We start from the raw sequence: 72,089 nt of genomic DNA, 5'->3' as shown, positions 1-72,089 counted from the left end.
ATGATTCAAAATAATATCATTCATTGAATTTACTTCTTCATAGATAGTTTGGCCTTTAAGTTGGGATTATCTGATGACATGTAGTTTTAAAAGTGAAGATGGAAGTTAAGTTGGACAATTCAGTCTTTTCTTGAAGAGTAAATGGTAGGAGCCATTGTTAGTGCTATCGATGAGATGGTGGAAATTCACTTGCAGAGTGATGCTCACGAAGTGTTTAATGGGAGTAGTGTCATTGTGAGTGAAATGTCTCCCCAGTAGTCCCTGGACCTCCACTTTTCTCTTTGACCCTCTACTTTTTAATTGCCATCAGTTAGCCAGTATGGTTTTTGAAACAGATATCAGATATGACACTTCCCTGCTCAAAATTTCCATCTGGCTTCTCATCACATTTGAATAAAGTCCAAATGATTTTAGGACTAAAGGACTCCACTTCCTCATACCCCTGGCAACCTCTTCTTTCACTTGGTCTCATGCACACTTTGTTGTAGGCACACTGGCCTTCTAGCTGTTCCTTGAAGTTGTCTGACAGGTTTTTGTTTGTTTGTTTTTAATTGCAAGTGCATTGCTTAAGCCTCCATTGCTGAGGTATCCATTCCAAAGAGGCATTTACTTTCAAGAGGACTATCTTTGTCAGCCACTTGACTAGATAAAGAGCTGGCTGCCTCCCTCCAGTGAGGTTCCTTTTTTTTAGAGATTTAGTTCACTTCAATAACTGGCTATTTGGACTACATTTTTTTCTTCTCATTCCTTCACTTTAAGTTCTGCTCTTATATTTTAAATTCATGAATAAAGAGCAAGTTTGCCAAACTCTTGGCCTTCAGTCCAATAAAAGCAGTGTGTGTGTGCTTTGCTCTCTCTCTCTCTCTCTCTCTCTCTCTCTCTCTCTACCTGTGACTGTTTTCTGGCCCCAGGTGTTCTATGTAATTTCAGGGTTTTTAAAATAATAAACTTTTATTTTTAAAACGTTTTTTTATGGTTATTGCTGAAGAACATCTTGCAATCATAATAGAAACCACAAGGGCTGATCCAGACACCACATTGGTTGATGAGAGGCTGAGACCAGCACAAAACAATATCAAACAGGTTATATGTAAAATTTTGTTCTTTAAAACTTTTAAGTACTTATCCATTATTTTGGAGATCAAACTCACAAGCAAGATATGCATATATTTTTTCTTTCTCCACTTTGCTTTGATTATTTTGAGTTTTTATTAGTAGGTGTTACCAATTGATAATTGGTATTGTTTTCAAAAATTGATGTATTAATGATTATGAGATATTTGTTTTTAGCAGGCTTTTGGACTACTGTGTCTGATATTAGCATAAGTAAAACATTTCTCTAGGTTACTGTTTTTTTGTTGTTGTTTTTTTAAACAAACGCTTCAATTTTCATAGAAACATCAGTTTATTTCTTTTTTATTTTTTATTATATGTTTTATTGATTTTTTTGTTACAGAGAGGAAGGGAGAGGGATAGAGAGTTAGAAACATCAATGAGAGAGAAACATCCATCAGCTGCCTCCTGCACACTCCCTACTGGGGATGTGCCCACAACCAAGGCACATGCCCTTGACCAGAACCAAACCTGGGACCCTTCAGTCCGCAAGCCGATGCTCTATCCACTGAGCCAAACGGGTTAGGGCTGTTAGTTTTTAAAAGGCAGTCTAACAATATTTGTCTTTAAACATTGAGTTTGATTAGATTTGATGTAAGTGCTGGCATATTTACATTTGTGTCTAACATTTTATTCTATACTAGAGGCCCAGTGCATGAAATGTATGCATGGGTAGGGTCCCTAGCTGCTGCCGGCTGCTGTCCAGGGCCTTCCTTCATTCCATGCGGCCCCATGGTGATCGCTGCACGTCATAGTGAGTGATCAAACTTTTGGTCAGTCAAACTCTCGAGGGGACACTTTGCATATTAAGCTTTTATATATATAGATTTTTTTTTCTATTTGTCCAACCTGTTTATATTTTTTTCCTATTATGTCATATTTTAAGTATTTTCTTCTCACTCAATTGTTCTACCATTGTATTCTTAATAATACATTTTTGAAGTATTCCTTTATGTGATACTCTATTAATATAATAGTAATGAGAATCGTAGTAATAAATACTGAATTGATGGTTGCCATGCTAGGCACTATAAATTGCACTATACTATTTTCCTCTTTATTTTTAATTTTTTAAAATATATTTTATTGATTTTTTTTCAGAGAGGAATGGAGAGGGATAGAGAGTTAGAAACATTGATGAGAGAGAAACATCGATCAGCTGCCTCCTGCACACCACCTACTGGGGATGTGCCTGCAAACAAGGTACATGCCCTTGACTGGAATCGAACCTGGGACATTTCAGTCTGCAGGCCGATGCTCTATCCACTGAGCCAAACAAGTCAGGGCTATTTTCCTCTTTAATATGGTAAATTTTAATATCTTTTTTTTTTATCATATTTGAAAAATTTTATGCTTCAAAGGACATAGTCAAGATAGTGAAAAATCAACCCATCCAGAATGGGAGAAAATATAACATATTATATATATGATAATGTACTTGTATCCATAATACATTAAAAATTCTTTATATCTATAAATATAAAAAGCCAGCGACCAGAAATCAGTAACAACTGGAACAACTGGTCGCTAGGATGCCCACTGCGGCTAGCAAACTGGCCCAATCACAGGGTCCGGCTGGCCAGCCACCCTCCTGCAGCCCCTTCCCCCTGCCCGGCCCCTTCCCAGGTAGGCCCCTGCACCCCAATCAGGGGCAGGGGCGCCCAGCCATCTGCCTGTGACCCCTCCCCTGAGCCAGCCCCACCTCTGATCACCCACCCACCCAAATAGGGGGCAGGGCCGGCCAACTTCCAGCAGCCACTCCCCTGGGCCAACCCCACTCCCAATGGGCCCCCCCCCACCACCATTGGCCCGCAGCCCCTCCCCCTGGCCTGCCCCAACCCTGGTTGCCCCCCCACCCCAATAGGGTCAGGGCTGGCCAGCCAACCTCCTGCAGCCCCTCCCTCCATCTGGCCCCACACCAGATTGGCCCCCACACACCGATCATGGGCAGGGCCAGCTAGACATCTTCCTACAGCCACTACCCCGGACTAGCCATGCCCCCGATGGGCCCCCACCAACCTGATTGGTCTGCGGCTCCTCCCCCTAGCCAGCTCTGGCCCTGATCGGCCCCCCCATCTCTGATCAGGGGCAGTGCTGGCCCCTGATGGGTCTCCCCATCCTTTTCGGGGTTGGGGTTTGCTGACCCACCACCACAGCTCTCCCCACAACTGGCCCCACCCCTGATCAGCCCGCAGCACCCTGATCAGCCCCAGCCCCTCCCCCCAGCCAGCTCTGCCCCTGAAGGGTCCCCCCACACCAATCAGTGGTGGGGCTGGCTGGCCAAACTCGCATGGTCCTTCCACTGGCCACTGACCCCCAATCGGCTCCCCACCCCAATTGGGAGTGGGGCCCACCAGCCAATCGCCTGTGGCCCCTCCTCCCACCCAGCCCGACCCTGATTGGGTCCCTATCAGGGCGGGCTGGCCAGCCAACCTCCAGCATTCTCCTCCGCCCAAAAGTCCCAGCCCCGATCCGCCCCAATTGGGATTGGGCTTGCCAGACCCCATCCATGCACGAATTTGTGCATTGGGCCTCTAGTTCAATAATAAGACAAATAACCAAATTTCAAAGTTGTCAAAGTTTTGCTATACACATTTCTCTAATCAGGCTATATGCATACTTAATGGCATATGAAAATAGGCTAATATAAAAAATATGCTATGGCTCTAAGGGAAGTGCAGATTAAGTTGACAAGGAGAGACCCCTTCATCCCTACTAGGATGGCTATAAAAAAGACAGATGAGCCTGGCAGGTGTGACTCACTGGATGAGCATTGACCTGTGAACCAGCAGGTTATGGTTCGATTCCTGGTCAGGACACATGCCCAGATTGCGGGCTTGATCCCCCGTAGGGAGCATGCAGGAGGCAGCTGATCAATGATTCCCTCTCTGCATTGATTCTTTTATTTCTCCCTCTCCCATCCACTCTGAAATCAATAAAAAAATATTATAAATAGAGCGACAGATGATAACAGGTGTTAGCAATGTTGTGGAGAACTTGGATCTCTCATAATCGGCTGAGGGGGATGTAAAATGGTGCAACTTCTTTGCAGTTCCTCATAGAGTTACCATATAACTCAGCAATTCTATTTCTAGACTTATGCTTGAAAAGAAATTAAAACATGTTCACACAAAACATGTGTGGAAATGTTCATGATAGCAAACTGTGGAAACAACCAAAATGTTCATGAACTGATCAATGGGCAAATAAATGAAGTATATCCATACATAGACTGTTGGGGACAACAAAGGGGCTCTGTAATAAATCAAACCAAAAATAACCTCACAGGATGATCTGATCCTAAAATTCTTAACTGGTAAGTTCATGGTGGGTAGTCATGCCTCATGCTTGTAAAAAGGTTTACCTGTGACTTGAGCAATCTTTATCTGTTGTTTTTGTGCATCTATGTTAATATAACTTTAAAATGTCAGATTAGCCGAAACCGGTTTGGCTCAGTGGATGGAGCGTCGGCCTGCGGACCGAAGGGTCCCGGGTTCGATTCCGGTCAAGGGCATGTATCTTGGTTGTGGGCACATCCCCAGTGGGAGATGTGCAGGAGGCAGCTGATCGGTGTTTCTCTCTCATCGATGTTTCTGACTCTCTATCTCTCTCCCTTCCTCTCTATAAAAAAATCAATAAAATATATTTAAAAAAATAAATAAATAAATAAAATGTCAGATTAGTCCTCTTTTTCAGACTCCTCAGAGGCATAACTACCCTCAAGGGAGCACATAATCTTATCAACTATTGTGTAATCTTCCTTATGCTTCCTCCTTAATTCCAAATGTATAAAAGAAACTGCATAACAGCCATTCTCAGGAGCATTTGCTTCCTGGCATGTTGACTGTTTTGTTCAAATAACCTCATACAAAAATTGAGGTTAGTTGCTGTGGTTCAGTTGGTTGGACATCATCCTCTGGACTGGGAGGGGGAAGGGGGCGGCGGGGGGGTTGCTGGTTTAATTCCCCATCAGGTCACATGCCCAGGTTGTGGGCTTGATCCCCATAGGGAGCAGCAGGAGGCAGCTGATCAATGTTCCTCTCATATCGATGTCTCTCCCTCTTTCCCTCTCTCTCTTAAAAATAAATCTTTAAAATTCTCTATGGGTTTGAACATTTCTTATGTTGACACTATTACTCAGCAATAGAAAGCTATCGCATGCATGAAACTCAAAAATATGCTAAGTGAAAGAAGCCACTTGCAAATATCATATTCTATTTGTCTGAAAATATCCAGAATATGGTAATTTATAGAATAGAGAGTAGATTAATGGTTGTTGAGATTTCTTTTTGGTCTGGTGAAAATTTCCTAATTTTAGATTATATTTACAGTTTCATAACTCTATAACATACTACCTATATTTGATGTTTCTATATTAAACATTGAATTTTATGATATGTAAAATATATATTACTAGAGGCTCAGTGCATGAATTCATGCATGGGTGAGTTGATCCAACGGTGGCCCTCTCGCCAGTCCTGATCAGGGCAGGGCTGGCCTAGGGGACGGACTGCAGGAGGTTGGCTGGCCACAGGAGGTTGGCTGTGGGATTGCACTGACCACCCGGAGGCAGCTCCTGCATTGAGTGTCTGCCCCCTGGGGGTCAGTGTGCATAATAACGACCAGTCGACTGGTTGACTGGTCATAATGGTCACTTAGGCATTTATATATATAGATTGTAAAATATGTTAAAATAATGATAATAAAAATAATTTTTTAAAATAGATAGTTATTGTCAATGTAAGAACATCCCAACCTATAGAGAATTTTTATGAGTTTATTTGAACCAAACTAATGACTAATGCTGGGAGCAAGACATCAAATGCCCCTAAGAATAACAGTTTTGTAGCTGCTTTTATGCATTTGAGATTAAGTGGAAAACAAAGTAACATTACATGAAGTTGGATAAAGCAAAGCAGGGATTGGATTACAGGATACAGTTAAGATTTTGTGCTCTTTTGAGAGTTAATTCCCCCCCTCCTTTAAAAAATTTTTTTTATTGATTTCAGAGAGGAAGGCCGAGTGAGAGAGATAGAAGCATCAATGACAAGAGAGAATCATTGATCAGCTGCCTCCCACACCCTCCCACCCATCCCCCACTGGGCACCAAGCTCACAACCGCAACCCAGGCATGTGCCCCGACTGGGAATCAAACCGTGACTTCTTGGTTTACAGTTCAATGCTCAACCACAGAGCCATGCCAGCCAGGCAGTGCCACTTTTGAGGGGTATTATTTCAGGTGTTTTAAAGTAGTATTAACCTAGATGCACAAGAACAATGGGCATGGCTGGTGTAAAAACTTTCAGTAAATAAGTTACAGGCCTGGAGCATGTCTACTCATCATGACCTGCCTAGTTAAGAATTTATGATCAGATCACCCTGTGAGGTACTTTCCATGGAAACCCCCTTTTTGTTCACAAGATTTATAGTTTCAGAAATGTTTGGCACCAAATTAAAATATTTTATGCAACTTCTTGAATTCTTCATTGCGTCATTCTATGGGTTCTACCATATTTTCAAAACGTGTCCTTGTACTGACCAGTATAACTTTGTGTATTCTTGTGTAGAAAATTGTTGCAGTAATTGGTTCCCTGTTCAATCAGGTTAAATGAAACTTTAAAATTAATGGTAAAATTGGTAAATTTAAGATTGGTAAAATCATGTTAATAATTTCAAAATTAATCTCTCAATATGGGGTGAAACTTGTACTCATCATTGACAAAAGAATCTATAAATACAGTTAAAATTGTCGTACTCACGATGGGACATTAATGACTATTTTCAATGCACTGAGCAAATCTGCACTAGACATGGTGTTGAAGTTCATTCTGATAGCTGCTCCCTTGGTCTTCATGCGAGCAATGTTATCAGGTTGATCTGCAAACATAGGGATGCCCACCATAGGGATCCCATGATAGATCGCCTCATAGATGCCATTGGTTCCACCATGAGTTATAAAGGCTTTGGTTTTTGGATGACCTAGGATTGGGTGAATTTCAGTAAATTATTAATTATAAGTCTTAGAAATAAAATGAGAGTTGGGCAAGAAAAGCAATCAGGCACTGTATTCTAGATGACAGATTATTATACACATGAAACTACATTGAAATGTATTTTAGATCTCAGAGAAAGAAGAACTTTAGTTGCTGAAGAGGTAAATAGATACTGGTACGGCATTGTGACTTGGAAAATGAATACAAGATTGCTGGGTAGACAAGTTGAAAGAGAACGTTCCGAGAGGGGCAGGTGCTGGGTGGAGGGGGTCAATGGGGGAAAAAAGGGACATCTGTAATACTTTCAACAGTAAAGATAAATTTGAAAAAAAGAAAGAGAACATTATGGATTAAAAAATAGCATGTGCAGAAAAAAAGGAAAAAAGAAAAGGAGGTGGCATGTTAGAACATATTCTCTTAAAGAAGTAGTGAAATCACCGAGTATTATGTGTGGGGTGTCCAGGCAGCAGGAAATGTGAGTGTGGTGACTCTGGAATCAGAGGAAGAACAGACCACACTTTATCACTTCATGAAAAAGATTATGGCTATTTCTTTATTGAAAATGGAGTCACGGGTAATAAATGAGGTGCTCTTATTTTTTAATGGCAATGAATTAATACCCATACAGAAGGGGAAAAAATAGAAATAAGAAGGGAGAAGTAGGAGGCAGAGTGGTAGTTATTGAAAAATTCTTCATGAGAAGTAATTACACCTGAAATAAAGATTCTTGATTTCAGACATAAGGGAGGAGATGGTCTATAATAACATGTTAGCTTTTATATGTTATCCTTTTCCCCCAGGACTGGCAAACAAATACAAGGAAATTAAGTTTGTTTTGAGTTTTTGTAAAATAAAGGCTCAATAAATTTATTTCTTTTAGAAGTATAATCACTCTCTTTGGAGTTATTGTTATTTTAGTGTTTGTTTTTCAGTCTCACCAAGAAGGTCATTCTGGGGGATCCAGTTATCGAGCTGAGTATTTGGCCCTAAGGTATCTGATTTCTTGCCTTCAAATCTCCATAGAACCTGTTAAAATAAAGAAAATATTTTATTCCATGAGTTGAACTAAAGGTATAGCATGTTCAGATTATAAAGAAATTTAGAGATAATCTAGTTAAAGCCCTTTATAGACAGATAAAAAATAAGGACAAGAAATTAAAAATGAGGACTATTATAACACTGGTATGATAGAAATACCCACATTTTATGTATTTATTTTTACATTCAATCAAGTATGAATGCAATCATGATGTCCAACACATACAGGTATACTAATGAGATTATCAATGATGAATTGAAGTATTTAAAAAATCTTAGTCCTGGCCAGCATGGCTCAGTGATTGAGCTTGGACCCATGAACCGGGAGGTCACAGTTTCATTCCCAGTCAGGGCACATGCCGGGGTTGTTGGTATGTGGAAGGTAGCCAATCAATGATTCTCTCTCATCATTGATGTTTCTATCTCTCTCTCCCTCTCCCTTCCTCTCTAAAATCAATAAAAATATATTTTAAAAAATTTAGTTCTAGTCATTTTAATTCTAGTGCAAAAAAAGTAGGTATTTATTACACATCCTATCTAATAATAGACAAAGATTGAAATTGACCGTACCTTTGCTATGCCCCCATTGGCTAATCAGTACGATATGCAAATTAATCGCCAAGAAATATGGCGGCTAATTTGCATACTGCAGGCAGGGAGGGCCAGTGTGAGCTGCCATCCGCCTGTGTGCTGCCTAAGCCCCGCCCACAGCCAGGACACCAGGCGGTGGGGGGCTTGGCAACACGAATGAACCGCCTAAGTCCCAACGCCAGCCGGGACACCCGTGTGGGGCCCTGGGCAGTTGGTGGCTTGATGGCGCAAAGGAACCGCCTAAGCCCTGCCCCCAGCCAGGACACCCATGTAGGGCCTTGGGCTGTTGGGACCTCCACAGCTGCAGTGTTCGGACCCAGGCCCCCAGCCTGCCCTGGGCTCCGCTCAAGGAGGGGCTGGGGGCCTGGGGTTTACTAAACTTTACTGGAGCTGCTCCCCACACCCCCAACCCCTGCCCCAAGAACCACGCTGCCCGCAGCAAGGCGCCCTGGCAGCGGTAGCGTCCTGACAGGTGGGTGGCGGGAAAGCTGAGTAGAATGGGGGCTGCAGAGCCATGGAAGGGCGGGGCCACTGGAGCCAAGCTCCTGGGGGTCTGAGGAGAGAGCCTGAAGGTAGAGGAACCTTTGGCAAAGCGGCCACCAGGAGCTGCGGCCATGGGGTCTGCAGGCCCACAGACAGGCCTCTACCTGATGGGTGGATCCTGGGCAAGCGCCACGGCTTAGGGAAGCGGCTGGCCAGGGGGCGGGCGGCCCAAGGGGCGCAGAGTGGCGCCAAGGTGGGGTGCACTGGAGGGGGCTCAGGGCTGGGCAGGGTGCTGGTGGGCAGGGATCTACCGAGCCCTCAGATAGCGAGGTTCTGTGGGAAACAAGAGGCGATGACTGCAGGCGTGGAAGGACGCCCTGGCGGAGGGGCGCAGACTTGCAGCCCTGAGGCGGGGGTGGATGGCTGGTGCGGCCTCAGTGGAGGAGCGCCGCACTGCTGGGTACCCCAATGCAGCAGTTTGGTGAAGCTCCCGACGCTGATCGGGCCTCGCCGTGGCCTGCACACTTGAGAGGCCAGGACTCCTGCTCCTGCCTTGGCCCAAAAATAAACCTGTGCCAGCCCCGCCCCCAGTTCCCACCCTGCCCCACCCCCAGTTCTGGCCCTGCCCCATGGGGGTGCACACCTGCACAGTGAGTGCAAGCCTACCACCTGTACCCTAGAAGGGGGGCAGTAAAGAATGGGGGTGGGGGCGGGGGGAGGAAAGAATGTGGAGCACCCATGATGAAGAGGTGCTTGAGAATGAGGCTTGGAAGCCTCACAGGGAGGTTTGTTCTGTTTGCCCTGCGGCTGTACCTTAGGAAAGGTGGAGAGCATGGCTGTGAGGGCTCCCTGCACGAGGAGTCCCGTTCCATAGCCAACTGGAATTGGCCTCAGTTTCCTGGTCTGTAAAATGGATTAAGCGTGTCCCAGTGCCTTCACTGAGCTTTGAGGGCCAATTGAGATACTATATAAAGAAAATGAGGAAAGACATAAGAAAGAAAAGGAAGGGTGGGCAACACAAAATAAAGATAGGAAGGAACCTGTAAACCTATTGTCACTTAAATAGGGAATAGAGTCAATAGTGTAATGACGGTATGAAGCCAGGTGGGTACTGGAAATACCAGGGAACACTTTGTAAAGTATATGGTTGTCTAACCACTATTCTGTAACTAATAAACCTGAAACTAATACAAAATAATATTGAATGTAAATAAATGAAAATAGGAGTGAAATTTTTCTAAATTTCAAAGTTTAAATAAAGGCTATAAAGAAAGGAAGGGGGAGAATAAAAATAGTGTTTTTCATTTTACCATTTTATTGTCTTTTCAGTACATGAAAAAGACAGTTGTCTTTATATGGTGCTTTTATGCTTTTCTAAGTCATTATCTCATTTGATGTTCAGGGCAACTTAAAGACAAGATAATTATTCCCTCCACTATTCAAAGAAAGGAAATGTTTCTGCCTGGCCCAATGATTCAATCATCAAGCCCTTATTGTAAAGCAGGCTTAGTGAAATTTTCTGTGAAGGGTCATATCTATACTAATAAAAGCCTTGGGGGTGATCTGGCCAGCAGAGGAGGGCATTTGGGGATGATCAGGCCGGCAGGGCAGTAGTTATGTGTCAATCAGGCCGGCAGGGGAGCTGTTAGGTGGGGATCAGGCTGGTAGGCTAAAGCAGTTAGGGGCAATCAGGCAGGTACGCAGGCGAGCGGTTAGGAGACAGCAGTCCAGGATTGTGAGAGGGATGTCCAAGTGCCGGTTTAGGCCCCATCCCAGCAGTCGGACATCCTGGGATGAGGCCTGCCAGACACCCAGGGACATCCTGGTAGCAGGCCTGTCAGACATCTTGGGATCAGGCCTGTTGGACATCCTGGGATCAGGCCTAAACCAGCAGTCAACATCCCCCAAAGGGTCAGAGATTGGAGAGGGTGCAGGCTGGGCTGAGGGACACCCTCCTCCCGTGCACAAATTTTTTGCACCGGGCCACTCGTGTGTATGTATGTATATATATATATATATATATATATATATATATATATATATATTAATACTTTTATAACTCTAATATTTATTTCCCCTATAATCTTGTTTTTTTAATTCTTTATTATTTAAAGTATTACATATATCTCCTTTTTCCCCCATTGGCCTCTCTCCGGTCACCGCCCCCCCCCCCCCCCCGCCACCCCCCCCCCCTCCCACCTCACAAGCTCTCAACCCCTTAGTGTCTGTGTCCATTGGTTATGCTTATATGCATGCTTACAAGTCCTTTGGTTGATTTCTTACACCCCTCCTCATTACCTTCCCTTTGAAGTTTTATGGCCTGTTTGGTGCTTCCCTTACTCTGTATCTATTTTTGTTAATCAGTTTATGCTTTTTATTATATTCCACAAATGAGTGAGATCATGTGATATTTATTTTTCTCTGACTGGCTTATTTCGCTTAGCATAATGCTCTTCAGTTCCATCCATGATGTTGCAAATGGTAAGAGTTCTTTCTTTTTTACAGCAGTGTAGTATTCCATTATATAAATGTACAACAGATTTTCAATCCACTCATCTGTTGATGAGCACTTAGGTTGTTTCCAAATCTTAGCTATTACAAATTGTGCTGCTGTGAACATAAGGGTGCATATGTCCTTTCTGAGTGGTGTTTCTGAGTTCTTGGGATATATTCCTAGAAGTGGGATCACTGGGCCAAATGGGAGCTCCATTTTTAATTTTTTGAGGAAACTCCATACTGTTCTTTACAGTGGCTGCACAAGAGTTCCTTTTTCTCAACATCCTCACCAGCATTTGTTGTTTGTCCATTTGTTGATGATAGGCCTTCTGACAGGTGTGAGATGGTATCTCATTGTCGTTTTGATTTGCATCTCTTAAGTGACTTTGAGTATGTTTTCAAATGTTTCTTGGTCTTCTGTATGTCCACGTTCAAAAGGTGTCTATTTAGTAGTAAGTCCTTTGCCCATTTTTTTGTTTATATTCTTTTTGTTAAGATTTTTGAGTTTCCCATAAATTTTGGAGATTAGGCCCTGGTAGGATATATAACATTGGCAAATATGATCTCTCATACAGTGAGCTTTCTTGTTGTTTTGTTGATGGTTTCTTTTGCTGCACAGAAGCTTTTTATTTTGATGTAGTCCCATTTGTATATTTTCTCCTTAGTTTCAATTGCCCTAGGAGCTGTATTGGTAAAGATATTGCTAGGACAAAATTCTGTTATTTTGCTGCCTATGGATGCTTCTAAGATTTTTATGGTTTCCCATCTTATGTTTAAGTCCTTAATGCATTTTGAGTTTATTTTTGTGTATGGTGTAAGTTGGTGGTCTAGTTTCATTTTTTTTTTTTTTTTGCATGGATCTGTCCAGTTTTCCCAACACTGTGTATTGTATACTCGGCTTCCTTTGTCAAACACTAATTGAGCATAATGACTTGGGTCAATTTCTGGGTTCTCTGTTCTGTTCCATTGGTCTATATGTCTGTTCTTGTGCCAGCACCAGGTAGTTTTGAGAACAGTGGTTTGGCAATATAGCTTGATGTCTGATATTGTGATCCTTCCAACTTTGGTCTTTTTTCTCAGGATTGCTGTGGCTATTCCGGGTATTTTTTTATTTATTTATTTATTTATTTATTTATTTATTTATTTATGTTCCATATGAATTTTTGGGTGCTGACTACCAAGATCAACTGTAATTGATATAAATGTGAGGAGTCTGGCAGAAGGCTGACCAGGACTCCTTTTGATATTCTCAGGGTGAATATCTACATTTTATTACCTGCTGCTGACTCAATGGCCTAAAGCAAACTCCCCTAAGACCTGGCAATCTTACTGTTTGCTAAACATTACCATTGAGGTGTCTGTTTGCATTCCTAAAGGCAATTGTGTATTCTAGCTAATAAAAGCAGCTGGGAAAGGAGCAACAGGGAGAATTTGACTTCTTTAGTTGAGTTATTCTCTGGTTTCCCCGGTAATTATAAAAATTAATATGCTGTTTTATGTGTATCATTTGCATGTCAGCCCTCCCTCCAAGTCTTTGAACCCGCAAAAGCCATGCTGGCCGTGGATCTCGCATTGGGGAGTTTTTTTTTTAGGTCTGTGAAAAAAACTTGGTATTTTAATAGGGATTGCATTAAGTCTATAGATTGCTTTGGGTAGTATGGACATTTTAATGATGTTGATTCTATTAATCCATGAACACGGCATATTCTTCCATTTGTTTATGTCTTGCTCTCTCTTTTTTCAATGTGCTGTAGTGTTCCGAGTACAGGTCTTTTACCTCCTTAGTTAAGTTTATTCCTAGGTAACTTAATGTTTTTTGTTGCAATGGTAAATGGGATTGTTTTATTTTTGTTTCTCTTTCTGTGAGTTCATTATTGATGTATAAAAAAGCCATAGAATTCTGGGTGTTAATTTTGTATCCTGCTAAGTTGCCAAATTCATTTATTAAATCTAGTACTTCTTTTATGGAGTCTTTAGGGTTTTCTATGTACAATATCATGTTGTCGCAAATAATGACAGTTTTATGTTTTGTTTTCCAATTTGGATACCTTTTATTTCTTCTTCTTGTTTGATCACTATGGCTAGCACTTCCAGTAAATGTCGAACAGAAGTGATGAGAGTGGGCATCCCTGTCTTGTTCCTGTCCTAAGGGGAAATGGTTTTATTTTTTGCCCATTGAGTATGATGTTGGCTGTAGGTATTTCATATAAGGCTTTTCCCACTTTGCTGAGAGATTTTATCAAGAAAGGGTGTTGGATTTTGTCAAATGTTTTTTCCATGTATTGATATGATTATGTGATATTTGTCTCTCAATTTGTTTATGTGATATATCATGTTTATTAATTTGCAGATATTGTACCATCCTTGCATCCCTGGAATAAATCCCACTTGGTCATGGTGTATGATGTTTCTACTGTAATGCTGGATCTGCTTTGCTAGGATTTTGTTGAGGATTTTAGCATCTATGTTCATCAGATATATTGGCCTGTAATTCTCTTTCTTTATAGTGTCTTTATCTGGTTTTGGGATTACGGTAATGCTGGCTTCATAGAAGGAGTTTGGAAGTGTTCCTTCCTCTTGAATTTTGTGGAATAGTCTGAGGAGGATAGGTTTTATTTCATTTTTGAATGTTTGTTAAAACTCCCCTGTGAAGCCAGGGCTTTTGTTTGCTGGAAGATTTTTGATCATTGCTTCAATTTCCTTCATAGTTATCAGCCTATTCAGAATTTTTTATTCTTCCTGATTGAATTTTAGAAGGTGGTATTTTTCTAGGAATGTGTCTATTTCTTCTAGGTAGACCACTTTGTTGGAAATGAGTTGTTCCTAATGTCTTTGTACAATCTTTTGTATTTCTGTTGGGTCTGTTGTTATTTCACCTCTTTCGTTTCTGATTTTGTTTATTTGAGTTCTCTCTCTCTGCTTCTTGGTGTGTCTGGCTCTAGGTTCATCAATCCTCTTGATGTCTTTTTAATGGGGTATTTAGTCCATTTACATTTAAGCTTATTATTGACTAGAGGCCTGGTGCACAAAAATTTGTGCACTTGGGAGGGTCCCCCAGCCCAGCCTGTGCTCGCTTGCAGTCTGGGACCCCCAGGGAATGACCACCTGCTGGCTTAGGCCTGCACCCTGGGGGATTGGGCCTAAGCTGGCAGTCAAACATCCCTCTGGCAGCCCGGGAGCCCTCGTAGGATGTCCACTTGCCAATGGGGAGCAGGCCTAGCTGCAGTCGGATATCCTTAGCGCTGCTGAGGAGGCAGGAGAGGCTCCCACCACCACCGCTGTACTGGCAGCCATCAGCCTAGCTGTGGGAGCGCACTGACCACCAGGGGGCAGCTCCTGCATTGAGCATGTGCCCCCTGGTGGTAGGTGTGTGTCATAGTGATTCCCAGTTGCTCTGCTATTAGGGTCAATTTGCATATTACCCTTTTATTATATAGGATAGAGGCTTGGTGCATGGGTGGGGGCTGGCTGGTTTGCCCTGAAGGGTGTCCTGGATCAGGGTGAGGGTCCGGCGGAGGTGCCAGGCCAGCCTGGGTGAGGGGCTGAGAACCATTTTCAGGCTGGAGACACCCCCTTCAGGGTGAGGGTCCCTGCTGGGGTGCCTGGCCAGTCTGGGTGAAGGGCTGATGGCTTTTTGCAGGCTGGTAAAGGCTCCCAGTGGGGACCCTAATCCCATGAGGGTGTGGCCATCATAGTTGAGGGGTTGATGGCTGTTTGCAGGCTGTCCACAGCCCCTTCAGGGTGGGGGTCCCTGCTGGGGTTCCTGGCCAGCTTGGGTGAGAGGCTCATGGCTGTTTGCAGGCTGTCCACAACCCCCAGCCACCCAAGCTCCAAGTGGAGGCTGGCTGGAAGCAGGTATCTAGGATTTATTTATCTTCTATAATTGAAACTTTATTGCCTTTTGCGGAGGTCACAGCTGGCCAGGGCAGGCAGGAAGCTTGGCTTCCTCTGTCGCCTGGGCAACCAAGCCTCCTGCTTGCTCCAGCTCTGTGGCTGCCCGTCGCCATCTTGGTTTCATTAACTTGCATATAGTCGCTCTGATTGCTGGTGGGCGTGGCTTGGGTGTAGCAAAGGTATGGTCAATTAGCATCTTTGTCATTTATTAGTGTAGATAGGTACTTGTTTGTAGCCATTTCTATTCTTTATACCCATGTTCCTTCTTTCCTTTTTATTTCTTCTTTTTAAAATAGTCCCTTTAGCATTTCTTTCATTGTTCCTTGGTAGTCATAAACTCCCTTAGCCTTTTTATTTTTCTATGAAGCTCTTGATTTCCCCTTTAATTTTTTATGATGGTCTTGCTGAAGAGAGTATTCTTGGATTCAGTCCCTTGCTTTGCATCACTTTGTATACTTCATTCCATTCCTTCTGGACTGATGTGGTTTGTTGAGAAATCATTTAATAATCTAATGGGAACTCCTTTGTAGCTAACTATTTGTCTCTTTCTTCAGCCTTTAAGATTTTCTCTTTGTAGATAATGTTGCCATTATGATTACCACGTGTCTTGGTGTGGGCCTTTTTGGGTTCATCTTGCTTGGGACTCTCTGTGCTTGTGTGAGTTTTTTCTTCCCCAAATTAGGGGAGTTTTCTGCCATTATTTCTTCAAATAGGTTTTCTAATCCTTGCTCCTCCACTTGTCCTTCTGACACCCCTTTAATACATATTTTACTTCATTTCATGTTGTCTCAAAGCTCCCTTAGGCTCTCCTTCTTCTTTCTTATTTTTTTCTCCAATAGTTGTTTAGATTGGGTGTGTTTCTGTGCCTTATCTTCTAACTCACTAATTCGGTCCTCTTCTTCTTCTAGGCCAATGGTCGGCAAACTGCGGCTAGCAAGCCACATGTGGCTCTTTGGCCCCTTGAGTGTGGCTCTTCCACAAAATACCAACTTCTGTGCACGGGCCACAAAGTTTCAATCGCACTGTATGTGCGTGCCTGCATGTGGTATTTTGTGGAAGAGCCACACTCAAAGGGCCAAAGAGCCTCATGTGGCTCGTGAGACACAGTTTGCTGACCACAGTTCTAGGGTATTGTTGAAACCTTCCATCATGTTTTTTATTGTAGCTATAAAATTTTTTATTTCCTCTTGATTCTTACATAAGTTGTTGATTTTCTCATCCATCCAGTTTATGAACTGTAAGACCCTTACTCTCAATTGCTTTTCTGACAACATGCCTCAGTTTCATTTAGCTCCTTTTCTGGCTATTCCCCCTTTTCTTTCCTTGGGGGATTGTTTTTCTTAGGTTTTAAAATATTTTTATAATAGTGACATAACAAAAATATTTTATACATGAGAGATGGTGATAAGGAAACACCTTCCTTGGCTAAAATAAGTTTGGCTAGTTGAGCAATGTACTCTGACTATGGAAAGTGTCTGTTGAAAAGACCACTCAGATCAAGAAAAACTAACTTTCTTGGTCTTCTATATTGTTGTACACTTGGTACTTAGCACAGTATCTCTTCAAGTAATATGTGGAGTTTTGGAGTCAGTGTCTTTCTCTTCTTTTTTAATTAATGCAATATGCAAAGTAGTTAGGTCCAGGTGCCAGACTACTCTGTTTTAGTCCCACCTTCGTTACTTCCTCCCCATGAAAACTTGGGTAGAGGGCCTGAACTTCCTGTACTTCAGTTTACATAGTCCTAAAAAAGAAAGAATAATAATGCCTAAAAAAAGGATTTCTGTGTGTCTTCTGTGAGTTAATACATATAAAGGACTTAGAACTTTTCTAAAACAGAGTAAATTTTTACTAAGTGTTCACTAATTTCCTGTTGCCTCCTGCAAAAAGGAGGTTGTTATAAAATCAATATCAGAAATCATTCAGATAGGAAAAACATAGGAGACTTTCACATTTAGCTTCATGTTTCAGAAAACAGACATTGATAATTCTAATGTTAACTCCCAAAATTTTAGATCTACTTAATGAATTATTTTTAATCCATTTAGAAGGAAGGGTAATAATTCCCAGAGAAAACTCATTCACAGATAAACATTTGTCCTTCTTAACAGAGATATTACATAATAGAAATATTAGAATAGTAGAATATTTGAAACTAGAAGAGAGCAATCAGAGACTTTGATTCAGAAAGTCAAATGAAACCTTAGCTGTAATCTCATAGAATTGTTTAATTTTAAAGGCAAGTAAACATAAAGATTTCACAAAACATAATACTTTCTTATACATAAAATAGATATTTTTTACTAGAATTGGATTTGAAAATTATATTTCCTATTACTGACCTTCACTTGATTTTATAAATATATTAAATGAATTTTTTTTTCTGTCGTATGTTACAAATGCTATATATTCTTTGCAACTCATATTGAGAGGTATGGGTCTATTTCAACATCCTTTGAATTTGGACTTGCCTCATGACCTGTTTTATCAATAGAATATGGCAGAAGTTATACCGTGCAACTTCTAAACCTAGGTCTAGAACTTTCAAAGAAGCTCTTCTGGAATTCTGTTATCATGTGACGAAGCCCAGACTTGCCTATTAGATAGCTCACATGAAGTAAGAATCAAAGTGCCCTGCTAATCTGCCAAACTTCATACATGTATGTGAGGCTTTCCTGGACCATTATGCCTCAGCCAAGCTGACAGCTAACTGTATCCTAATAAATGATCCCAGGCAAATCCCAAAGTAGCAACATTTACTGAGCTCAGCCCAAATTGCTGATCTGAAGGATAATGAGCAAATTATACATTGCTGTTTTAAATCCTGAGTTTTAGGCAGGCCAATAGGAAGACAAAGAAACATGCCCCAGATAAAGAAGTGGAAAAATTTCCAGGTAAGAACCTAGATGAAATGGAGGAAAGCAATTTACTAGGTACAGAGTTCAAAGGAATGGTAATAAAGTTTCTCAAGGAGCTTAGGAGAAGAATAGAGGAACTCAGTTAGAACTTCAACAAAAAGATAGTAAGCATAAAAAAGGACATAAAAACCATAAAATATAGGAGAACCAAAATGGCAGCACATATAAGCACCAGTACTTGCTGCCTCACACAACCACATTAAAATTACAACTAAAATACAGAACAACCATCATTTAGAACTGTCTGAAATCTGGCTAAATGGAAATCCTACAACTAGTGAAGTAAAGAAGAAAGTACATTGAGACTTGTAGGAGGGGCACAGGAACGGACAGGCTGTTCTGATACCCATGTGTGGTGTTTTTGTAATCAGGAGGAATATCTCCACTATGCAGGCCTCCTATGAGATGCCAGGTGTCCCAGCCGCACACCAGTCCTAACTCAGGACTCCAGAGTTGTGAAGAGAAGTCCCATATCTTTGGACTGTAAAAAACAGCAAGGACTGTGGCTGACTAACTCAGAGGCTGCAGTCCCAAGCAGTTCCTCTTAAAGGGCCAGAATATGAACTTACGTAGTCCTTCTCCCTTTGAGATCCAGTCCTAGATGGTAGCATTTGGGGAATCAGGGACTTGATTGTCTGCCATCAGGGTAAGAATTTATAGTGGCTTTTTCTAAGAAGGATGTGCTTGGCGGGGTCATTATTCCTGTGCTGGGACAGTCCCCCCTTCCTCCTTTCCCAGAGTTGACCGACTGGCAGCCATATCTGAGTTTCCATCAGTATGGCTAAAATTATTCGCTCTGCCTGGTTGATTTCATGAGACCCTGCCCAATCCTAGTTGCAGCCCCACAAGCTGTTTGCTGTGGCTTTTCCATATGAATGGCCTGTCCTGGCTCAGGCTTCAGACTCTTCTAAAATCTCTCGAACAAGCAACTGTCACTAATGTGCCACACACCTATCAATAAGAGGCCCAAGACCTGACACTAGCATCATCCTGCCTTTCTTCACAGCTTGACTTCATCTGGGCAGTTCCAAGTCCAATACAAGTAGCAGTCATCAACAGATCACCCTATAGCTCCTGTCTGGTGGCCACAGGAAGTGGCTGACTTTGTACTTTCAAGGAGGTCCCAGAGCTAGTGAACCTGAAGGACAGCTTTAGACCACATCAAACTCTACACATCCACAAGGAACACACTCAAGGAACAGACTCAGTGAGCACCAAAGCCCCAGTGAAGCAAGTCTTGCTCCAAAGTGGTGTCCACTGCATAGCAGCTCTTCCACTGTAGTTGTAGCTAACCTGGAGGTCAGCTCCTCCCAGTGACACCAACAGCAATTAAGGCTCAACTACAACAAGACTTTGCACATAACCCACACAGGGGCACACCTAGAGTGGCCAACTCAGGTGACTAGGGAGTCTGAGCCACTGGGCCCTACAGGACACCTACTACACAAGGCCACTCTACCAATCTAAGAGACATAGAAGCTCTACCTAATACATAGAAACAAACATAGAAAAGAAGCCAAAATGTGGAGACAAAGAAACATATCAGCAATAAAAGGACTGAAGAAATCTCCAGAAAATAAATGATATGAAATGAAAACAAGCTAACTACTGGATACAGGGTTCAAAACAGTGATTTTAAGGTTGATCAAGGATATTAATGAGAGCATCAAGGGACTAAATATGAGATACAAGGGACTTAGTGAGACTTATGAGGACTTGAAAAAGGACCAGTCAGAAATTAAGCATATACTAACTGAAATAGAGAATAATTTACAGGGATTAAACAGTAGAGTAGAAGATTCTGAGAATCAAATCAACAATTTGGAATATGAGGAAGAAAAAACACCCAACCAGAAGAGCAAAAAGAAAAAAGAATCCAAAAATGTGAATGTAGTTTAAGGAACTTCTAGGACAACTTCAAGAATACCAACATTCACATTATGGATGTGCCAGAAGGAGAAGAGAGTGAGCAAGATACTGAAAACCTATATGAAGAAATAATGACTGAAAACTTCCCCTACTGGTCAAAGAAATAGACTTAAAAGTTCAGGAAGCACAGAAAGTCCCAAATAAGAGATAACCAAAGAGGTCCATAGCAAGACACATCATAACTAAAATGCTAAAAGTTAAAGTCAAAGAGATAATCTTAAAAGCAGCAAAAGTAATGCAGATAATTACCTACAAGGTAGTGCCCATATGACTATTGGCTTATTTCTCATCAGAACCTTTGCAGACCAGATAGGAGGCAATGGGGGGAAAAAAAGGGACATCTCTAAAACTCTCAACAATAAAGATTTTAAAATATAAACAAAAACAAAAAAATAACCAGTAATAAAACCAACCCCCCAAAAGTTAATTTTTTAACTGAAAATTACTCTAGAGCAGTGGTCGGCATAGTCATTATTCAACAGAGCCAAATATCAACAGTACAACAATTGAAATTTCTTTTGAGAGCCAGATTTTTAAAACTTAAACTATATAGGTAGGTACATTGTTATTAACTTAATTAGGGTACTCCTAAGGCTTAGGAAGAGCCACACTCAAGCGACCAAAGAGGCACATGTGGCTCGCAAGCCACGGTTTGCCGACCACGGCACTAGAGGAAATCAGTTACTGTTAACTACAAGTTTCACAAAATTAGTAATTTTTCTATATTTTTTTATAATTACTTCTAAAATAATCTGCTTAACTTTAACATATTGTTGACTATTTTTTTAAATCTGGGAAAATTCTAATTTTCTTAATTTTTTAAGGCAGTAACAGGTGGAGGTAATACACAAAATATTGGTCATCTTAAAGCAGCATGTAGGCCAGAATTATCTAGAAGAGCAATATGAAAATATAGTAAACCTTTCCTAGAGTCTGGCCCTATCCTTGTTATATCAGTTCATACTTTAATCCCAGTAACATTAGCATGTAGAAGGGCTCATTTTTATTGATAAAAGGAAATCATTGTTTATCCTGACAACTAACCTCCTAGGATACTAAATTTTCCTGATTTTTGTCATCTATTGCAAGTTGTTAATTTTTCTATTCTGAGTTCCTTACATCCATTGAATTTAGCCCATATTTTGTGCACTCCCCAGGAATCAGCATATCACTTGATTAGAAAAGTAAATAATATTATGAACATAATATTTTACTTATGTGCTTCTGCATCAGGAGGGTGAGAAGAGGTTAAAGACAGATAGGACTTCTAGATTTCTGTCTTCCATGCAATGTTGTCTCTAGCTTTATAATTTATAGAAAGAGCTCTGTTCTTCATCTATTTCCAAGATAGAATTATTGGTTACTTTACTGAACACTTAAAAATCTTATTGTGAGGAGCAATGTTCCTCCCACAATTGAGTATAGCATGGAAGATAACATCTTCTTTTCTGAAAATATTTTTTCACACTCTTTTCAAAGTGCTGGATTCTATATAAAGATTGCTTTTAAAAGAATATAATATTCATTGAAAGAAAATTGATCAAATGATTTTTCTTAATATAAAAATACGAAAATATTTTTGATAATCATTTTTATTTGATAGTAAGAGGAACACCTATTTCTTTATGACAGAACTAGAGGCCTGGAGCACGAAATCTGTGCAAGGGTATCCCGTCAAGCCCTGCCAGATGGGGTGCATGGCCGGAGGTGCCCCTTCAAGCCCTGCTGGATGGGGATGTGGCCTGAGATTCCCCATCAAGCCCTGCTGGGCTGAGGGCACAGCCTGAGGTTCCCTGTCAAGCCCCACCGCTTGGGTGGCGCATCCTCAGGTCCCCCGACCTGGCCCGGTGCCACGCAGTCTCAGGTCCCTGCTGATTTTCCTTATGGCTCATTATGGGAACCCCGCCTCTGCTGTGGGCACAGCCATATTGTGTTACAGGAACCCTGCCTCCATTGTGGGCATAGCCATCTTGTTGTGGCGTGATGGAGTGAGGATAAATTTGCATATTACCTCTTTATTATATAGGATTACTTACATTATGAATACCAGTGATTTTTAAATATAATGAATTGACATTTAACTTTCAGATTATCAATTGTACTGGTCTTTAAAAATCTCATTAAAATTAATAAAACAATTCTTCTATAATTCTTTAATTTATTTCTTCGAAAATAATCTCTTTACTTTTAAAACATTACTGTCATTTTCACTTGTTGGGGGAAAAAATCATTCCATTGGTTATCTTTATAGTCTAAAGAAATGCTCAGAACTTTCCCTAGTACATAAAAGGCACACAGAAATATTTATTGATTAAAGTAAAAACAGTCATAATTTTTTGGTAGAGTTTGTTATGGACTAAAGTGTGTACCCCTCTCAAATTTATATATTGAAGCCTTAACTCCCAATGTGTCTATAGTTGGAGATAAGACCTTTAACAAGATATTTACAAACAAATTAGCTTATGAAGGTGGACTCTAATCCCAGAAGACTTGTATCCTTGTAAGAAGAGGAAGAGACATAAGGCGTCTTTTTCTTACCAGGGGCATACAGAGGAAAGGCCATGAGAGGACAAAGGGTGAAGATTGCTCTCTACAGTCAGCAAGGAGGCCTCACCAGAAACCAACTCTGTTGGCATCTCTTTTATATATATATATATATATATATATATATATATATATACATATACACATGCATATTTGTTGATTTCAGAGAGGGAGAGGGAGAGAGAGATAGAAACATCAATGATGTGAGAATCATTGATTGACTGCCTCCTGCACGCCCCTTACCAGGTATGGAGCTTGCAACCCAGGCATGTGCCCTGACAGAAATGGAACAGTGACCTCCTAGTTCATAGGTCCACCATGCTCAACCACGGAGCCACTGCAGCCAGGCCCTGCTGGCATCTTGATCTTGTATATCTAGCCTCCAGAATTGTGAAAAAATAATTTCTGTTGCTTATGCCGCTGAGTCTGTAGTATTTTGTTATGGCACCTGAGCAGACCAATGCTGAGCTTTATAGAAACTTTGTAAACATTCCAAAGCAGGATGTCTTATCATCATTATTTTCAATTTTGGCCTAATCCTAATAACATCGGGTAAGTAGAGAGGCTTATTTTTATTTAAAACAGAAATCTTATTTTCATAGCAAACTAACATTTGAAGACATTTCCCTGTTTATATGATTGGTTGTATTATTCTCAGATCCCCACATTCATGAAATTGGGCTCAAATTTTGTTATCTCCAGCAATCATCATATCACTGAAGGTTATGCAATTAAAGTAGTGATATCATGAATAGAATTTTTAGAGTTATTAATGTCCCTGTGCCAGAAAGTGGATAAAGAGGAAGAGGGTAAACATACCTGAGGCTATAAAGGAAGAATGGGACATGATCACCAGTGAATGATCATGGGGAATTCTAGGCTGTTTCTTTAGGCTAAAAAAAGAGGAACTTGAAAATTGAAAACAAGAAGGATGTGCAGGAAGAAACAGGTTTGTCCACTCAGGAGTTTGCCTAAGTTGGAAAGATCTATTCTCTCTTTTTCCTCTTTCCAGTTTTACCAAATTTTCGGCAAGAAAATAAACAACATTTTGTGATCAAGAATATAGCAGATGCTGCACAGGCCAGCAGGAACCCAATGACATCCAAAGAGTGGTACTGGAACCAGGTGAGGTTGTGGACAGCTGGCCGCAGGTGTTTGGCTCCTTTGTGGCGCATGACATACTCGATCCAGAAGACCGCTCGATCCAAGGGCTTTACAGGTTGATCATGGTGAATCCTTGATAATCTCATCACATTCTCTTTATAGCTGGAAAGCAAATAAGGAACAAGGCAAAAAAGAAAGAAATGAATGAAATTTTTTTTTTGTTTGTGACATGACACATGTTATAAAAGTTAAACTAAGGGCCACAGAATTGTTACATGAACACTGCTCATTGTATAGAATTTTAACACACATAGTAGGGAGATGGTAAAATAAATATATTATTAACTGAATGCGGTTAAATGCAGGCATAGAAAAAACAATAAGAATAAAACAGTTGTTAATTGAAGCCCAATTTTTCTGAGTTGGAAGTGTGACATTATGAATTGTACTTTCCAGAAGATTTCCAAGACCAAGATTGTGAATGTTCCAAGATTATGGGAAAAGTTCCATTGCAAGGTAAGCATGATCCCTAACATGTTCTTGTATGGTGCTTCATACAATCAATGGTAATCCTTTAGAAAGAAGTAGTACTTACGAAGGATCATTAATGACTGTTCTCAAGGCCTTGAGCAAGTCAGCACTTGTCATTGTGTGCATGTTCACCTCCACAGCTGCTCCTTTGGCCTTCATGTGAGCAATGTTATCATGCTGATCAGCAAACATGGGAACTCCCACCATAGGGATCCCATGATAGATACCTTCATAGATCCCATTTATTCCACCATGAGTGATAAAAGCTTTGGTTTTTGGATGACCTAGTGTGGGGATAGGATGAGAAGTGGGTGAAAATTTTATTATAATGCATGAACAGAAAAGCAGAGACAGAAGAGGAAGATCTATGGGATAAGTTATTGAAGAAGGCATTATTTTCTACAGTATTTCCTGTGGGGCACTGCTACCACAGAAAATTGTTATCCTAGGAAAAGGAGGCATTAATTCCCTCTGTGTTCCTGAAACTCTTATCTAAATTCATAGCAAGTATGAATCTATAAAATTAATGGTCAAATATTTAATTATATCTTTTTGAATTAGAGGTAAAATGAAAAATATTTACTATTGTTAACTGTTTGTTGATATTAGTTTTTATGTTATTATTAGCTGTTAAAGAATTGATCAACTTGTCCATCAACTACTATATAGCCTTTCTTCTCCTTAGTCTTACCAAGAAGATCATTCTGGGGTAGCCAGTCATAGAGCTGAGTATTGGCTCCTAATGTGGCTGGTTTCTTTCCTGTGTATCTCCATAAAACCTGTGGAAGACAGTCAATATACTTCACAAGTAATACCACAGGATAATGACGTTTTAAGGTTGTAGAGTTTGTATACACCATGCATCTACTCTACTTTAGGTGATAGTTGAGAAGGGAGTATAGAAGTGTACTCTATAAACACAAAGAAGTAGTGGGGCTCTTTATAACAACCTTTTTAAACGAGTTTGTGGTAATTGCCAGATATCATTTTGTCTATTATCACTAAGAACTTCCAGGAGTGAGATTATAAGTGAAGACTTAGAAAATAATGCCATGATAGCCTAATGAGTCAGAGTTTGGGAGTTAAAATTTTTATGGCCCAGGACCTCCATATAATTTTTATCACTGGTGCTCGTAGCTTTATCTTCATATTAGTGTTTCTTACAAACATTGCTTTAGATTTTAACTACTTATTTTTTGGATGACTGGTTATCATTTCATCCTCCATTTCTTTCTATTTCTTTTTTCTCCCACAACTTCTTTATTTTAAAGTAAAAATAAGGTAGTGCTTTTGCTTATATTCCAAAGTTTGGTGAAGTATATTGTTTGGTTTCATTTCTTCAATTATCATATTTGCATTTATATATAATTTTTATAGAATTTTATGGAATTTAACCAAATATACAAAAAAACAAACAAACAGCTGTTGGATGTTTTATAAATAGCAATATAAAAAGAGCAGTAATCTAGGATGGTGGTGATAACATTAAAATGAACTGAATATTATAAATTAGGACATGCAAAGTGTTAGACTATATTAACATTCCCATGGCCTTTTAATTCTAGAAAATGTTAATTAAAACGCTAAGTGAATCTAGGCTTCTACTTCTGTGCTTAACTATGATGAATCAAGTCCTAATACAAACAAAGACATGGAGGATATTCTTATGCAGCTTTCATATCTATGTTTGCCATTTCATTTCTCCTTTTTCCTGGTCTTGGAGTAAAGGCACTTCAGAACTATTTGGGAGTTGTTAGAGCAGGCCTTAAGATTTCATGAAAAATGGTGCTTAATGTTTTTATCTCTATTTCATTGAAAACAAATGATTGTAACAGAAAGCTCAGCAAGCAAGGTGCAAATATGCCTACACTCACTATTGTAATGTTTTACAAATGTTTACTAAATACTGGTACCTGATATGTTAAGTGTAAAATGAGATTCAACTTTCAGTGGGAAAGACACCAGCCCAGCAGGATTAAAGGTTGTACTAACCTTCTGTGGAATCTGGGCAAGGGCTGAGGCAATAAGATTGCCCTTTTCTTCTGTGAGATTTTGGATGATTGAACCCAGAGAAAACACCACAATACCATCATTGCCTGAGCTCTGGACAAATTCTTCTATTTCCTGTAGAGAAAAATTCTTTGTATCATAGATATACTGTATCTTAGGGAATAAAATAAAGTTCTCTTATATTTCTAAAATAAATATTCAAGGGAATTGTCAGAGGCCTGGTTAGATTTTTAAAAAATCATTGACACTTTTCAAGAAAAATGGTGCTTAACATTAACCACCTAAGCTCTTTAGGAGAAAATATATAATACAATATACGGATAATGTATCATAGATTTGTACACTTGAAACTATATAAATTTATTAACCAATGTCACCCCAATAAAGTTACAGTTTACATCTAATATATCATTAATGTGTTGATCTGCCTATGGCTTCATTAGTAATTTTTCACGTTCAAGTCTTCCTTTATGCCTAAGCAGATATTTGTTAGAATTGTGGTATCTACTTATATAAAAACCATGGGTGGTGTTCATCACGTCCAGAAGATCCGCTGCAACCAAGTGGAAGGAAGTCAGTCCTGCAGGGGTTTTCTTGTCAGAGGCTGCATCCTCCCCCAAGCTGTTTCCCAGAGCTGTTTCCTGTAAGGGTGGGGTTTGAGGCAGGAACCTGCCCTCAGAGCGTGGAGGCAGATCTTTCTAAAGTGTGCCATGCGCCAGCACAGCCAGGGGTGAACCAGAGTGGGGACAGCTGAAAGGTTTAGAAAAGACAGACAAGAGAATGAAAGCCAGGTCTTGGTGGGATGCTGCTTCTCTGAGAGACAGCGACCACTCCCACAGCCATGCCTTTATTTTATAGCAGATGCTAGGAGGCAAAGTAAGGGCATGACCAAGATGTTTACAACATTCTCCTGGGTTTCAATCCTACTCAACTACATGCACCTGAACTCTATCAAGCCTACATCACTCAGGCACGTGGGGCCAAGTGTTCGGACCATAGGTTCAAGCTTACAACTACAGCTGTTGGCTATCATTGTGCTGGAAGGGCCCTGCCCTCCAAGATAGGACTTGCACGTGGCAATGAGATGACTGTGCCCTCTCATGAGTCCAAGGCTTGAACCTGTCCAAAACTCTGTAGCGGCTCCACACAATAAAGTTTTAATTCTGTTTCTTTGTTACTAATGTTGTGGCCCCACCCATAACAAAGAAACAATTTCCGGAGGATGAGGCCCAGGAATCAGGATTTTAAAGAGATTCCCAGGTGATTCTAATGTGCAGCCAAGGTTGAGAACCACTGCTATAGATAATATTAAACATATATCTAAACGTGCAATTCTTTGTCCAAACAATGAGCATGTTCAAAAATTAAATGAAGAAATTTTGGATATACTCCATGGAGATTTTCACACATATTTGAGTGATGATTCCTTTGATTCCACAGAGGATGCTGAAAAAGAAAATTTTACCATTGAATTTCTTAATAGTATTACTCCTTCGGGAATGCCGTGTCATAAATTAAAATTGAAAGTGGGTGCAATCACCATGTTATTGAGAAATCTCAACAGTAAATGGGGTCTTTGTAATGGTACCAGATTTATTATCAAAAGATTATGACCTAACATTATCAAAGCTGTAGTATTAACAGGATCTGCAGAGGGAGAGGCTGTTCTGATTCCAAGAATTAATTTCTCCCCATCTGACACTGGCCTCCCATTTAAATTGATTCGATGACTGTTTCCCGTGATGCCAGCATTTGTGATGACTATTAATAAATCACAAGGACAAACTCTAGACAGAGTAGGCATGTTCCTACCTGAACCCGTTTTGGCACATGGTCAGTTATATGTTGCTTTCTCTCGAGTTTGAAGAGCATGTGATGTTACAGTTAAAATTCTAAGTACTTCATCACAAGGGAAATTAGTCAAGCACTCTGAAAGTGTTTTCACTCTTAATGTGGCGTACAGGGAGGGAGATATTAGAATAAGTTTAATCACTTTATCAGTCATTGTTTGCATCACTGTTGTTTTCATATCATGTTTTTGTTGTTTTCATATCATGTTTTTGTTGTTTTTATAACATGCCTCTGTTGTTGTTATATCCTTTTGTTACTGTTTATTTATTAATAAATTTATATATTATTTTCATATACATTTTACTAATTTCCTTTCATCTCTAACACTTCTATTATAGAAAAAGGGCAAATAGCAATATTAAAATATCTCCGCTAATTAATTCCCTTTTTAAAAAAATATATTTTATTGATTTTTTACAGAGAGGAAGGAAAAGGGATAGAGAGATAGAAACATCGATGAGAGAGAAACATCAATCAGCTGTCTCCTGCATACTCCCCACTGGGGATGTGCCTGCAACCAAGGTACATGTCCTTGACCGTAATCGAACTTGGGACCCTTGAGTCCACAGGCCGATACTCTATCCACTGAGCCAAACCGGTTAGGGCAATTTATCCCGTTTAATGTGCATGAATTTTGTGCACTGGGCTACTAGTCTATAATAATAAAAGGGTAATATGCTAATTAGACCAGACATTCTTCCAGACAAAGCCCAGGCTGTAACGAAGCCAGGGTCCCGGATGCCTGCCAGCAGCTGGAGCAAAGCCAGCCAGGGTCCTGGGTGCCGACGCATTCCTGGAGGGAAGCCAGCCCGGGTCCCTGGTGACTGCTGGCAGCTAGAGGGAAGCAAGCCTGGGTCCCCGGTGCCAAAGGGAAGCCAGTGCCGACAGCCAGGGGTATTGGGCCTCTAGAATAGTAATAGTAATGTTTTGGAAAAAGAGATATAACATATTTAAACAGCTCTATAGTTATAAATTACTTTTAGGAGATAGTGATTGCCTGTCTTTTTGATGTATAAAACTCCCAACTCAGTGAACATTAGCTCCAATGTTCTTAATTTCAGCCTTAGCACAGAGTTGATACATAGCTACTTCTGTAAATTAAACTGCCTCACCATTTAGAGTTGTACAAGTTGGCCATGGGAAACTCTGGGTTTGGGCCCAGTCAGATCATATTCTATGAGAATGACATCCTCTAGACATGCATCATGTATTTCTTGTGACTGCTTTTGTGGCAACTCTGGAGTCACATATTCCCCAATTAAAGGCTATTAAATGACCAGAAAAGAGATGATGTCGGCTTCATTAATATTAGGAGGACATATTTGACACCACAGAAATTATTTTGTTATTATTTTGATTCACCTTCCCAAACACATGGAGTTTGAATAAAATGTGTGTGTGTTTGTGTGTGTGTGTGTTTGTGTGTGTGTGTGTGTGTGTGTGAGTGTGTCTTCTTGATTGGAGGACCTGTCATCATCGTTTTTGCTTTTTTTGATGTTTTAACAGTTTATTTTGAAGGTGATTTAGAAAAATTTAAGGACACTCAGAGAAAAAAATGTACATAATACACTCATTAAATAAGTATTTTGATTAAATAAAAATAAGTGAAATATGTTTTCTTCTGCAACTCCAGTAATGAGTTGCTATTCTGAAGTTTCTTATACTTACAAAAAGGGGGCGCAGGGGATTACGACAATTAAAGCTTCCTCTTAATCACAGAAACCAAATTTTTCTTTTCTTCCCAATAAGTTAGTTTCCATCTTCCAACTGTGACTTGTTTTTTTAATAGATATGATGCTAGAAATTCAGAATGATTTAGTAGTCTTTCCTTTGCAAGTACAGCAATCTGATGCAGGTAGGTACAGTTGGCAAAGACTATAGGTCCACTTTCTGCTTTGATGATTTTTCTGCATTAATATTCTCAGTTTTACTATCCTCTCAACGTTTCTGTGGGACTACACTCAGAATGAGGATTTTCTGAAACTGGTGCCTGTCTTTCAGCATTTGCTCTGGCTCCATGTCAGACACTGCAAGTCACAGTTTCTGGATAGCAATTCATGCCTGAGCCTTCAATTTCTTAGAGCCTTCTGTAAAATAAATCAAGAATCTCCTACGAACATCATGTACCCTGAAAACTTCCTAAAGGGATTTTTAAAATCTTCTCGCAGTATAAGTAAATGAGGGTTTCCTCTTCACTCACTATTGATAGTTCAACACAGTATGTATGTAACGCTTATCTATTAGTCATTTGTTTCTCAATACTGTTTTCTTTTAACATCCCTGACACTCCACATTTTTTTTATTTGAAGACTTAAGAATGTGGTATACAATCATCTTTTTTATTCCAAAAGAAACCTGTCATCAGGTTGGTAAAGAATGAAGCCAAGTTTGGGTCTCTCATTTTCCTGAACTCTATGCTGGTGACCTCCCCTATTTCCTTTGCTGTGTGTTGCTGTGTCATATTACCCAAATGACTTATAGAAAATTCTACCTGAAAATTCCGCTTGTTCCTTTAAGTAAATAGTCACAATGTAGGACTCATTGTATTAGTCTCAAAAAAATTTTATCCTCTGTTTTCTATTGCAGTAGAAGCCATCACTATCAAATAAACATTCAAAATGAAAATCAAAGAGTCATCTTTATTTCCTTTTCTTCCTTTAACTCTTACTTCCCCTCTCACCCAGTAAATAGTGTGGAACTTATCCCAGTGTCTCATGAAAGCATGTTTATCTCTCATCCTTCATAGTATATGCCCATTTTCATAACTTTATCATGCTTATGAAGAATACTACAGCAGTCTCCTTAGTGATTTTCATGGCTTCAGTTTCCAGTTGCTCCTATCAATTATCCATATTGTTAAAAAAAAGATATTTTAAGATGTGCTTCAATCACGCCAGTTTTTTTAGCCGGATTTCCCAATATAATACCTAAAGTACCTATTAATAACTCACAAGAATCCTTTGGCATGGAAATAGAGTTGGCCATCCAATGATATTCAACATCATGTTACTGTTACCAAGACTGTAAGCTTTAAAAGGAAATCAGGTATCACATCATAAGGTACATAAAATCCATCAATGCTGTAGTCTTACCTTAGGTAATGGTTTGGCAGGTTTGCAGTGCAATCCTCCAACAAATTCAAAATTAGGTAGATATGGACGAGGAAATTCAAAATCCCAATATGTTCTAATTAACCAAATTTCAGCTTTCCCCAGAGTCTCACATAATGTAGTGGGTCTTCCTGGAAAAAAAAAAAGTTGGGTAAAAGGAAATAGACTATAAGTTAAATGGGAAAATTGCACCACTAACTTTATGATTAGCTCTCAAGGGAAAATTAAGTTTAGGTCTTCTAGAATGATATGGCTTTTAGATGTCAAATGAAATGAGGCATTAATATAATCAAATGGAATAAAAAAAAAGAAAGAGAAAAATAAATAAAGATGAAAGAAATAAAAATGAAAGTTAAAAAAAGAAAATAGATTATTTGTAAGTTTTTTTTTACAAGATAAAAGGAACCAAACATTTAAACACAACTCCAAACTTCTAATTAATTTATTGCCAGTTTTTTCTCTCCAATTGAATGGCAGATGATAGATTAGCTCCACAATATTTGCACCAAATTACCCCACAATGTTTTCTAGTCTTCTATTCAAGAATATGTCCATGACCTCTCCAGCATGTTTTAATTTCAGGATTACTCATCTACACTAATAAAAGAGAAACATGGTAATTAGTGTACGACCGCTACCCTTTTCATTGGCTAATCAGTGAGTATATGCAAATTAACTGTCAGCCAAGATGGCGGCCGGCAGCCAAGCAGCTGGAATCGAACATGAGGCTTGCTTGCTGCAGTGAAGGAGGACTCCAACGTTCCACGCCTCTGAGCTACAACTCTAAGAAACTATGTTGCAAACATAGAAGATAAACAAAACCTCAGAAACCAGCTTTCAGTCAGCCGGGCTTTAGCAACATTGTATCGATGTTTTCAGCAGCGAGGCCTCAGAGCTAAAGCTGGCCCAGAATAAATAAATAAAAAAAAAGAAAACAAGGAGCGGTTGGAAGCTTCAGTCACTCGCTTCCAGAAAACAGCCCTCAGCCTCTCACCCAGACTGGCCAGGCACCCCAGTGGGGACCCCCACCCTGATCCAGGACACCCTTCAGGGCAAACCAGCTGGCCCCCACCCGTGCACCAGGCCTCTATCCTATATAGTAAAAGGGTAATATGCCTCCGGGCACAGGAGCAGCAAGGCCTCCCGGAACCGGGATCAGGGTGACATGGGGCAGCACCCAAACCCCCTGATCGCCCTCTGTGTGTGACAGAGGGCAGGGCCACAACCTCCCTATCTGCCCTGCTCTGTGCCTGATGGGGGGGACTCCCCAATCCCCTGATTGCCCCACAGCTCTGTGTTTGACAGGGTGCAGCGGACCAACCCCCTGATCGGCCCTGCTCTGTGTGTGACAGGGTGCGGCGCCCCAACCCCCGCTCCCCCCCCACGGGCCTTGCTCTGTGTGTGACAGGGTAGAGCCATGACCTCCCCATTGGCCCTGCCCTGAGTGTGACAGGGTGCAGCACCCCAACCCCCTGATCCGCCCTGCTCTGTGTGTGACAGGGGGTGGTGCCCCAACTCCCTTATCGGCCCTACTCTGTTCATGACAGGGGGGAGCTCCTCAACCCCCTGATTGGCCCTGCTCTGTGCGTGACAGGGTACGGAGCCCCAACACCCCTGATGAGCCCTGCTCTGTGCGTGACAGGGGGCAGCGCCCCAACCTCCCTGATGGGCCCTGCTCTGTGCATGACAGGGGGTGGCACCGCAACCTCCCCATCGACCCTGCCTTGAGTGTGACAGGGGGCGGTGCCCCAACCCCCCAATCGGCCCTACCCTGAGCGTGACTGAGGGTGGCATCGCAACCTCCTGATCCGCCCTGCTCTGTGCATGACGGGGCGGCGCCCCAACTCCCCAATCAGCCCTGCTCTGAGCCTGACCAGGGGCTGCACTTAGGAATTGGGCCTGCCCTCTGCCACCCGGGAGCAGGCCTAAGCCAGCAGGTCGTTATCTCCCGAGGGGTCCCAGACTGCGAGAGGGCACAGGCCGGGCTGGGGGACCCCCCCTCCCCCCCGAGTGCACAAATTTTTGTGCACCGGGCCTCTAGTATTGTTATAGAATCCCATCAATATCAGTCGACCTCATCCTTCTGTGTTATATCTCATCACTTCAATTCATGGGGCACTATTTAATTAGTAAGAACTCCATGAATAATTCATACTCATGATGACCCTCTTTTGGGATGTGTGGTTCACAAATACATACTACAGTTACCACACAACTTTTTACTGCTGTCTTACTTTATTGCTGCCTCTCTGATGTGTTTTGAAGGGTATTTAGGGTATTTATTTTAGGTATTTATGCAGAAGAATAAATAATTGCAAATAACCAAGTCTTTAATTTCTGTTTATAAAAAATACATGTTTTATAACTGAGAGGAAGGGAGAAAAACAGGTGAGAATCCTTTTCACTTTAAGATTCTAATTAAAGTTGATGGTGACATAAACCCAGGGAGGAAAGCTTCATTTTATATTCATTACTTTTTAATGTAAAGTCATTTAGTCCGAAGGCTATAATTTGATAATGAAATTTTGACCGAGGACACTCAGTTTGAAATTGCCAGAGATTAGATTACAACTCCATCCCTTAGCTTCTGAATTAATGTGTTTTTGCCCTCTGGATGTGTACTTTTTTTGAGACTCAAATCATGCCTTGATTCCAAACCCAAGGTGATATTTTTATTAGTCATTACCTTATTTAAATTAATCTTTTTTCTGCCTAAGTGATTTAGTTTATATGATCTGAGCCTCATTTTAGAAAGACAACCTAAAGCAATTAGGAAAATTCTACATTTAAAGTATGAGTCATAATAATGGGTATAGAAGGGATAAATGGAAAGAGAATGAAAATGAATTTAATATAAAACAAACTGTAAATAATTTCATAAATTGTATTTGAAATGTTACATAAGAGGAATTATGGACATAAAACTGAAATTAAATAAACAAATACCCAGTTTCTTTTAGTTATATAATTTACATAAAATTGAATTATATAATCAAAATGGATAATTCTAAATATATGTGTGTTATGTGGGTTAAGTTAATTAATGGGTTAAATTTTATCTACCAAGTAGAAATTATTATCAAATGAATCTGTTAGTTTAAGTGAGTTAAGTGGGGTGTTTTTTAATTTTAAAGACTTCTTGCGTGAAAATATTATTAGTACAATTTTTGTTTAATAGAAGAACCTCTTTTCTACTCCTTATACAATGCTTCTGTCCTTTTTCTCAAGTTGAGGCTTTTCAGAGGTCTTTACTCATAATCCTACCATGCCAAAATGTGGCAAGATATATTATAGTTTTCTGTTGCTACTGAGGGTAGATTTGAGCCAAGATTCTTGTAATTTTTTCCTATATCTATAGAGCTTAGTAAGTAATGTGCTCCCAGCATGCATAATGATTATAGAGTTAATTAATTACAGCAAATCATTACATTTGAGTTTAAATCATGGGTATATAAAAGGATTTAAAATATATATTTTCATTGATTTCAAAGAGGGAGAGTGAGCAAGAGAGAAGAAACATCAATGATAAGAGAGAATCATTGATTTGCTGCCCACTGCATGCCCCACACTGGGGATCTAGCCTGCAACCCAGGCATGTGCCATGACCCGGAATCTAACCATGACATCCAGGTTCATAGATTGACCACACTAGCCAGGCTCAAAGGTTTTTTTAAGTTGATTTCTTTGAACATTAGTTCTGTGAAACAATTTGATATTCAGTGAATTAAATTAGATCATATATTTAGTGTGAGATATGATCTTTTGTTTGTTCTTGTTTGTGCTTTTCAAAGATAGTTGAAGTAGAAGCCATTCTGAGTTGATTGATTCAGCTCTCAGCTAAGTGTATGAAATTGCAAATAAAAGCATTTTAAGCAGAAAAGGCAAAGATTAAAAATAGGTTGATTAGGTGTATATCAACCTATTAATCAGTGATTCTCTTTAACTGCTCAAGACACAAAGTCTTTTAGGATTTAGTAATTACTTTTTTAGGTTTTTGTGTAGCATTCCCCCAAGAAATATAAAGTATCCTAGGAATCTTTTTCATGACCAGCCATGATGAACCTGTCCAAATACTCAACATATATTAGCAAATAAGACTCAGCAACATATTAAAAAGATTATACACCATGACCAAGTGGGATTTATTCCAGGGATGCAAGGCTGTACAATATTCACAAATCAACAAACAGGATACAATACATAAACAAACTGAAATACAAAAAGCACATGATTATATCAATAGATGCAGAAAAGTGTTTGAAGAAAATCTGACACCATTTTTGATAAAAACTCCCAGCAAAGTGGGAATAGAGGAATCACACCTTGACATAATAAAGGCCATATAAGACAAATGTACAGGTGACACCATACTCAGTTGGCAAAAACTAAAACCATTTCCCTTAAGAACAAGTATAAGACAGGGATGTCTTCTTTAACTACTCTTTTTCAATATATATTGATTTCATAGAAGAAAGAAGATGGATTCAGAGAGAAAGAAACATCAATGATGAGAGAGAATCCTTGATCTACTGCCTCTGGCTCACCCCTTACTGTGGATGGAGCCTGCAACCTGGGCTTGTGCTCTGACTGTGTATGGAACTGTGAGGTCCTGCTTTATAGGTTAATGCTCAACAAGTGAGCCACACTGGCCAGGCTCAATGGTATTTTCATACACCAATAATGATCTATCAGAAAGAGAAACTAAAAAAAAATTCCATTTATCATTGCAAGAAAAAATTTCAGATACTTAGGAATAAACTTAACCAAAAAGGTAAAACACCTATACTCAGGAAACTATAAGACATTGATAAAAGAGATAGAAGAAGAGATAAACAAGTGGAAGAACATAGGATGTTCATGTATTGGTACAATTAACATAATTAAAATGTCCATACTATCTAAAGCCATCTATAGATTCAATTCAATTTCTATTAATATACCAATGACATATTTCACAGATCTCGAATAAATACTCCAAAAAATTGTATGAAATAAAAAAATGATGCCAAATAGCTGCAGTAATCTTGAGAAAGAAGAACAAAGTTGGAGGGATCTCAATACCAGATATCAAGTTATATTACAAAGCAAATCAAAACAGCCTTGCTCTGGCACAAGTACAGACATGTAGATCAATGGAACAGAAAGAGAACCCAGAAATCGCCCCAAGCTATTATGCTCAATGAATATTTGACAAAGGAGGCAAGAGCATACAGTGGAGTCAAGACAGTGTCTTCAATAAATGGTGTTGAGAAAATTATACAGGTACATGCCGAACAGTAAAAACTAGACCACCAACTTGTATCATACACAAGAGTAAACTCAAAATGAATACAAGATTGTTATATAATTCACGAAACTGTAAAAATCCTAGAAGACAACATAGGCAGCAAAATATCAGACATCTCACGTAACAATATGTTTACGGATACATCTCCTAGGGCACAAAAAACAGAAAAAAAATAAACAAATGAACCTACATCAAATTAAAAGCTTTTGCACAGCAAGAGGAACCAGTATAAAAAAGTAAAGGGAGCCCATTGTATGGGAGCACATATTTGTCTGTGATATACAAGATAAGGGGTTAATTTCCAAAATGTTAAAGTACTCATACAACTCAACAAAAAAAAGACAAATAACCAATTAAAAAATTGGGCAGAGGACATGAATAGATACTTTTCTAAAGAGGACACATAAATGGCCAAGATACATGAAAAAATGCTCAGCATCATTAATCATCAGAGAAATACAAATAAAAATGACAATGAACTATCATCTCATAACTGCCACAATGCCTACCATCAATAAATCAACAAACAAGTGTAGAATTTCCTCAAAATGTTCTTATGTTCATGTGTAATGTTTGAAACACAGTTAAGCTAATATTTTGGTATAACTTTGCAATTAGAATAACAAATTTAAAAATATATTCATTTGGCTGTATTTTTGGTTTACTTTTTATAAGTTTTTAAGTTTGGTATGACATATTTATATCTTAACCAGGTAGTCACTTGAAAACAAATTTGGATCTGAGAAGCTAAATTGTGAAAAGTAATGTCGTCACAGGAGGTAGTGACCCTTACATTGGAACTTCTTGGTGGAACAAAGTGCAAGAGTCCTATCTACAAGGCATGTCAGCGTCAGGCCTCCATAACAACTACTCTCTTTTTTCCTTCTTTCCTGTTTTAAAAAACTTCCGGCAACAAAACAGAACACATTTTGTGATGACAAACGTAGCAGTTGCCACACAGGCCAGCAGGAACCCAATCACATCCAAAGAGTGGTACTGGAACCAGGTGAGGTCAAGGGCGGCTGGCCGAAGATGTTTGGCTCCTTTGTGGCGCATGACAAACTCGATCCAGAAGACTGTTCGATCTAGAGGTTTCATAGGCTGGTCATGATGAATTCTTGATATTTTCATAGTATTCTCCTTATATCTGAAGGAGAAACACAAAGATACCAACATTGAAAGAAAGTTAATTTTTTTAAGCCAATCATTCTCATTCAAAATTGTATTTTTTTAATTAAAAAATATTTTTATTGACTGGTCAGAATGGCTAAGTGGTTGAGCCTTGACCCATGAACCAGGAGGTCACCATTTGATTCTGAGTCAAGGCACCTGCCCAGGTTGCTGGCTCGATCCCCAGTGTGGGGTGTGCAAGAGGCTGCTGATCAATGGTTCTCTCTCATTATTGACTAGAGGCCAGGTGCACAAAATTTGTTCAGTTGGGCAGGGGTTCCTCAACCCGGCCTGCACCCTCTCTCAGTCTGGGAGCCCTTGGGGGATGTCCGACTGCTGGCTTAGGCCCGCTCCCCACATGGAGCGGGCCTAAGTTAGCAGTCGGACATCCTTGGTGCTTCTGTGGAGGTGGGATACGCTCCCACCACTGCCGCTGCACTCACCAACCATAAGGTTGGAACACAGGGGGAGCATACTGAACACCAGGGGGCAGCTCCTGCGTTGAGTGTCTGTCCCTGGTGGTTAGTGCACATCATAGCGACCAGATGTTCCGCCCTTTGGTCTTTTATTATATAGGATGTTTCTATCTCTTTCTCCCTCTCCCTTCCTTTCTGAAATCAATAAAAATATATTTAAACAATATACACAAAAAAACATTATGCCATGTTAAAGAAGCCAGTTCCAAAAGATCATATATTGTATGATTCTGTTATTATGAAATGTCCAGAAGGACTAATCTATAGAGACAGAAAGTTGATCAATAGTTACTTGGATGAGGGAGCTGAGAAGTGACTTCTAAGACATATGATATGTCTTTTTGGGATGACAAAAATGCCTTAAGTTTATATTGTGATAGTTTCATAGTTTTGTAAACATACTATGTATATTTGAATTATATAATTTTAACATGTGAATTTATGGTATGCAAATAATATTTCATAAACTCTGTTTAAATGACTACAATCAAATAAGTTTTTGAGTGTAAAGATATTTATAGCTTCAGAAATTTTAGGTATTGAATTTATTTAGGTAAAGGATTTATGATTTTTTCTTCTAGTTGATTACTCTCCCTACTATGTATTTTATCATATTTTTTAAAAAATGTGTCCTTCTAATTACCTACATAACTTTATATTATTGGAGGAGAAAATTGTTGCACTAGATGGCTCCCCATTAAATACATGAGATTAAAACGCAACTTTGAAGTAAATGTGTGGTCGAAAATAAAAGTAGATTAGGATGGGTTAACTCATCTTAATAATGTCAAAATTAGCCTCTTAAAATTGGGATGAAATTAAGATGCACTATTGACAAACTAATCTATGTATAAGTACTATCTATAAAAAATAGGTGATACTTACAAAGGGTCATTAATGACAGTCTTCAATGCATTGAGCAAATCTGTACTTGAAATAGTGTTGAAGTCCAATCTGATAGCTGCTCCTTTTGTCTTCATGTGAGCAATGTTATCAGGTTGATCCGCAAACATAGGAAGGCCCACCATAGGGATCCCATGGTAGATTGCCTCATAGATGCCATTGGTTCCACCATGAGTTATAAAGGCTTTGGTTTTTGGATGACCTAGGATTGGGTGAATTTCAGCAAATTATGAATTATAAGTCTTGGAAATAAAATGAGAGTTGGGCAATAAAGGCACAGAAAGAGACAATATATTTAGTAACAGATTGGTCTACCCTTCAGACTGTATTAAAATGTTTTTCAGAACTCATAGGAAGAGAAACATAAGTCTGTTGGAGGGACAGTGAAAGCTTACATAGAAGATTAGTGTGTTTCTTTGTCTTGAAATGAATACAAGTTGCCAGTGGACAAATGGAAAGAGAATATTCTTGATTTTAAAAAGTGTATGCTAAAAAGAAAGTGGTGGTGCATGTTGAAATATATTCTCTTAATAAAATAGTGAAGTCAGAGTGTGATATGTAGATGTCAAGGCAGCAAACAATGGGATGATGGTGGCACCAGAATCAGAGGAAGGAAAATCTATACATTATAATGAAATATGTTCTTACCTCAGAGAGATATTAATTTTTTTTCCCAATGGATAATGGAGAGTTACTAGTAATAAAAGAGGAGCTGATATATTTCAGGGGCACCTGTACACCCTTACCGTGGATTAAACTGCTGGTGTAAGGAGAGAATTAGGAGGCAGAGTGACAATTGAGCTATTCTCTCTGAGAGGAATTACACATGAACTAAAGATCTTTTGTCTGTGGCCATAAGGAACGTGACTATGTAACATAAGATGTCAACTGTTACAGCTTATCCTTTCCCCCTAGGACTCGGAAATAAATATTGGGAAGTTCATTTTTATTTTTGAGGTTTTCAGTAACAAATGTTCAATGCACTTTTATCCTAGTGAACTGCTTATCATTCTGGTTGACTTGATTCTGATTTCAGGGTTTTCCAGAATCTTACCAAGAAGGTCATTCTGGGGGATCCATTTATAGAGCCGGGTATTTGGCCCTAAGGTATCTGGTTTTTTGCCATCATATCTCCATATAATCTGTTAGGGTAAAGAAGGTAATGTATTACTTGAGTCAAACTGCAGAGAATTCTAAATAGGTTAAGAGACATCTAGTTAAACCCCTGAAATATTACAGGTAAGGGAATGAGGACAAGACATGTTGATAATGAGAACCAATAAAACACTGCTGTAAGGGGCATAGGTACTTATATTGCATGTTACTTATTTTTATATTCAGCCAGATATGAGTGCAATCATGATGTTTCACACTTTGGGTTTAGACAAATGAGATTATCAATGACCAATTCAAGCATATAAAAGTTTTTAGGTAGTCATATAATTGTAGTGCAAAACACAGTAAATTAATGGTCTAGACATTTATTTTAATTATTTATTATTCTAACTCTCACCATCTAGATTTAATGTTAACCTGTTTATTTCTTTTTGAATGATGGGGAAGTGGTTTACTTATATTCACTAATTACATTAATTATCTTAGAGTTTTACATCATTTGCTTTAAAAAATCAATGTAATCAGCTATTTATGAGAATTAAATCATTCTGATATATAAGTTTATTAATAATAATAAATAATGTGTGCTTAATGAGTATGTTTAGCTTCTTTTAGTTTTCTACTTATTAATCACCACTTCCAAGTGGTAAGTTTTACCCAAATCCTGTGTTATCACTCTAGCTAGGATTGAAAATTTTCTTAAAATGTAGAAAAGAAAAGCCATTGACACTTTATAAATAATAGTTTGCCTGTTGAAAAGATAAAATTTGATGATGATGGTAAATTTAATTCATCTTACTGTTAATATTTCAAAACATTATACAGTTCACTGACAGTATTGATTAATATGGTTAATCTATATATATAATAGAGAAATGAGCTATTCTCTCTGAGAGGAATTAGCCTGGATGCTGTAAGGGGAAGACCAAACAACAGGGACCAGAGCAGCCACAGGCTCCCAGCCTCGCCAGCCCCGGAGCACCAGCACACCCTTGGGCCTGGAATAAGGATGCATTCACAATGAGCCCAGAGTTACTGCACAGAGGGCTGCAGATCAGGAGGGCTGTGGATGGGGGGACTGCAGATTGGGTGGAGCCATAACCTCCCCATTGGCCCTGCCCTGAGTGTCACAGGGGGGAGCTCCCCACCCCCCTGATGGGCCCTGCTCTGTGCGTGATAGGGGGTGGTGCCGCAACCTCCCCATCGACCCTGCCTTGAGTGTTACAGGGGGCAGCGCCCCAACCCCCCTCAATAGGCTCTGCTCAGAGCCCAATCAGGCGCTGCACCTAGGGATTGGGCCTGCCCTCTGCCACCTGGGAGTGGGCCTAAGCCAGCAGGTCATTATCTCCCGAGGGGTCCCAGACTGTGAGAGTGCAGAAGTGGGGCTGAGGGACACCCCGCCCCCGCCAGTGCACAAATTTTTGTGCCCTGGGCCTCTAGTATACTGATAAAAGGGTAATATGCTAATTAGACCGGGAGACCTTCCGAGAGACCTTCTGGACAAAGCCACTGGGGCGGGGCCAAGGCAGAGGCATTTAGGGGCAATCAGGCCAGGAGGGGGGGTCAGTTGGGTGCGATCAGACCAACAGGTGGGGCATTTAGGGGTGATCAGGCCGGCAGTGGGGGACAGTTGGGAGCGATCAGGTTGGCAGTGGGGGGCCGTTGGGGTTGAGTAGGCTGGCAGGCAAAGTGGTTAGGGGCAATCAGGCAGGTAGGCAGGTGAATGGTTAGGAGCCAGCAGTCCTGGATTGCGAGAGGGATGTCTGACTGCCGGTTTAGGTGGTATCAGGCCTAAACCTTCAGTCGGACATCCCCCGAGTGGTACCAGATTGGGGAAAGTGCAGGTCGGCTGAGGGACAACCCCCTACCGGTGCATGAATTCCGTGCACTGAGCCACTAGTTAGTTATAAATAGCCAAGCAATTTATAAGTCCACCAGTAAGCTGGATTCTAGTTTATAAGTGGTTAACATCTTTTTGCTATGTGAGTGTTAAAGTCACTTTAAGTTCTCAGCAAATTTGCATAGGTGATAAGGAGGTAGCTACATTAGTTAGTTAACTGGAAGTAGTTCACAATTATCCAGAAACTTCAAGTGTATTTTATGTATTAGAATAATTCACTACCATAATTTATGGAGAAGGAGGAGCAGCTGAAACTGTCCCAAGCTAGGCTTTCTTCTGGTTGACTCTCTTTTATCTCCTCATATTCCTCCTCCTCCACTATCAGACGTTTTTATTCTGATGGGTTGTTTTGGGGCCACATTTTATAAAACACAGGATCACCTTGAGGCCTGGACCCATCTATACCCTTTTTTTATGTCTTCTTGCTTCAGAATTTAGCAGGGCCCAGCCCACCAGGGAGGTTATCTTTCCTTTTTACAGGCCAATTTTTCTCTTTCTCTAAATCATTGTTTCTGGCTTAGGTTCCTGGATGCAGCTTGGTGAGCCCTAGAAATCCTTACTTTGAATATCACCTTGCAACTGAATAGGCCTAATCCAAAATCCAGGGAAAGTAGGAGAGGCCTGGATTACCTGGCAAGTCTAAACTGTATGATGCCTTTCAGATTGTTATCATTCCCTGGTTAATGTTAAAATTTAACTCTATTCTGAGAACGTTGGTAGTGTGTTCAGTACTCTAGGAATCCTGCAAGGAAATGAAGCAAATGACAGGATAGGATTTGGTGATATCTGTTCCTGTCCTATAATACTATTATCAAACAAAAATTCACACTGCACTTTTAAAATATACTTCTTTGTGACCAGAATGTTAATGCCAAAGTTATTGTCCATCAAAAACACCCTCTGTACTTCTTTAGCACCTACCATGTGTATTTTGTTTTTCAAATTGTTATCTGAGTTAATTGGAGCTACCCTAATAGTTTACCTTTCATGTAGAAATTTCTTAACCAGACCTTTTACAGAGTTTAACACACTCATTAGTTTTCTGCTCTAAGGTAGTTTATCTAACCTTTTGAGGAACCTGGGCAAGGGCTGATGCAATCACATTGGCTCTTTCTTCTGTCATGTTAGTGACCATCGACCCCAGGGAAAACACCACAATACCATTTTCTCCAGAGCTCTGGACAAACTCTTCCATTTCCTGTGAAGGAAGAATTTTTTCCATTACAAAAGACAATAGCATAGTGAAAACTATTGAAGGGATTACTACAAACGGCCACAAAGAAAATTAAGTATCATAAGGAATTATTAGTGTAGTTCTTGTTATTTTTAATTGTGTTAAAAATACACATGATCTATTTACCATCTTATCCATTTCTAAGTGTACAGTGCAGTGGTGTATATATATATATTCTTATTGTTGTATAATTCATCTCCAGAACTTTTTCATCTTGTAAATTTTTACTGTATATTTTTTAAACTGTAATTCTCCACTTCCCATTTTAACAGTCCCTGACAACTATCAGTCTTCTTTCTGTTTCTATGAATCTGACTAGTCTAAATCCCATACATAAGTGGAATCATGCAGTACTTCTCTTTTTGTCTGTGGCCTATTTCACTTAGCAAAATGTCCTTAAGATTCATCTATGTTATAGCAGGTGTTAGAATTTCCATCAATTTTAAGGCTTGGTAATGTTCATCTACAGATACCCTGAGCCACCAGAAAGATAAGTAGGTCCTAGAGCAGCCGTGGGCAAACTATGGCCCGCGGGCCGGATCCGGCCTGTTCGGCTGTTCTATCCAGCCCACAGAGCCGAAAGAGCGGAGGGTTCTCTTGCTCTCCCCTCAGCTCCTTCACCAGCAGCAGTGTTAACATGGCAACGTTGGGAAACACTGCAGCAGCTCCTTCTTCTGAGTGGGCGGATATATATCCGCCCATTCAGTAGAAGGAACAGCCTCTCAATCTTCCAGAGGCTCCTTGTAATGCCTGCGGACGCGTCTCCGGACATCACCCTGGGAATGCGTAGACACGTTATCGTGATGATGTAGGGAGACACGCCCCTGGAGAGCACAGTATCAGAGCCTTTCTGAGGTAAGATTAAGAGCTCTACTCAAACACAATTTTTTCCTGTTCCCACATTCTGTACATCACAATGACTTGTTAATAAAACAGCAAAGACTTTCAGCTTTTAGGGCTTGTATCCACTGCAGTTTTTTTTTTTTTTTCCCACTGAGGACGCGTGCAGCAGGGAAAAAGACACACAGAGGACATGTCACACTAGACATGCTGCGGCTGCATTTTTTTGCTCATACGGATGCGGTATCAGTAACGCTACGGTGGCCACTAACCGCATGTGTTAGCGGCAGAACAAATGCATTTTGCGTTGCGTTTGCTTCTCCCTCTTGCGCCTGTAAAAATTCGTGCTACAGGGCATTTGTGTTAACATGCACCATTGCACATTAGCATCAATGCAAACATGATGGAAACCTGTGTACCCTGCATTAACCCTATCTGCGTTGCATTGCAGTACTGCACCACACTGCAACGGCAGCACGGCTAGTGTGAACAAACCCTAATTCAGTGGGTTGAACAAAAAGATTGTATAGAAATGTGATGAACTAAAGATTTTATTACAAAATCGCTTAATTTCAGGGTTTCAGAAGTAACTGGACAAATGAAAAACTGAAAATCAAATGTTCATATCTAATACTTGGATGAAATCCTTTCCTGGTAATGACAGCCTGAAGTCTTGTACTTATGGACATCAACAGATGCTGGGTTTTCTCCTTTGTAATGCTCTGCCAGGCTGTCACAGTAGGGGTATATATATAAATATCCTGCCATTTCCATCTTTTCATAAGAAAAACTGTTGCAATGGGCATTTAAAAGTGGCACTTGGTTGTTTTTATAGAGTCCAGTGGATGCAATCTGATATTGATAATGGGCTCTTTCACACTATGTGCACTGCGGCTGTTTTTTGCCAGTAACGGAAGTGCTAGTGGTAACTACTGGTTACCCATGTTTTGCATTGCTCTAGCACCTCCCATACAAGTGTGTCTGGAAGACACAGCAATGTGCAGCTATGTGTGTTACCATAAACAAAGGGCCTGTGTGAAAGATACACAGGTTTCCTATGGAGGAAAGGGGTTGTTCTCTATGGTCAGGGTGTGCCTCTGTCCCATGTCTGAACTTTTTTAGATGATTTTGTTATATATATATATTTTAGAAGACCAAAAATGTTATAGTAGAGCAAATTTAATCACTTGTTTTTATACTTTACTGTCTTATTTTAGTAAAGAATTTAATAAGAGAACAGTACTGTTGGTTTTAGCCCAATATTAAACATGAGTGGACCAAAGAAAAGGAAAGTGGACAGTGAATGCCGAGTGTTTAAGAGGGAGTGGACAACAAAATATTTTTTCACCGAAGTCCGATCAATGCTGGTATGTCTGATATGCCAGGAAACACTTGCAGTCTTCAAAGAGTACAATCTCAGCCGTCACTTTGCCACAAAGCATGGCAACTATGCTAGCAAGCAGTCACCTCAAGAACGGGAGGCTACTGCACAGAGGTTGATGGCTAAATTACAGGCTCAGCAAAATGTCTTTCACAGACAAACTGCAATTCAAGAGACAACTACCAAAGCAAGTTTTATGCTATCATTCAAATTAGCAAAAGCTAGCAAACCTCTCTCTGAAGGCGAGTTTTTGAAAGAATGTATGATAGAGACAGCAGGTCTCTTGTGTCCAGAGAGCAAAGGCAAGTTTGAAAAACTCAGCTTATCGCGCAGGACAGTGACTCGTTGAGTGGAACTGATTGATGAAGACTTAGCCAGCAAGTTAAATAGTAAGGCAGAGTTCTTTAAGTTTTATTCACTAGCATTGGATGAAAGTAATGACGTAAAGGACTCTGCTCAGCTCTTAATTTTTATCAGAGGGATTAGTGACAATTTTGAAATTACGGAGGAGTTTTTAGCCATGGAGCCACTGAAAGGAAAAACACGGGGAGAGGACTTGTATGACCGGGTGTCTACAGTCATTGAGAAAATGAAGCTACCATGGAGTAAACTTGCTAATGTCACGACAGATGGATCTCCAATTTAACTGGAAAAAATGTTGGACTGCTAAAAAGAATTCAGGATAAAGTGAAAGAGGAGAACCCTAACCAAGATGTTATTTTTCTTCACTGTATTATTCACCAGGAATCATTGTGCAAGTCTATATTACAACTTAATCATGTTGTTAATCCAGTCGTAAAGCTTGTTAATTTCATTCAAGCAAAGGGACTTCAGCACTGTCAGTTTATTAAGTTTCTGGAGGAAACTGATGTGGATTACCACGACTTACTTTACCACTCTCATGTCCGCTGGTTAAGTTTGGGCAAAGTTTTCCAACGAGTGTGGGAGCTCAAAGAAGAGATTGGTGCATTTTTGAAATTAAAGGGGAAGTCTGACGAATTTACTGAGCTGAGTGACAAGAATTGGCTGTGTGACTTTGCATTTGCTGTAGATATATTTTCACATTTGAATGAGCTAAATGTGAAGCTACAGGGAAAAGATCAGTATGTACATGACATGTACACTAATGTGAAAGCCTTTAAATCGAAGCTGATTTTCTTTCCAGACAAATTTCAGACAAAGTCTTCACTCATTTTGCCACACTAGCCACACAGAAGGAGACCATCCAAAACGTTAAGAAATACAGCAAATCACTGGATGATCTGCATGCAGAATTCTGTTGTCGGTTTTCTGATGTTGAAAAAATTGACCAGTCACTTCAACTGGTGGCCTGTCCTTTGTCACAAAACCCTGAAACAGCACCAGAAGAGGTGCAACTGGAACTCATCGATCTTCAGTCTGACTTTGTCCTAAAGGAGAAATTCAGCTCTCTTGAACTAAGAGACTTTTATGCTTCACTTAATGATGCCACTTTTCCAAACATCCGGAGGATGGCACAGAAGATACTGGTGCTGTTTGGGCCAACCTATGTTTGTGAGCAGACATTTAGCGTCATGAACATCAACAAACCCCTCACAGATCCAGCTTAACTGACGAACACCTCAGATCTGTCCTGAGAATAGCCACAACAAAACTAACTCCAGACTTTGATGCATTAGCTAAAAAAGGAGACCAACAACACTGTTCCCACTGAAGTTGATGTTTTAAAGACCAAAAACCTTTCAACCCAGTCTACATTGCCATCTACATCTACGTCCCGGGCATAATTTGGAAGTTGCACTAAAGAAAATGTTTAATTTACTGTTTACACATTTTGTTCTTTTCTATTTGTTTTAGTTTTAAATTATTTTATTATATTTAAGTTTAATTTGAAAGGCTTTTGTACCTTTCTTTTGTTAGGCAATTTTATTTTGCCTTTGCCATCTTCAATATAAGGTATGTTATTGTGCTATGATTCCTCCATTTTTTGAAGTTTCAAATTATAATAATTAGTGTTTACATTCTTCTTGTTAAAATGTTTGAAATGAATAAAACCATTGAAATAAAAAAAAAGACCATACCCTTTTATGTAATGATGTTTACTTTGAATTTATATTAGTTCACACAAACACTCCATCCATGCTTTTGTTCCGGCCCTCCGGTCCAGTTTAAGAACCCATTGTGGCCTTCGAGTCAAAAAGTTTGCCCACCCCTGTCCTAGAGCAAATTAATCCTGAAATATTGCAGGAGATAAAAATCACTAAACTGATACTTTCATTTTTCAGAGACATCATGAAAAGGCTGGATTCATTGAAAAAGATAATGCTGGGAAAAATAGAAAGTAGGAGGAAAGAGGATGATCAAATATGAGATGGATTGACTCCATAAAAGAAGCCATAGGCATGAGTCTAAAAGAGTTGAGAGGGCTGTTAAAACTAGGATTTTGTGGACATCACTCATTCATAAGTTCCTCAGGAGTCAGAGCTGACTCACAGCACGTAACACATAACATACCATTGTGTGTATTGATTGTTTATTGATTTATCTATCAACTAGAGGCCTGGTGCTTGAAATTCATGCACGGGTAGTGTCCCTAGACCTGGCTGGTGATCAGGGCTGATCAGTCTTTCAGCTGCTGGTTGAGGCATTCCTTCTGGCTAGCAGCCAGGGCCTGCCTTCATTCTGCGCCATCCGCTGGTGGTCATAGTGAGCAATCGAACTCCAGGTCAAACTCCCAAGGGGACACTTTGTATATTAGACCTTTATATATATAGATGTCCCTTGGGTTGACTTTATCTTTTGACTCTTGTGAATAGTGTTATAAATATGATTCTAATGTCACTGTTTGGAATAGACCCAGAAGTTCTATTGCTGGATCAAATGGTAATTGTTTTTAATTTTAAGGAACCTCCATTCTCTTTTTATCGGTGGCTGTTTTGAAGAGACCTAATTCCTCAGTTTTTGGAGTATACAATTGATGAGCTTGAATTCCCTTATTGCATATTCTTGTGCAAATGTGTGTGTGTGTGTGTGTGTGTAAAGAAGAAATGAAATAGAGCCAGTACACAATATTGAAGAGGAAATGTTTTTAGAGAGTCTTCATTTATAATGTTATTAATTAATATATATTATTGTAATGAGGCTACACCATAGGATCTTAACTCACCTTTATTTCTTTATTGTAGTTCTACTAAATTACTTGCATTTTTGCTTGTCAGGTTTTCTGGAGAATTATTGTAGTATATTCATTAGTATTTTATTTCTTTGACTGAATACTAAGAAAAAGTTCATTATGATTAGAATGACTCTATATCTTTTTTATCATCTCTATAATAATTTATATCTCATCTTAACTTTTGTCAGATTCTCCCAAACTTTCCACCTAAATCATTAAAATAATTTATTGAAGTATAGTTGACAAACTATATTATATTTGTGTCAGGTGTGCAATGTAGTAATTTGACATTTAATATGTTACTATGTGGTAAGTCTAGTAACCATCTCACTGCACAAAGTTATGTTAAGTGTTATTGACAATATTCCTTATGCTGTACATGAAATTCCTGTGATTCATTTATTTTATAACTAGAAGTTTGTACCTCTTATTCCTCTTCCTCTTTTCCATTACCAACCCCTCCCCTCTGGCAATCATCTATATATATAAAAGTTTATATCCTAAGTGTCCACAACTGTACGGGTAATGAGGTCATGTAGCAATGCCCGGCTTCCTCTCCCTATCAACTAGCCTCCTTGAAGTTTCTTCTGCCGAGGAACATGACTTGCTTTATAGCCAGGTGCAAAGATTTCACCCTTGTATAATCTCATTTGATCTTCACAGAAGTGAAGTAGGTAGGTAGATAGGAGACTTGGTGGCATCCTATTTTCTTTTCATTAGCCAAAAAACAGAGATTTAGAAGGCTTAGAAAGTTAACCCGACTGAAAAGAAGTAAGAAATGGTGAAACTTGGAAATGACTTCAGGTTTTCTCACTGCACAGAATATAGTCAAACACTGATACAGTTAAATATTTTACCCTTTCTTCTCCCTGTGTGATCTACAATAATAATCTGCTTCATGTTGATATTTACTGCTGTGTTGCTGACAATTACCTGAAAGAGAAGTTGGGGTGCTTCACTGGGCTGGAAAAAGTTTAGCTACATCAGAAAGCAGGTCTAATTAAGCAAGTTTATTCTATATACATAAAAGGCTAAGTTGACTCATGCATGTGCAATATATGCTAGTGCCAATCACAGACATGTGTTTCCAGATGTCATTGTCGATTATGAATTTGGTTGACACTTCTAATATAGAGAAAGGGCGAATAGCAATATTAAAATATTTCTCCTAATTGATTTCCTTTCAATGTGCATGAATTTGTGCACTGGGCCACTATTTAGCAGGGTTGGGCAAACTTTTTGACTTGAAGGCCACAATGGGTTCTTAAACTGGACCGGAGGGCCGGAACAAAAGCATGGATAGAGTGTTTGTGTGAACTAATATAAATTCAAAGTAAACATCATTACATAAAAGGGTACGGTCTTTTTTTTTTTTTAGTTTTATTCATTTCAAACGGGCTGAATCCGGCCCGCGGGCTGCAGCTTGCCCATGGCTGATTTAGAATATAATTTGTATCTATACGTCTATTTCTGGTTTTTTTTGTTTGTTTGTTTTTTAGGTAATACATATAAGTAAAATCATGTAGTATTTGTCTTTTTCTGCCTGAATTATTTAACTTAACATAATACCCTCTGGTTCCTTCCATGTTGTTGCATTTAGCAAGAGGTAATCCTCTGATATTGGTGAGTAATTTTGCATGGTGTGCATAGACCTCATGGATTTTACCCATTTATCTATTGATGGACACCAAGGTTGCTTCCATATCTTGGTTATTATGGTAAATGCAGTTATGAACATGGGGATGTATGTATCTTTTCAAATTAGTGTTTTTGTTTACCGCTGATAAATGCCCAGCAGTGGAATTGCTGGATTGTATGCTATTTTTAATTTTTTGAGGAACCTCCATACTGTTTTCCACCAATTTACAAACTCACTCCATGTACAGGAGTTCCCTTTTCTCTACCTTCTTGAAAACACTTTTTACTTGTTGACTGATTTCTGGATATTTATTTTGTATCCTGCTACTTTACTTAATTCATTTATCAGTTCTAGTAGTTTTTGTGTGGGAACTTTAGGATCCTCTAGGTACAGTATCATGTCATCTGCAAATGGTGACAGTTTTACTTCTTCATGTCCAATATAAATGCCCTTTATTTCTATTTCTTTTGTGATTGCTGTAGCTAGGAATTCCAATACTATATTGAATTAAGGTGGCAATAGTGGGCATCACTGTGTGTGTTGTTGTTGTTTTTTACAGTAGAAGAAAAGCTTTTACATTTTCAGCATTAAATGCGATATTAGCTGTGGGTTTTATTGGTCATATATGGTCTTTATCATGTTGATGTATGTTCTCTCTGTACCCACTTTGTTGAGAGTTTTTATCATGAATGGATGTTGGATTTGTCAATTACTTTTGTCTGTATCTATTAAGATGATCATATGATTTTTATCCTTGGTTTTGTTGTTGTCTATCACATTGATTTTTTTGTGTGTGTGTGGATATAGAACCAACCTTACATTTCTAGAATACATTCCACTTGAGCAGGATGTATAATCCTTTAATATATTGTTGAATTCAGTTTGCTAATATTTTATTGAAAATATTCACATCTATTTTTATCAGAGATATTGGCTTGTGATTTTTTTGTATTGTCTTTGTCTGGTTTTGCTATCAGGGTACTGCTGACTGCTTTCATAGAATGAGTTTGTGAGTGTTATTTCCTTTTCAATATCTCTGGAATATTTTGAGAAGGATAAGTATTAATTGTTTGGTAGAATTAAATGTTCAGTAGAATTTACTTGTGAAATTATTTGGTCCTGAACTTTTGTCTTTTGTTTGTTGGGAGTTTGTTTTTTGGTGTTTGTTTTTTTTAAATTACTATTTCAATTTTCTTGCTTGTAACGGATATGTTCAGTTTTTATGCTTCTTCCTGGTTCATTCATTGAAGGTTGTATGTTTCTAGTATAGATTTTTTTTTTTTCTGGAGATTTCTTCTATTCTTTCATTTGGGATCCGTTCCTTTGTCTGCCTATATTTGCTGTCTCTTTGTGTTTGTTTCTGTGTATTAGATCAATTTGCTTTGACTCTGAGTCTTCTGTATTCCCGCATCTATTTTACTTTCTGTGTTTATTTCTAAGAATTAGATGAAATGGCCACCTCTCCTGAACTTGATGGAGTGGCTATGTGTAGGAATGATCTTTGTGTAGTCTGTGAGTGCTGTGTGGCTTCAGCAGGCTGGCTGGAATGGAAGTGGTTGCATGAGGTACCAGGGGTTCCCTGGCATGCAGGCTAGCCACAGTTGAGGCAAACATGACCAATTTTCCCAGTGTGCTCAGCTCCGTGGGCACCCTGGTAGGCTGGATGGCTGGGTTTGGAGCAGCCAGTGGCATATGGCTGCAGCATTGCCCTGGCAGTTTGTCTGTCTGAGCCTGGGGTGGGTGAGGGGTGAGTGGCCTAGGGCACGTATGGTGGTCTTGCAGGTGAGCTACAGCACTTGAATTGAATTCTTGCCCATGCTATCAGTGGAAAGAGAATGTAAACATTGGCACTCACAGGCACCTCCAATCACAAAGAGTTTCCACAGAGCCTGGAGAGTTCTCACAGTTTCTCAACCTTCTCTACGCAGTCTCTCTCTCACAGTCTCTCTCTCATTTGTTGTGCAGATGCTGGTCAGTCAACCCTCAGATGTTTTTCAGGAGGAAATGCTCTTCATGTAGGTGTATATTCTTAGTGTTCATGGCAAGGTGTCAGTTCAGGGTCTTCCTATGCTGAAATCTTGGACCTCTCTCCCTAAATCACTTCTTACAGGCTGGACAATTACTGTAATTCATGAGTCTGGTATTATTGTCCAGAATATCCAGGAAAAAGCCTTAAGATTCCTACTTTTAAACCAGAATTATCCTTATATAGTTACTTATCTGAGAGTCCATGTTTCTGACATGTATGGGTATGACACCTTTTGCTCTGAAATCATATTGTATGTTCTTGTAGAATATGCTATGTGTAACCGGCTGTGAGGGACTCTCATCATCACCTCGCTGACTCTCCCAGGGAGCACCTGCCCCACAGTGGGAGAAGTACAACTGGGCTCTCTGCAGCAAAGATCTGGTCACCCTCTTGGGTAGCACAGTTTGATGTATTTAAAGTTGCTGGTGAAGTCATGTTCACCTGGAATTGTTTGAGATCTATTCTGATTGTGGTCACTGATTTTTTATCAGTTTTCAAATTTTATTACTTTCAGTGTTAGAAAAATTCCTTATTGCTCAATGCACTTTCTAGCTCCCTGCCCCCAAATGTGTAAGGAGACAACATCTTATGGATATCTGGTCCAAACTTCATACTCATCTATCCCCTCTGCCCAACCCCCCACCCCGCTGATATTTCTCTTTTAAATTGTTTACTTGGTTTTTTTTCTCTGAAAAATAAATACCTAACTGTTCTAACATAAAAAAATTTCATTTCTCATTCTAATAATTGCTTCAAGCTTTTGTTTAAAACAATTGACATATAATTGAAATATAACATTCTGTAAGTTTATGGCATATAGTGTGTTATATTGATTCATTTATATATTATAACTAGAGACCTGGTGAATGAAATTCGTGCAGGGGGGTAAAGGAGGGCCCTCCGCCCAACCTGCACCCTCTCCAGCACGGGACCTCTCAGGGGATGTCCGACTGCCGGTTTAGGCCCGAGATTGGCCTAAACCGGCAGTCGGACATCCCTCTCACAATCCAGGACTGCTCACCTGCCTGCCTGCCTGATTGCCCCTAACTGCTCCCCCTGCCAGCCTGGTAGCACCACACAGCCTGCTGTTTAGTTGTTTAGTAGTTTATTTGTCCCTCACTAACCCCCCTGCCAGCCTGGTCGTCCCTTACAGCGTGTTGTTCGGTCGTTACTTTTACTGTGACGGCATCCCAGACAATTTGTATATTCCTCTATTATTAGTATATATATAACTATGGACCCAGTGCATGAATTCATGCATCTTGAAAGGAACTATGGGCTGTGAGGTTGCAGTGGGCACAGGGTCGGGTCTCGGCCCATCCTCCGCATCCACACTTGGCCCCTCCCACCACGGCCCCGGTCCCCTGTCTGCTGGCAGCCCGGCTTCCACTACCACCGCTCCCACATGCTGATGGTGCCAGCTACGGGTGCGAATGGGGCTGGCATCATCAGGGGGTTTGAGTGGCTGCTGCTGCCCCAATTGCCCCTCAGAAGCAGGATGAGTAGGAGAAGCCCTCAGGGACGATTGGAACTTGTGCTGGACGCCAGAAGCGTGTGTGACTGGTGGCTCTGGCTCCGACTGCGGGTGTGAGCAGGGCTGGCTCTGGATGTGTGTGAGCTGCAGATCCAGTGCTGGCCACAGGTGTGAGCAGGGCCATTGTTGGCAGCAGGTGCAAGAGGTGGCTGTTGGATTGGATCGCTCCTCAAGAGCAGGGGAAGGTGGAGAAGCTCTGAGGGGTGTTTGGGGCCAGCAGCCACCGCTCGCAACTACTAACGGCGCTGAGCAATTGGACCGGCACTGGGTGCTGGCAGTGGGTGTGAGCAGTGGCTCTGGCTCTGGCAGTGGGTGAGAGCAGGGCCTGTGCCAGCAGCAGGTGTGAGCACCCAGTGGTACTGTGGCGTGCGGGAGCACAGAATTTTCGGTAACCACCAGAGTCTCACCCTGATGACAGCGATCAGCACCCCTCCTTGGTCTGGCACCCTGCTCACCGGATCCACCATCCCGCCACTGCCAATGCCTGCAATGTTCTGCACTCCGCTGCCTGCAGCCAGTGCCCACCATGTTCCGCGCACGCCCCCTGGTGATCAGTGTACGTCATAGCGACTGGTTATTTGGTTGTTCGGTTGTTCTTCCACTAGGTCTATTTGCACATTAGGATTTTATACATATAGATTACTACCTAACATTAGTGAACACCTCTATTAGGTCACATAATTATCTTTTTATGTGTGTGGTGAGAACATTTAAGATCTAGTTTCTAGAAACTTTCAAGTATATAAAGAGTATTGTTGGCTAAAATCACTACAGATCCCAAACTTAATCATCATTGAGTTGCAAGTCTGTACCCTTGATCAACTTCTTCTTACCCACTAATCTTTCTTTCACCAGTCCATGGTAATCACCATTATACTTCTGTTTCTAATGGGTTTGTCATTTTTAGATTCCACATATAAGTGATATCCTATATTATTTGTCTTTTTTAGTGTGCCTTATGTCACTTAACATACCTTTGTGGTCCATCTATGTTGTCCCAAATGGTAGTATTTCCTCCTTTCTTATGGCTGAATCATATTGTAGTGTGTGTGTGTATTTCACATCTCTTAAATTGTTTCCATTTATTGGTTCTTGTGAATAATGGTGCAATTAATGTGGGATTATGGATATATATTTGATATCCTTTTTTTTTTACTTTTAGAAGTATACCCAGAAGTGGATTTGTCGATCAAATGGCAGCTCTGTTTAATTTCTTTAAAACCTCCATACTGTTTTTATTAGTGGTTGCACAGGTTTTACATTCCCACCAACAGTGTACAAGATTCTGTGTTAACTTGTAGATCAGCAAGTTGCCTTAACACAGCTATTTTGACTTTCTATTGGGTGGATCATATATCTCCATGTCTGTATTTGTTTGCTGGAGCATTGTTGTAGAATTTGGTGACCTAATGTTTCCTTGATTTTTCATGTACTTTGGAATTTTGCATTGCTGTTTTTGCATTTGAATTAGCAGTCACCCACTTATGTTTACTACTCTCAGGGTAGAAATACCTTTCCTCAGTCTTCTATAGATAAGGCTTTTCCAGTTCTTGTATGAATGTGCCTGCTTTGTGCTTCATGCTCCGTCTTGTGGGAGGATTCTGTTTGTCCTGTTTGTCCTCCCTCCATATAAACCACCAGGCCAGATGCTGATCGCCTCCTTTTTCTTTTCCTGAAGTTGGTGCTACAGCTCAAGTTTCTGGTTCTCTCCTATCTACCATCCCTTGTCTGTATTCTGCTCTTCCTCCCTAGCTCTTGCTGCTGCCCTTGGCAGCTTCTACATGGAGCTGGCCACAGAGGGGAGGAGATATGGGTTGGAATGCAGGTCACTGTTGTTGCCCACATGCCAGTATGGTGGAATCTGCAAGAAAAGTTTTCTTCATGGTTGGTGGTCAGGCTTCCCGATGGAGTACAGAATGCAGTCAGAAGGAACCCTGTCTCTTTAACATGCTCTCTAATAATTTACATTTCCAGATCTGCTTCCTCTCACCAGACACTGAGCTCCTAATACAACACTCTGTATGCTGTGAGAGAAATGAGCTCTAAGGAAGCATCCTGCAAACCAGAGGAAGCTCGGCACCAACTCACCGGCTCTCTATCCCTGTGAGAGAAATCACAGGGATGGATGGGCCTTCTTTCAGCCTTACACTGAGCTCCTTTGGAAGAGGAATGATGCTGGCAAAATCAAGCTTTCCTCTCGCCCACACGAATGCATTCAAATTCATCTATTTTGTGTGCCAACAGAGTCCTGGAACTTCTCCTTTGGAAATCTGGACTTCCACAAATGTTCTCTACTCCATAGGTGACTGCCCAAGTCAGGGCTGTAGGTGCTCCTGGACTGCAGCTAAGAGGGGCTGGAACTATAGACAATATCCTGTAGGTGTCACAGCCAGTACCGGAGTCTCTCTGCCTATTGCCTGATGCGTAGGTGGGAAAGACTCTTTCCAGGTCCGTTTGCATTGGCACTTTTGTTCGTGGATAGATAACGAATTTTGTTGTTGAAGGAGGAAAATAACAAGGGATATCTCATGCTCACTTACACCAGATTGCTATTGTCACTCCTGAAGTATTATGATCCACTCCCATGGGATGTTCTCTAGCATTATTGTAGCATTATACTTTTTATTTATTATAATACTTTTCACACCATTTTTATTACTTGCTTATATGATCTCTTTCCAAGTAAAATATCTGGTGTGGGGAGTAAAACCTGTGTCTACATTGATGCTCTGTATATGCCCCCCTTGCACTGTGGTAGTCACTTTAAAATTAGTTTTTGAGTTAATGGCTGATACTTTTTTTATGTGTTGAATAATGAAGGCCTTAATTTAACTGACCCTATTTCCAAAGTCTCTGAAGTATACTTCTTTATTTTGTAATGATAGTGACATTCAAATTCTTGAAATAGTATGAGTTTCTAATTGGCAGGTCACATTACCCAGATCCCCATATCTCTCTCAGTGTGATCAGACCTTCTGAATGAAGAATACATAATCATTCCTACTGAAAATGCAAAGTAGAACAAACAGGAATAGTTTTACCTTAGGCAGAGGCTTAGCAGGTTTGCAGTGGAGGCCTCCAACAAATTGAAAATGTGGCAAGAGTGGGCGAGGAAACTCAAAATCCCAATAGGTTCGAATAAACCATATTTCTGCTTTTCTCATTAACTCGAATAATGTAGTGGGTCTTCCTGAAAAGGAAAAAGAAAAAAAAAAGTAGAGAAAATAAGAATATTGTAATGTGAATATACCATGTTGTTTTCTTAAAGAAAAAAAGAAAAGCTTAGAATAATGTAGCCAAAGATATTTAAAGTGTCTGTGATTTGATAGTGCAAACATCTACCGAAATAAAAGCTTAAATGACCATTTGGACCTTTTGGTTGACCAAAAAAATGGTTGATCGGTCTCTATGATTCACACTGATAACCAGTGGGAAGACGCTCAACACAGGAGCTGCCGCCTGGTGGTCAGTGCACTCCCACAGCAAACCTCCCATGATCAGCCAACCTATTATGGTCCATCCCCTCAGCTGGCTGGGTTGTCAGTCTGCTCCCACAGCCAACCTTCCATGGTCCTTCCCCCTGCCAGACGGCCCATATCAGGCCCAATCTCTGGCCATACTGAGGGACTCCACCCATGCAGAAATTCATGCACCAGGCCTCTAGAATTTATATAATGTAAATTTTTTATATTATGATGTTTATATATATTAACAATACATATAAAATTTAACAGTTTTTCTTCTCTAACATCACATCAGGATATTCACAATCATAGAAAATTGTTAAACCTAAGCTACTACAGAATTAAACATGCATTTGCTACTCTATAAAGTGGCAGAAGTAATAGATGCAAATGTAAACAATGATTTTAATAGCTCAATTAATTAAATATACCATATCCATGGAAACACATTTCCCTAGATTATTTCGTCTATTTTCTGCAATTTAGCAAGCTATTGCCTTTATCTATGATTTTCCAAAAATGGAGGTTTTGAGAGTATGCCTCATTTCCTAGTACTATAATTACATGTGGTTCAATTTAGGAGCGTAATAATACTTCTGCGTTAATTAGAACATTTACAAATAACAGCGGGAATATATTAATAATGTATGGTAATAGATGTGCTCACTCTTAATTTTGACTCATTTTGTCTTTAATGAAGGGAGAGATTTCACAAAATATAGTTTACTGACTTACATATCTAGCCATCAACAAAAGTTTAGTGTTTAAGCAGATGAGTTGTAAGTGCTTAGTGAAGGAATGTGAAGTCATTAGAAACCTGAAATTATAGGTTCCTGAGTCTGGGATAGAGCACTCTAGTGTGAAAGAATCCTTCAGGTTATATGGCTAAATAATTCAGTTTTTAAATCAAACTAAACTACACAAGAGGAAGCAATTACTTAATGACCTGATAAGTTAAGCATTTCCATAATATTTGTGAGAATGAAAGATTATTTTACAATGTTATTTTATCATTTTACTTGTAAAAGACAAATTTGTCTCAATTAATATTTATACAAATCCACCTTTTAGGGCACTAGGAAAGTTAGGATTTCATGCTGTCAAGTAAGGACATGACTTACCTAGTGCTTTGCTGCAAAGCTGATCCCAGTTCTCACAAAATGCTTGGAACCAGAAATCAAAATAAAGATTGTAAATCATATTTTTTACTCTCTCCATGAATGTCATGTGATCACTTAATTCTGAAAAGACAATAGGTACGTAGGATGGAGGGAATGGAAGTCCTCCACTGTACTTTTCAATTGTATAGCCAAAAGAGAAGCGGAGACTGTACACAAAAGGTATTTTAAGTAGCTCAGCCAGCAGCTCACCACAGGGTCCAGAGGGATCTGCAAGAACGACATCAAACCTTGATTCCTGTAGTTTTCTCAAAAGTTTCTTGTTCAAAACAGCATCTTTACAGAGCTTCTCAACAAAGTCAGCACCTTCCCAAAATATTTCTTGCATTAGTGAAAAATGTGTCCAAAAAGTTTCTTTTGGCAGATCATATGTCCATTTATTGATCAACTGCATGAAAAAAGAAACCATATCATCTTTTGTTAAAGATGTAGGAAAAACCTCAAATTGAATAGCAGATGGTTTATTGGGATCAACAAGAATTGAAGCTGAAGATGTCAGAACGGTCACTTCATGACCTCTCTGGACAAGTGCATCCAGGATGGTCTTCATGTTGATCCAGTGGCTGTATTCTGGGGGCCACACCAGCACCTTTCCACAAGTCCCAGGGCTGAAGTGACCACTCAGCTGTAGCAGCAGCAGAACTGAAATCCACTTCATATGCATCCTGGTGGGAACATGCTTCTTTTCAAATCGCTGATCCCTTTACCATGGCTCCTGCTTATGTGCATAGGGAAATCAACCAGGAAGTTAAGATATAACTCTACACCCAAAGTCAATACATTTGATAAACCCTCAGAGCATTTTATGGCAAGTTGGAAAATGATAAGGTAATGCCATTTTTTTAAAATACAAATCTGTGTAATATCTAAAAATGCATGCCCTAACCGATTTGGCTCAGTGGATAGAGCGTCAGCCTTCGGACTCAAGGGTCTCAGGTTCGATTCCGGTCAAGGGCATATACCTTGGTTGCGGGCACATCCCCAGTATGGGGTGTGCAGGAGGCAGCTGGTCAATGTTTCTCTCTCATCGATATTTCTAACTTTCTGTCCCTCTCCCTTCTTCTCTGTAAAAAAAAAAAAAAAAAAAAAATCAATAAAATATATATATATATATATATATATATATATTTTTTTTTTTTTTTTTTTTTTTTTAAATATCAGACAAAGTAGACTTTAAGGCAAAAAGCGTTATAGAGATAAGGGGTACATGTCAGAATGTTAAACAAAAATCAATCTACTAAGAAGATGCAACAATCCTAAATTTAAATGCACCTAGAAATTTATGCTATGATATATGCAAAAAAAAAATGAATAGGACTAAAAGGAAAAATAAGCAAATTTACAATCATAACTGGAGAGTTTCATACCTATCTCAATAACTGACAGAATAATTGGAACAACCAAAACCTCAGAGGAAATATAGAATATTTACCCATTGTGATGAACAAACACGGTCTAATTGATGTCTCTAGAACATTGCAACCAGTAACTGCAGAAAACACATATTTTTAAAGGGCATATAGAATATTTACCAAAATTGACCATATGCTGAACCATATGACAAGTCTCAACAAATTTCAAAGGACTAGAAATCACTCCATTACATTCTTGGCCATAATAAAATCAAGCTAGAAATCAATAACAAAAAGATAGCCAGGAAATTAAAAAATGGAAAATAATGCCCTACTAAATAACTCATGTATCAAAGAAGGAATAAAAATAAAAATATCTTAAGCTGAATGTGAATGAAAATGTGACACGTAAAGATCTTTGGGATGCAAGAAACCAGAAACACCAATCAGAAAGGATATATGCACCCCGATGTTCACAGCAGCACAACTCACCACAGCCAAGATCTGGAAACAGCCCAAGTGCCCATCAGCAGATGAATGGATTAGAAAACTGTGGTACATCTACACGATGGAACACCATGCTGCTGTTAAAAAGAAGGAACTCCCACCATCTGCAACTGCATGGATGGAACTGGAGAGCACCATGCCAAGTGAAACAAGCCAGTCAATGAAGGAAAAACACCACATGATCTCACTCATTTGTTGGGGTCCAACCCCAATGGGTCCAGGGGTCCCCAAAGGTGTGGACGGAGTCGGCGAAGAAGGAATGACATGGAGACAGCGTTCAGTTGATCAGCAGCCTAGCCAGGATCTATAGCCAAGTTCTGTGTCCATGTTCTCTCGCTAGGTTCTGTAGTCAGGTTCTGTTGCATGGTTCTCTAGCCAGGTTCTCCAGCCAGGTTCGGTCGCCAGGTTCTTTAGCCAGGTTCTATCCAGGTTCTTTTGCCATGTTCTGTCTAGGTTCTCCAGTGAAGTTCTGTAGCCAGGTTCTGTCCAGGATCTTTTGCCATGTTCTCTGGCTAGGTTCTGGTTAGGATCTGACGAGGATCTGATGTGGATCTGATGTGGATCTGATGTGGATCTGATGAGGAGCTGATGAGGAGCTGATGAGGAGCTGATGAGGAGCTGATGAGGAGCTGATCCAATAAAATATATTTTTAAAAAAAGTGCTGTCATCCAGCTGAGTCAACTTTGCAGTTTTCTTGAGATTTGTAATTTATTATAGATGAATGTCATAATTATAGGAAGTTAGAGGTAATTGGGTCTGTAATGATTTTTTTTTGTGATGAAAGGGAGATAAAGCTATTATACAGCTGACAGATAATTACCTGGATGACAGTTCCTGAGATTTTATTTTAATGTTTATTTATTTTTTAAATTTATCTTTATTGCTGAAAGTATTACAGGTATCCGCTTTGTGTATTTTTTCCCCATTGACCACCTCCTCCCCATACTCGCCCCTCCCAAGTCTTTACCACGCTAGTGTCTGTGTACATGGGCTCTGCGTATATGCATTTAAATTCCCCGATTAACCTCTATCCCCCCTCCCCCCTACACACACGCACTATCCACCCCCACCGTTCCTCTGAAATTCATCAGTCTGTTCATGGTTTTGTCTCTAAATCTATTTTGTTTGTCAGTTCATTTTGTTCATTAGATTCTACATATGAGAAGGTCATGTGATACTTATCTTCTGATTGGCTTATTTTGCTTAGCATAGTACTCTCCAGCTCCATCCATACTGTTGCAAATGAAAAGAGTTCCTTCATTTTTACTGCCATGTAGTATTCCATTGTTTAAACATACCACAGTTTTTGTTATCCACTCATCAGCTAATGGGCACTTGGGCTATTTCAAAATCTTAACTATTGTAAATTGTGCTGCTATGAATATCAGGGTGCATATATATATCCTTTTTGATTGGTGTTTCTGGTTTCTTAGAATGTATTCCTAGAAGTGGGATCACTGGGTCAAATGGGAGTTCCATTTTTAATTTTTTGAGGAATCTCCATAATGTTTTAAAAAGTGGCTGCACCCACCAGTCTGCATTCCCACCATCAGTGTACTAGGGTTCCCTTTTCTTCACATTCTCACCAACACATCATTTGTTGATTTGTTGATGATAGCCATTCTGACAGGTGTGAGGTGATACCTAATTGTTGTTTTAATTTGCATCTCTCAGATGATTAGTGACTTTGAGCATTTTTTCATATATTTCTTGAACTTCTCTATGTCCATTTTGGAGAAGTGTCTATTTAGGTCCTTTGCCCATTTTTTACCATGCTAATATATATATTTTTAAATAATTTGTTATTGTTGAAAGTATTACATAGGTCCCCTTCCGCCCTCACCCCCACCCCCATTAACACCCACTAGCCCATCCCCCAATTTCACCCCAGGCCCTCACCACCCCATGGTCTAGGTCCATGGGCCATTCATATATACATATAAGGTCCCTGGTTGATTACCTCTCACCCACTTACACTTCCCCCCCTTCCCTCTGAGATTCCACTCTCTGTTCCATGTTTCCATGTCTCTGGATTCACTGCATTGATTAGTTGATTTTGTTACTTAGATTCCATGTATGAGTGAGATCATGTGATACTTGTCTTTCTCTGACTGACTTATTTTACTTTGCATGATACTCTCCAGGTCCCTCCATGCTGTCTCAAAGGGTAAGAGATTCCTTTTTTTTTTTTTTTTACTGCTGCATAGTATTCAATTGTGTAAATGTATCACATCCACTCATCTGCTGACGTGCACTTAGGTTGTTTCCAGATCTTAGGTATTGTAAATTGTGCTGCTGTGAACATAAGGGTGCATATATTCTTTATGATTGGTGTTTCAGGTTTCTTAGGATATATTCCTCGAAATGGAATCCTGGGTCAAATGGCCGTTCCATATTTTTTTTAGGAAAATCCATACTGTTTTCCATAATGGCTGCACCAGCCTACATTCCACCAGCGGTGTACTAGGGTCCACTTTTCTCTGCATCCTCGCTAGCACTTGTCATTTGTTGCCCTGTGGCTGCTGGGAGCAGGTAGCTCCTCTCTGGAAAAATGGCAGTTTTGGTTTGAATGCATCTGAACAACCAAATATAGGATTCCTGACTACTGCTATCCCGTGGCTCCCTGCACTGCTTCCCACGCCAGCCTCTCTGTAGGCACCTCAGTCTGTGCCTCCCTCCCTGCACCAAAGCCTCAGGTGAGTAGTTGCAAATGAAAACTCATATGCTCTGGGTTTCTCTCCAACCGGCTCCAGTCTGCCAGACTCCACAGTGGCCAGTACGTCTGCCACCTTTCACAGATGTATGTTACGTGGGCTGCAGGTCTCGGCTCCGGTGTCGAGCCTGGGTTCTGGGCCTCTGTCTTCAGAGGGAACAGTCCCTCCTGTGGCCCAGAACTCCCTCCTCTCTGGGCCTGCTGCCCCTGGGAGCTGGGTCAGCTCCTCTCCTGACCTGGCCCTTCCTACCAGTTTCCAGGTGCTTTCTGTCCTTCTTTGATGTAAGTCTCTTCCTTAGCTGGACCTCAGTTGGTAATTCCAGGTGAATGTTCTCCAATATAGTTGTATTTCCAGTCTGGGCCTGGGATAAGGTGCAGGACACATTGCCTATTTGGCTGCTATTTGGCTGCCACTTTCTCCTCTGAGATTTTAATTCTTAAATAAAACTTTGTGAACATGTGATTTACCCATCATTCAATTGATTAATTTAAAATGTACATTTCGCCGAACCGGTTTGGCTCAGTGGATAGAGCCTCGGCCTGCGGACTCAAGGGTCCCGGGTTTGATTCCCGTCAGGGACATGTGCCTTGGTTTCGGGCGCATCCCCTCTGGGGGGCGTGCAGGAGGCAGCTGATCGATGTTTCTCTCTCATCGATGTTTCTAGCTCTCTATCCCTCTCCCTTCTTCTCTGTAAAAAATCAATAAAATACATTTAAAAAAATAAAATAAAATAAAATGTACCTTTCAATAGTGCATACTGTATTCACAAAATTGTGCTACCACCATGGTGATCATATGAAGAGCATTTTCTGCCCCAGTGAAACCTTTATCCTTTACAAGGAACTCCCTAATGTCTTCCTCCCTAAACCTTATCTGACCATTAATCTGGTTTGTGTCTCTATAGAAGCAGAGGATTTCTTGTAAACAGAATAATGTAATATGTGTCCTTTTGTGATTGGCTTCTTTTACTTAGCATAATAATTTAAAGATTCATTCATATTACAGCATGCATCCTTTTTACTGCCAGATAATATTTCATAATACAGACACACCACATGTATTAGTTGGTAGACATCCCCGCCCCCAATTTTGGCCACTATGAATAATGTTTTTTTAATTTTCATGTGCCAGTTATGAGTGAACAAGTTTTCCTTGGGCATAAATGTGTCTGTAAATAGGTAAGTGATGCTGTGCCTTGTTTGGCAGGAAGTGGGTGTATATATGTACACACGCTATAAGAAAATTCAATAGTCCCTTTAGAGTATGGGTTCTACATTATCCAACCTACAATTGAGACCATATGCCCATCATCAAAGGCTGCAAGAAGAGTGAAAGCAGCCGGGTGAGTCTTTTTCAGGGGCTGTGAGGTAAAGAGAATTAGTTACTAAAACCAAAGTCTATCATAAACAGCTCAATTTTATATTAGGAAGCAACTAGCTGTTGTTATATTTCTAAATTAACATACAGTTTATTTATTTTTTGTTTTTAATCTTCACCCAAGGATATTTTTTCCATTGATATTTTTGGAGAGAGTGGGAGGGAGGGAGAGAGAGAGAGAGGGAGACAGAGACACATAGACTGGTTACCTCTATCACAAGCCCCAACTGGGGTGGGGAAAGAACCTACAACCAAGATACGTGCCCTTGACTGGAATTGAACCCACAACCCTTCAGTCTGCAGGGCGACGCTCTAACCACTGAGCCCCGGCTATGGCTCCACATACACTTTAATCAGAAATGACTGAACCTGGATGAGGGCAAATGACTTGCCATATTTTTAGGTAAGAAATGATGCTGAGGCTGGATATACAGTAAAACCAAGGAGCAGGAGGGGGCAGGAGCGGGGAGAAGGAGGTAAGTGAGGGTTAAAAGGGAGGACATCTGTAATACTTTCAACAACAAAGATAAAATATATATAAAACAACCTTCTCCCCAAAAGAAGCATTAGTGGTCTCCCAAAATGAAATGGAAGGATGAATCATTTCACACAATTCTAACTATTGAATGGTTTCTTTAGCAAAAGTTAAAACCACAGAATTTTGCACCGGAATACAGTTAAAATATTCTGAGTATTTGCACACTAATACTAATATTGTGAATAAATTATATAATGTTCTTGTGTTTATGCCTAATGTTGGAAACATAATTAAGCTTAATCATTTTTTGGAATAACTTTGGAATTCATATAATAAAATTCAATAAATACCCACATTGTTTTATTGTTATTTTATTTTTGCCCAGTTATTTTCTCTTTGGCGTGAATATTTTTAACTCTTAAACAGACAGTAAATCATTGAAAACAAATTTTGATTTGAGAAGCTACATTGTGAAAAGTAATTTTGTCACAGGAAGAAGGGATCCTTATGTTACAACTTCATTGTGCTGAATAAACCCAAGGAGGCATATCAGCTTCAGGCCTCTGAAATAACTACTCCCTTTTCTTCATCTTTCCTGGTTTAGCAAACTTCTGGTAACACAACAGACAACATTTTGTGATGACAAATGTAGCGCTTGCCACACAGGCCAGCAGGAACCCAATCACATCCAAAGAGTGGTACTGGACCCAGGTGAGGTCATGGGAGGCTGGCCACAGGTGTTTGGCTCCTTTGTGGCGCATGACAAACTCGATCCAGAAGACCGCTCGATCTAGGGGTTTCATAGGCTGGTCATGATGAATTCTTGATAATCTCATTGCATTCTCTTTATATCTGAAGGAGAAACACAAAGATTACACATTGAATGAAAGTTAACTTACCTAAGCATATCATGCCCATGAAAGGTTTTTGAAAATGTCATAAATATGATTCAAAATAATATCATTCATTGAATTTACTTCTTCATAGTTTGGCCTTTAAATTGGGATTTTCTGATGACATGTAGTTTTAAAAGTGAAGATGGAAGTTAAGTTGGACAGTTCAGTCTTTTCTTGAAGAGTAAATGGTAGGAGCCATTGTTAGTGCTATAGATGAGATGGTGGAAATTCACTTGCAGAGTGATGCTCATGAAGTGTTTAATGGGAGTAGTGTCATTGTGAGTGAAATGTCTCCCCAGAAGTCCCTGGACCTCCACTTTTCTCTTTGACCCTCTACTTTTTAATTGCCATCAGTTAGCCAGTATGGTTTTTGAAACAGATATCAGATATGACACTTCCCTGCTCAAAATTTCCATCTGGCTTCTCATCACATTTGAATAAAGTCCAAATGATTTTAGGACTAAAGGACTCCACTTCCTCATACCCCTGGCAACCTCTTCTTTCACTTGGTCTCATGCACACTGTGTTGTAGGCACACTGGCCTTCTAGCTGTTCCTTGAAGTTGTCTGACAGTTTTTTTTGTTTGTTTTTAATTGCAAGTGCATTGCTTAAGCCTCCATTGCTGAGGTATCCATTTCAAAGAGGCATTTACTTTCAAGAGGACTATCTTTGTCAGCCACTTGACTAGATAAAGAGCTGGCTGCCTCCCTCCAGTGAGGTTCCTTTGTTTTAGAGATTTAGTTCACTGGCTTTTTTGACTACTTTTTTTTTCTTCTCATTCCTTCACTTTAAGTTCTGCTCTTATATTTTAAATTCATGAATAAAGAGTGAGTTTGCCAAACTCTTGGCTTTCATTCTAATAAAAGCAGTGTGTGTGTGCTTTGCTCTCTCTCTCTCTCTCTCTCTCTCTCTTTCTCTCTCTCTCTCTCTACCTGTGACTGTTTTCTGGCCCCAGGTGTTCTATGTAATTTCTGGGTTTTTAAAATAGTAAACTTTTATTTTTCAAACTTTTCTTATGGTTATTGCTGAAGGACATCTTGCAATCATAATAGGAACCACAAGGGCTGATTCAGACACCACATTGGTTATTGAGAGGCTGAGACCAGCACAAAACAATATCAAACAGGTTACATTTAAAATTTTGTTCTTTAAAACTTTTAGGTACTTATCCATTATTTTGGGGATCAAACTCACAAGCAAGATATGCATATATTTTTTCTTTCTCCACTTTGCTTTGATTATTTTGAGTTTTTATTAGTAGGTGTTACCAATTGATAATTGGTATTGTTTTCAAAAATTGATGTATTAATTATTTGTTTTTAGCAGGCTTTTGGACTACTGTGTCTGATATTAGCATAAGTAAAACATTTCTCTAGGTTACTGTTGTTTTTTTAAACAAACGCTTCAATTTTCATAGAAACATCGGTTTATTTATTTTTTAGTTTTTATTATACGTTTTATTGATTTTTTTTTACAGAAGGGAGAGGGATAGAGAGTTAGAAACATCTATGAAAGAGAAAAATCCATCAGCTGCCTCCTGCACACCCCCTACTGGGGATGTGCCCACAAGCAAGGTACATGCCCTGGACCAGAATCAAACCTGGGACCCTGCAGTCCACAGACCGATGCTCTATCCACTGAGCCAAACCAGTTAGGGCTCTCTAGGTTACTGTTTATATAGAACTTTTCCTATCTTTTTACTTACAGTCTTCTTGTGTACTACTATTTAAACATTTCTTGTAAAAAGTATGCTAGTTCATTTTGTTTTTCTTTTAAAATATATTTTATTGATTTTTTACAGAGAGCAATGGAGGGGGATAGAGAGTTAGAAATATCGATGAGAGAGAAACATCGATCAACTGCCTCCTGCACACTCCCTACTGGGTATGTGCCCGCAACCAAGGTACATGCCCTTGACTCGAATCTAACCAGGGTCCCTTGAGTCCAGAGGCCAATGCTCTATCCACTGAGCCAAACCGGTTAGGGCTGTTAGTTTTTAAAATGCAGTCTAACAATCTTTCTCTTTAAACATTGAGTTTGTTTAGATTTGATGTAAGTACTAGCATATTTACATTTGTATCTACCATCTTATTCTATACTAGAGGCCCAGTGCACGAAATATATGCATGGGTAGGGTCCTTAGCTGCTGCTGGCTACCAGCCAGGGCCTCCCTTAGTTCCATGCAGCCCCATGGTGGTCACTCGTCATAATGAGTGATCAAACTTTTGGTCAGTCCAACTCCTGAGGGGACACTTTGCATATTAGGATTTTATATATATAGATTTTCTTTTCTATTTGTCCAACCTGTTTATATTTTTTTCCTATTATGTCATATTTTAAAGTATTTTCTTCTCATTCAATTGTTCTACCATTTTATTCTTAATAATACATTTTGGAAGTATTCCTTTATGTGATACTCTATTAATATAATAATAATGAGAATAGTAGTAATAAATACTGAATTGATGGTTGCCATGCTAGGCACTATAAATTGTACTATACTATTTTCCTCTTTAATATGGAAAATTTCAATATCTTTCTTATCATATTTAAAAAATTTTATGCTTCAAAGGACATAATCAAGATAGTAAAAAATCAACCCATCCAGAATGGGAGAAAATATTAACATATATATATTATATATCTGATAATGTACTTGTATCCATAATACATTAAAAATTCTTTATATCTATAAATATAAAAAGCCAGCAACCAGAAATCAGTAATGACTGGAACAACTGGTTGTTAGGATGCCCACTGCAGCTAGCAAACTGGCCCAATCACCAATCACGGGGTGGGGCTGGCCAGCCAACCTCCTGCAGCCCCTTCCCCCCATCCCAGATTGTCCCCTGCACCCCGATCAGGGGCAGGGGTGCCCAGCCATCTGCCTGTGGTCCCTCCCCTGAGCTGGCCCTGCCCCTGGTCACCCCCCCCCCACCCGAATAGGGGGCAGGGCTGGCCAACTTCCAGCAGCCACTCCCCTGGGCCAACCCCACCCCCAATGGGCCCCCACCACCACCATCAGCCCGTAGCCCCTCCCCCTGGCCTGCCCCAATGCTGATCGCCCCCGAACCCCAATAAGGACAGGGCTGGCCAGCCAACCCCCTGCAGCCCCTCCCTCCATCGCCCAACACCAGATTGGCCCCCACACACCGATCAGGCTCAGGGCTACTGGACATCTTCCTGCAGCCATTCCCATGGGCTGGCCCTACCCACAGTGGGCCCCCACCACCCTGATTGGTCTGCAAGTATATTGAGACTGGTAGGAGGGTCAGAGGCACATAACAGGATGGTCCAACATCCAGGTGTGGTGTTTTTTCCTCAGCTGAAGAGACCCCCCCATGAATAACAAGAGGTCCCAGACCCATAGCAGACCCCCAGCCCAGGGATCTAGAGCTGGGAAGAGAAGTCTCATAATGTTAGGCTGTAAAAAGCAGCAGGCATTGTGGCTGAGTGACATGGAGGCTGCTGGAGATCCAGGAAGTTCCCCTTAAAGGAACTTTTTTTTTTCTCACTTTATTTTATTTATTATTTAAAAAATATTTTTATTGATTTTTAGAGAAAGAGGAAGAGGGAGGGAGAGAGAGAGAAATATGGATGTGCGAGTGAAATATCGATCGATCGATCAGCTGCCTCCTCTATTGGGGATTGGGCCCACAACCTGGGCATGTGTCCTGACCAGGAATGGACCTGGCAACCCTTCGGTGCACCAGATGATGCCCAACCAACTGAGCCACACTGGCCAGGGCTTGATGCTCAGTTTAATTTGGTAGCCAGTGGGCATCCCTCCAAATTGGCTGCTGGTCCTTCTGACATGTTTGCATCATGCTTTGAGCACGTTCTTTAATTTCTGACATAACAAAATGTTCTTTGTTCCTTTTCTACTGTGCCTGCCTCTGCCCTGGAATCACCCATTTCTTAAAGGAGCCAATTTCTTTTTTCTTTTATTAGTATAATTTTTATTGATTTCAGAGAGGAAGTGAGAGGGAAAAAGAGATAGAAGCATCAGTGATGAGAGATAATCATTGATTGGCTGTCTCTCACACACGCCGCCCCCCCGCCCCCCCCTGGGGATCAAGCCCACAACCTGGGCATGTGCCCTGACTGGGAATCGAACCCAGACCTCCTGATTCACAGATCAACACTCAACCACTAAGCCACACAGGCTGTGCTAGTTTCTAGTTTATTTATCCTATGCTATTTTTGTACAGCTAAACAGATACACTATTGTTTCCTCTCCTTTCTTACTCCAAATAGAGCATACTATAGATACTTGGCAAAAAAAATATTTTCTAAAAACCCAAATGTCTAATAATAGGAGAATGATTGGATATGATAAAGTACTATATAGCCATTTAAAATGTTTTAAAAAAATAAAGATTTGGGAAAGGCTTACAAAATAATTTTAAGTGTACATTTAAGTATAAAATAATTAAAGTACATGTAAATTTTTTAATAAAAAATTTGTTTTCACTTTTAGAAAAATGATAGGGAGAGACAATGTGGCAAATTAGAAAACAGAAGACCCTTTTGCTTACAAAACACCAGAAACTTGATGAGAAGGAAATGTACTAGAACATTAGCAATTCTCTGGGTGGTGGAATTATAGATTATTCTATTTTTTTCTAGTTTTAAAAACTCACCCCTCATAGGGCAGGTGATACCTGGACACCATTTATCAAACCATTTTTGTGCATTAAAAAAAATAAGTAAAGCATGCAATTGGTAAAAATTAAAAACCGTTCCAAAATAGTTTAAAGTGAAAAGTCCGTCTTCCTTCCCCAAGTTTCCCTCCCAGGGGCCAACTGTTTCTAGGCTCTCTGTATTTTCCCAGAGAACACAAGCACATACAAGCACCACTTGAGGATAATTTTACATCAGTGTGTACTGATCTGCTTTAGGTTTGTTACTGTAATTACTTACATAGCATAGTCATTTCTTTTCCTTCCTTTAAAAAAAATGCTTCAGTGGGGAAAGAACTATCTCTGCCTCCCCAAAGTTGCAATTATCCAAAGGTAACAAGAAGCCTCCATTGGCAGGGCCAAAGTAATCTGTGATTTTTATGCCAAGAAAGTGTTGGGCACTAGGTCAGTTGCATGATGTCAGGTGTGTTCGTGCTGTGGGCTTTGGGGAGCGGCTGAAGCAGCAGGTGTGCTGGATAAGGTCGCGGCCTTGGGTGCAGCATGGATTGGGAAGGACTGGTGAGGTGTCCCCTGGCATCCTAACTCCAGGATAGCCACAGACACTAACAGCAACTCTTTTACTTTATAATTTTAGTATTACTTTCTTTATAGAACATTTTTTTTTTCTTTATAGAACATTTAATGAAAAAATACCATCATCAGGGGCCTTAGTGTTTGTCTATTTGGGAAAATTTAATTCAGCAAGATTTGATACTATAAAGCAGTAGTTCTCAAACTTCTGGCCCTTTACAGTATTTATTTTTTCAATTGTTTTATTGCTTAAAGTATTACAAAGAGTATTATATATGTCTCCTTTTTTTTCTCCCCTTGACCCTCCCCTAGCCTCCCATGCCCTCCAGTGTCTTGTGTCCATTGGTTATGCTCGTATGCATGCATACAAGTCCTTTGGTTGATCTCTTACCCGCCCCCCTCCCCACTCCCCAACCCTCCCCAGCCTTCCCATTGTAGTTTGACAGTCTGTTCGATGTTGCTCTGCCTCTGTATCTATTTTTGCTCATCAGTTTATAATGATCTTAATTATCCATAAATGAGTGAGATCATGTGGTATTTTTCTTTCATTGACTGGCTTATTTCACTTAGCATAATGCTCTTCAGTTCCATCCATGCTGTCGCAAATAGTAAGAATTCCTTCTTTTTTACAGCAGCATAGTATT

General features: G+C 40.0%; 2 protein-coding genes and 1 pseudogene across 4 annotated transcripts; all 3 read right to left on the bottom strand.

The window, feature by feature from the left end:
* LOC138994497 (UDP-glucuronosyltransferase 2B31-like) overlaps nucleotides 1–9,351 on the bottom strand; it is a 9,786-nt pseudogene extending 435 nt beyond the window's left edge.
* Nucleotides 9,352–22,062: 12,711 nt separating this feature from the next.
* Nucleotides 22,063–33,761, bottom strand: LOC138994433 (UDP-glucuronosyltransferase 2A2-like). The gene is made up of 6 exons (XM_070394397.1): nucleotides 33,758–33,761; nucleotides 31,585–31,733; nucleotides 26,624–26,755; nucleotides 25,323–25,410; nucleotides 24,696–24,915; nucleotides 22,063–24,262 (listed from the first exon to the last, which is right to left on the bottom strand). Exons 1-6 carry the CDS (start codon nucleotides 33,759–33,761, stop codon nucleotides 23,983–23,985), a joined length of 873 nt encoding a protein of 290 aa, XP_070250498.1. The 3' UTR covers nucleotides 22,063–23,982.
* A 3,995-nt stretch (nucleotides 33,762–37,756) lies between these two features.
* On the bottom strand, nucleotides 37,757–59,571 carry LOC138995178 (UDP-glucuronosyltransferase 2B31-like). Of its 3 annotated transcripts, none has more exons than XM_070395623.1 (6): nucleotides 58,851–59,571; nucleotides 57,307–57,455; nucleotides 43,521–43,652; nucleotides 40,493–40,580; nucleotides 39,421–39,640; nucleotides 37,757–38,036 (listed from the first exon to the last, which is right to left on the bottom strand). In XM_070395623.1, exons 1-6 carry the CDS (start codon nucleotides 59,569–59,571, stop codon nucleotides 37,757–37,759), a joined length of 1,590 nt encoding a protein of 529 aa, XP_070251724.1. The 3 variants fall into 3 exon arrangements, with proteins under 3 accessions (XP_070251724.1, XP_070251728.1, XP_070251729.1); XM_070395627.1 differs by having other exon boundaries at nucleotides 59,100–59,571; XM_070395628.1 differs by lacking the exon at nucleotides 39,421–39,640 and having other exon boundaries at nucleotides 38,017–38,036.
* Between the last annotated feature and the right edge of the window lie 12,518 nt (nucleotides 59,572–72,089).

Source organism: Myotis yumanensis, unplaced genomic scaffold, assembly GCF_028538775.1.
Source record: "Myotis yumanensis isolate MYYU_CA2020_CCGP unplaced genomic scaffold, mMyoYum1.0.hap1 SCAF_1, whole genome shotgun sequence".
Classification (NCBI taxonomy): domain Eukaryota; kingdom Metazoa; phylum Chordata; class Mammalia; order Chiroptera; family Vespertilionidae; genus Myotis; species Myotis yumanensis.
Note: the sequence above shows the minus strand (reverse complement) of the source record. Positions and strands in the feature narration are given on the sequence as shown.

Excerpts from the sequence above, each read along its gene's own strand:
- LOC138994433 (XM_070394397.1), bottom strand. Across the intron at positions 26,756-31,584 it reads CTGCCAAACCATTACCTAAG|GAAATAGAAGAATTTGTCCA; the intron begins GTAAGACTACAG and ends TTTTCTCTACAG. Across the intron at positions 24,916-25,322 it reads ACCCCAGAATGATCTTCTTG|GTCATCCAAAAACCAAAGCT; the intron begins GTAAGACTAAGG and ends TCCCCACACTAG.
- LOC138995178 (XM_070395623.1), bottom strand. The coding sequence starts at position 59,571 with ATGCATATGAAGTGGATTTCAGTTCTGCTGCTGCTACAGCTGAGTGGT. Across the intron at positions 43,653-57,306 it reads CTGCTAAGCCTCTGCCTAAG|GAAATGGAAGAGTTTGTCCA; the intron begins GTAAAACTATTC and ends CTTCCTTCACAG. Across the intron at positions 40,581-43,520 it reads TTGCCCAGGTTCCTCAAAAG|ATTATATGGAGATATGATGG; the intron begins GTTAGATAAACT and ends TTACCCTAACAG.